Raw genomic sequence first — 69,145 nt, forward strand, 5'->3', positions numbered from 1 at the left:
CCCTCGGATTGCCCATCACTGGCAAGATACGAGGGGTTCCAAGCAATTCCTTGTGAATCTGTCACAAAAGGGACGCTTTCCCCCCGGCCTTTGACCTGTCTCTTGGTGGATCCCTTGTGAAGGTGAGAGCCCGAGTGACAGGTGAGAAGCCACGTTTTAAGCACCGGGTGTCACGTTCTGGTCCTGAGCACCAGATCTCAGATGGTGGGAAAGGCCCAGATCCTCACCAGGGTTTGGAAAATACTAGCGAGGAAACGTCACATGCAGAGTTCCTCTGCCCTCCTGTGGTTAACAGGATGACTGATAGTGACCTGTCAGGTGCCCTGCTTAGGTTTGTGGATTTAGATGAACTAAAGCCATAAATTCCTCCACTTTCCCAATTTAGATGGTAGTCTCTATTACAGGCATGGGTAAGGTGAAAGATACAAATTCTTTGAAAAAGCAAATGGAAGGTTTTTCTCAAGTACTGTATCTTTAATTCATAAACCAACCATTTCACAGGGAAAAAAGAAGTGGTATAGATCTCTCTCTCTCTCTCTCTCTCTCTCTCTCTCTCTCTGCTTTTTAGTGCCTTCACATGATAAATGCCTTTCTATTTGTCTTCTTTCCAAATTGCGGGGTAAATTCCTGGAGGGTAGGGAATGTTACTAGCTCTTTGTCAGATCCCATGTTCCTAGCTCAAGGAAGAGTGCATTGTTTTCAGCAAATATCGTTGAGTAGCAAAATTACAAGGTGTAAGAGTTTCCAGTATTTTTCTCTTTGTTTTTGCAGCACTGGCAGGCAGTGGCTTTTTTATTTGATCACCTTATGCATAGATTATTGCAAGGAGAGGGGATCGTATGCTACCAAGACCCATTTCCTTTAAAAAATGTATATTTTTTAACATTTATTTATTATTGAGAGACAGAGAGACACAGAGCATGAGCAGGGAAGGGGCACAGAGAGGGGGAGACACAGAATCCGAAGCAGGCTCCAGGCCCCGAGCTCTCAGCACGGAGCCTGACGCGGGGCTCGAACCCACAAACTGCGAGATCATGACCTGAGCCGAAGTCGGACGCTTAACCGACTGAGCCACCCAGGCGCCCCTACCAAGACCCATTTCTCGTGGCATGGCGAAATGCTCAAAGCGGTAAGCCTTGCCGCCTCTCCCTGGATATTGAAATCAAAACAGGTCAGCAATTGCTCTCCACCTAAGGTGAAAGAAACAACCATGAATCAGATTAACAAAAGTCAGTGCTTTGTATGGTGGGCGATGATATTCTGAACCCCGAACTCTGTTTTGTCGCTACTAACCCTGCGAGTTCAGAAAATGTCCCTGTCGTGTGGTCCCCGAGCCGCAAGGATTTTCACGATAGCTGTGTTTGTAAAAGGTGAAATTTTGTAAAATGTGAAAAATAGGAAAATAAACACATAAACGACGTGGTGGCCACTTAACAGTTCATTACATAACTAACCTATGCAATAGGTACAAATGCTAAAATATCACGGAGAAGTGCTTACCGTCGATTCTGTAGGAAAGTCAGCTGGCTCTTGTGGTGTATAATTGTCTAACTGCATTGCCTGAGAAGTTCATTGCTATGATACAAAGGAACGGCGATAGCAGGCATCCGTTTCTTTCTGACCGTGGTGAAAATGCCTCTAGGATTTTCCATCACAGCAGCTGTCTATTGTGGAATAACCAACTTTCCCAAAGTGTCTATTGTGGAATAACCAACTTTCCCAAAGTGCTTTTTCATTTCTTCTGCTCACAAACACTCGACAGAGCTTGTCGACAGAGCTTGACAGGAATGACTTCCCCTTGGCTCCACACGGCATCCGCAGAGATGGCTCCAGCTGAGACCGGACCATCCACTTCCAGTCCAGATCACCCCCATGACTGGAAAGCGAATGCAGGCTGTGGGCTAGCAGCGGCGGGTCGAGGGTCTGGGAGCAGGGGGCCTTGCTTCTTCTCCAAGTGGGCTTCTGCCCTGGATGATGGCTGTGTTCCCAGAACAAGTGTCCCAAGAGACCCAGGCCGAAGGGGGTGGGCACTCTTATGCTCTATCCTTGGAAACCACCCAGCATCATTTCCACTGTTGCTTATTAGTGGAGGGAGTCGCAAAGTTCCACCCAGGTTGAAGGAGGACACAGATTCCACCCATGAGATAGTGGCAAGGTTGCATTATATAATGAGTGGGGATGAGAGACATTCTTCTATTCTAAATTATTTTTAGCGTTTCTTTTTGAGAGAGAGAGAGAGACAGAGTATGAGGGGGGTGTGCAGAGAAAGAGATAAGGAGACACAGAATCCGAAGCAGGCTTCAGGCTCTGAGCTGTCAGCACAGAGCCCAATGTGGGGCCCGAACTCACCAGCTGTGAGATCCTGACTTGAGCTGAAGTCAGACGCTTGACAGACTGAGCCACCCAGGTGCCCCGACATTCTTCTAGTCTAAAGTTGACATTTTAACCTCTCTTATTAACAAAGACATTGAAACGCTTGATCTTCGAAACGCCCCCTCTGCTCTTTGTATATATTTTATCGAATGCTTTTTTTTTCCCTCTTTTTGGTTTTTACCCCAGAAATTGGATGCTTTCTTCGTTTCAATAATGTTTACCACCAAGGAATGCATCTCTAAGGAGGTTACTAAATAATGCCAAACTGTACCAATTTATACGCCCACCAGGGAGTGTGAGAGCTCCTGTTCCAAGCCCTGTTACCATAATCTGATTTTACCAGATTTCTTTCTTGTTGATGGTAGGTGGATCCTACTTTACTCTCGCCTTCCTTCATGCCATCTTTCCAAAGAGTGAGAACGTTATCTCCTTTAAAGTCTGCCCCTTCAGATGCATAGCTCATAACTGTTTGACTTGGTTATACAGAAATATCCGGCTGAGTATATGGAGACCAGAGGTAGAATGTGCCTATATTAGCAAAACTCTGGATCCTTCCATTTCTGCTTTAGTGGCTGGCTAGAATTAGCTGGAGTTCTTGTCTCTCTCATGACTTGGCTCAAAGCAGTCAAAAAATGGTCAACATAAGCCATCATTCTGGATCTTTCCTACCATTTCCCTAATGCAACATAATTGATCAAATTGTAGTCCACCCTCCAAAATAATGCAGGTAATAAAACCTGACCAAACATTCTACCACCAGGTAATCTGAGGTACCAGTTGCTCAGTCCATGCCCAGCCACAAAAATCAGGGGACCTATTACTATGGAAGAAGGAAGGATGGACATTGGTGGACCACGAGCACTCTTGGCCACAGCCTCCTTCTGGCATCACTTTTGCCCCCCTTATTAACTTTTTGTTTTCTGGAAAAGTCTTTAGATTATCCCAGTTCTTGGATAACAGAGCTGGGTGGACCATTCATTTTTCTCATCCGACCGTCTCCTGTCACCATTGATGGGAACACTCGGGTGTTCTTGTCTCCTTGGCTGCTTTCAAGAACACTTTCATTTTTGGTGTTTCCATGATTCCTCAACAACGTAAAGGATACGTTTTTAAAAATTGATCCTACTTGGTACACAGTGGGATTCCTGAATTTGTGGATGCATGAGAATTTCAGAAAGTTCTCAGCCTTTTCTTTTTGACACCGACTTTCCTCATTCTCTCTCTCCTCTCCTGCTGCAATTCCCAACTAGATGTTTGACGTTTTCATTTTACCTTCTGTGTATCTTCTCTTTCTGATTTTCTGTCCCTCTGTTCTCCTTGTAATTTCTTCCTATGTTTTTCTAGTTCACCAGACTTTTCTCCAACAGTGTCTTATTGTTAAATCTGCTCTGTTTCTTTTAAATTGTGATGATCATATTTCTTCATTTCTAAGTTGCAAATGCAGAGTAGTCATAGACATTGTTTTGAAAACCAATTTACTTAACCATATGAAATGATATACACTAATACAAAAACAAAAACAAAAGTCCTCTATAAGAGATTTTGAAATAAATGTCAAACCAGCCCTTCATTCCTTCAGGCTTACAAGCCTGTGAGGCCCTGGGCACGGTCGTATGCATGGCCGTGATGTTCTGGAGAACTACTTCCCCAGGCTGAAGGCTGCGCCTTTCTCTTGCAAAGCATAAATTGAAGATACCTTTGGGTTAGGATAGGGCATTGGGTAGAAGGGAAAACAGAGGTCAATGGCTGAGTAGGTGGTGGAGGGCCTTTTAGTGGGGACATGATCATGGGCACTTCTTGGCAATGTGGGGTGTGCCTTGTGCCAGTGTGAGCTGAGCCAGCCACCATGGAGAGGGGAAAGTGCTTCCTGGGCCGTTGTCTTTCATTAAGGGTACAGCAGGGGACAGAACTGGGGTACATGTCTATGCAGTTAGAGATTTTTTCCTGGTCCCCAACTCATTTCCAGACATATCTAAAGGAGAAGGGAGAAAAAATGTAGGTGAATTTTCCAGGGGGCAGACAGGAGATCTACACCTTTCACATAGCAAGGGCTCCAAGAGACTCGATGGCCTCTGGTAAAGGCCCCCAGCCCCCCATGAGAGTAAACCTCTCTCAGCTCCACTTGGTGAAGCTGCGTGGAGACTCCTTCCAGAGGGGTTTCTTCGCGCTCTTTTTTTATTCTCCCCCACGATTCTCTCCATTTGTTTCTCTTTTCTGTAGCCTAATGCCTAGGATTCTTGTTTTAGGCAGACCTTCTCCGTGTTCCCATCACTTCTGTCCCCATAGAAAATGGTTTCCTTGTTAACTAATGACTCGCCTCCCCGATCAAAATATATGCCACAAGGTCGCAAGCTTTGATTTCATTCACTACTCTATCCCCAGTGCTTAGCATAATGTCTGGTCTAGAGTAAGTCCTTAATAAATATTTGTTGAATGTTGAATTCTGATTTTACTTGAGATTCTTGGCAGAGATAAAACTGATTGATTCTTGGGTTATTCCTAAGTGAAGCCTGCTACACTTAGCACCAGAAGTTTGACAGGCTCTGCTCTACTCAAGGAGTACAATGTGTGGCTTGGGGGTTTGGCGCAGGTTTTTCATGGATGGAATTTAGTAATGCCATCCTTGCCTTGCACAAAAGGTCTGGACTGCTCAGGCAGGGTCAGAAGCCCCATGGCAACAGTGACATTTACCATCGGATATCTACATTATTTAGAATATGGATAAAGTTGTTACGAGATCCCTAAGAGTAGTTTCGTAAGGGGTACGGCTTAAAACATCTTGAGTACCTAGGAATAAATTTATCAGAAGATGTGCAAAACCTCTCCAGGAAAACTTACAAAATTCCATTGAGGGAAGGACATAAAATGAGAAACTGGCAAGAGATAAAGGTTGTTCATGGATCAAAAAACTCAATGCTGTAAATCAGTCGGCACTGCCCTAAATTATAGAATCAATGCGATCCCAACTGGGTTTATAGTAGAACTGTACTAATTGTTTTAAAAAACGTATATAACAAGGAACCGATCAGTAATAGCCAAGACCCTCTTGAAGAAAAGAAGGCAGGAGGATTGCCACACCTGTTGCCATAATAGATTATGAAATTCCAGTAAAAAGGGAGGACAGTGGGGCGCTGGCCCAGGGACTGACTCACAGAGCAGAGGGTAGAAGAGGGAGGCCATGGGATCCTGCATGGATGGACCCTGGACTTTGAGAGGCAGGGGTTCTGACCACTGAGGAAAGGACGGTGTCTTCAATAGAAGTTACTGAGGTTCGTGGCTGTGTTTTTATAGGATTTTGTATACGGTTGTGAAACCATCTGACGTTATCTGGTGAAGTTGGAGTTGAAGGCCACTGTGGGGAAATTTTGGTGCACCGGGGTCAAAAAATGTTCAAAGGAGCTCTGTTGACAACGGCCAGAACATGGAAGTAACCCAAATGGTCATTCAGGATATTGACGTCATGGACGACTCTGTAGGAACATGGCAACGGGGATGAAAGGCACAGAAATAACACTGAGGACAAGAAGCAAATCACACAAGATATGCTATGTTTCCATCTACAGGAAGCTCAAAAACAGGGAGACTAGAAACAATCCTTGAAAGGGCCCACTTAGCTAAAACAATCAAGTGAACCAAGGGATTGCAGGAGAGGAGCCCTGTGACTTCTCGGGACAAGGAACAGGACGTTCCCATGGCAACCTTCTCGGGTCCCGGCACCTTTCTGTTTCAAAACCTGCATAAGGATTGCAGAGGCCTTCGTCTGATTCTTATTCAAGGATATACAAATATGTCTTTTGTCATCATCTTGCATATATGGTGCATTTGACAATTAAAAATTATTTTTAAATTCTGTACTAACAAAAGACAATGTGACACGTAGAATGTTTACTATGTGCCCGGACCCAGGGTAATTGCTGTGCACAGCAATTCCCGAATCAGATCCCTATGAATATGCCCATGCCGGGGTCACTTGGGCCACTTGATGACATTGTCTCTTGCCCAGAGCCACACAGGGGGAAGGAGCTGAGCAGGGCTTTCATCGTCTCAGGCGTGTCTGATTCCAAAGCCCGCTTCTGCTATCCTACCTAGTGGCACATGAGGTCAATAGTAATGCAATGGCCAGGGTCCCTTCACGGGTCACTGGGATATATGAGGGTGTCTGTCCTTCGTGCCTGGCCATGACCCAGACCAGACCCAGTCTCACCCACCCACTCCTCAGAAGACCACAACCCAAGCCAACCTCAGGGAGTGCAGCCCGTTCTTGAAACGCCACGTGAGCCCGCGGCTCTGACGTAGGGCTAACACACCCTACGTGAAGTTTAAACACCAACACCCTAGGGAAGTTCAAAGCAGGCGACGCAGCTGCCTGTGCGGAGCCACGTGCCACTGGACAAGGCGCCAGAGAGAGTGGGCACCTCAAGTCTTGGTGGGAGCCTCAGGCTTGCCAAATGGAGTTTACCTCTCCAGCTCTTTCTTAAACGCTCAGTAAATCCCTACCATTTACTCTTAACCACTTGCTCTGTTCGGAGAGTGCTTAGTGCTATCTACCAAGTGTCAGATTCGGTATTAGGCTGAATCCAGTGGGGATGCCAATTTGCCCTTGCACTGGGATGCGAGACACGTGTCCTACGGAAGGAGAAGTCCCCAAGGTACTTAGGAAAGCGGGGGGAGGAGAGGGGAAACTCTACAGACCTCTGTATGGAATTGTTTCTGTGAGTTTAGGAGACAAAACCCGAGACGTGCGTCCAGAGCTGGAAGCTGTGGTAAAAACAAGAAAATCCTGAAGCCGGAGGCTTAATCGCCGCATGTTAAGCATTGTTTCCACAATAAAAAAGCCGTGTATTATTCACAGCAGTTTCCAGGGTCAGGCGGGACAAGAGATCTGTCTGGGAAGACCGTGCCTGTGTGACTAGAGGAGGCCCACTGGGCCAACTCAAGTGCGGTACCGGGGAGGGAGGAGTCTTCCTCCTTGAACCAGTACTAGTCCCTGAAGACTCAAGGCTGCCGACGCCCATGGGGGAAAGCCCCAGTGGCAGGTTGCAGGGTGAACACTTGGAGGGGGAGATTAGTCACTTAGATTCAGCAGCGCTCGGGCATTGACCATCAGGTAGGCACCACTGAGCTGAAAAACGGGTGTTTGAATTAGTTTAAGATGCTTTTCCACATCGGGCTGGCTCAAAGGCACTGGACTGCAGCCGTATTGGCCCAGAGTGGAGTGACTTAGGTCTGGGCCACCTTAGGTCCTGGGTTGGGGCAGAATCTCAGTTGACATGAGGAACAGAATCTAATTCTCCTGGAGGCAGCGAGGAGGGTGTGAGGCCCCGGGCAAGCTGAACCCAAGTAGGATCTGTGAGAAATTCCATCTGGGATCTGGCTGTATCACAGTGGGCATCACCCAACTGGGCCAAGGGAATCCCGTCCCTGGTCTTTTCGGTCTGGGGTTCAAGTTGAAGAACTTAGATTCTAGGGGGAAAAGGCTGTTTGTGGAACTGCTGTGGGAAGCCAGGAGGCAAGGGCCAGAGCAAGGAGCAAAAGCAATGCAGACAGGTGCCCAGGTTGGAAGGCACGGGCCCCTGGTACACACGGCTTGAGGGTAGGGATGGGAGCTGGGCCAGCAATTACGTCAGCATGTGATGTCAGGACTATTTTCTGGAATACAGACTAAATTGCCAGGAAACCTAGTGTTTTCCTAGTCCTTTCGGGAACAGCCTCCTCCACCTCCTCATCTGATAAATGAGCTCTTAGCACCGTTTACACCTCCTCTGAACCTAAGGTCTTCCCCGTCCTCCTCCCGCACCTGTCCCTCACCCCAGCCATCCTGAATCCAGGAATTGGTGGGGCTGACCATTTGGCAGCACTTGAAAGTGCCACGGGCTGCAGGTCTAAGCACATCAGAGCTTTGCAGGCCAACGGCAGAGGCGTCCTTGCTCTGAACAGTCAGCGCAGAAACCCCACGAAGCTACTGATGCTTGGGCTACGGGATCCCTTTATTGCCCCCCCACCCGGGAAGGAGCCCTGGGAATAAGGGAACGTGGACACACACAGCTCTTCCAAGAGGGGAGTGAACCGATGTAAATTCAGGTTCCTCAAAACCTGGGCCCACCCTATTTCTCCATTCTCATTTTTTTTTTTAAAGTTAGAGTGGGCACATGAGTGGGGGAGGGTGGAGAGGGAGATGATCCCAAGAAGGCTCCGCTCAGCACTGCTGGTGCAGAGCCCAATGTGGGGCTCAAACCCACAAAGCTGAGATCATGACCAGGGCCAAAACCAAGAGCCTGACGCTTAACTGACTGAGCCACCCAGGCATTCCCCTTGTTTTAATGGGTCAAATGTTATTGTGAAATCAGGAAAGCTGCTAGACATTTTAAACAATTGAAAATGTGTAGTAAATGGCAAATATGGAGAACATCATCTAATGCCCTTTCCATACACCCATACAACCCTCCTAGAACCTGTAGGCAAGCTGACCTGGTGACAGGCTGGGGCCCTCTAGTGGCTCCAGAGTAGAAGGCATCCCACCCGGGCCCTAGGCAGGTTTTTCAAATGCCAGATGTTATCCAAGGTTTGGCTGCGTAACTGGCATTAACAGCAGGGCGGTGACTGAGAATTTCCTTCAGAACTGACTCGACACAATCTACCAATGCAGATGGCAATACAAGAATATTGGGTCGGACCTAGGGAAAAATATTTCCAGGGTTACCACCTATTTACAATTATTTAAATCTACGTTCACAACAGCTGTTCCCTACGCAAAAGGGAAGTGCAGGGAAACTCCTAAGAAAGCAGCGCTGTCTTCTAACTAACGTGGACTTGAAGATGTGTATACATACAACGGACTACTTGGCGATGAAAAAGCATGACATCTTGCCATTTGGAACGTGAACAGAACTGGCGGGTATTATGCTAAGTGAAGTTAAGTCAAAGACAGGTACTTAACAGAAGACCACAGGGGAAGGGAAGGAAAACTAAGTTACAGAGAGGGAGGCAAGCCCTAAGGGACTCTTAAATACAGAGAAGCGAGGGTTGATGGAAGTGGGGGATTGCGGGGGGGGGGGGGGGGGGGGGGGGGGGGGGGGGGGGGGGGGGAGACGGGAACTGAGGAGAGCGCTTCATGGGGTGAGTACTGGGTGCTGTATGTTAAGTAGTGAATCACAGGAATCTACTCCTAAAGCCAAGACTACACTGTAGACACCGTATGTTAGCTAACTTGACAATAAATGATCAAAAACCAAAATTTTATTTAAAAAAATGGAAAAAAAAGAGTGGGCTTTAGAAGTAAAAGGAACATCAAGACCCGAAGTAATCCCAGGCATCTTGATTTGGAATGCAAAACAGACAGACATGGACCCAACTTACAGAAACGGTTTATTTTCCGTCAACCTTATTTCCATTTTGTTTCTCCGCAGAAGAGCAGCTCAAGACCACTCGGTGGTGGTTCCCACCCATTCGGTGGCCTGAGCAGTGGGGGCTGCAGACCAGTCTTCCGTGGCGGGCTGAGCGCTCCAGTCCTCTGTTAAGGAAACACCAAAGAACAGTCAGGCCCCTTCAGTGTTCTCGTCGCCCTACCCCCACCCAGCACCGTGCCCTGAATCCCACCAGATACACATTTCAAAGGACAAACACCCGAGGCCAAACCACTTCAAAAACACCCAACTCCCATCTGTCAAGTTAGCAGCTCAGCTAGAGCACACTGGGATGAAAACCTTCTGACGCTACATAGCCAGGGAGATCCTTCAAGCTAGACTACAAACCCCCCAAGATGCAAGCCGCCAGCCTGAAGCATCAGGACCCGTACCAGTGGGGAACTGCTGGATAGGCACGGAGGGCACCTGCACGCCTTCGGACCAGTCTGCGACCTCGGGCTGCGTAGCAGTGAACTCAGGAGCCGGAGCAGTCCATTCACCCTGAAATTCCTCCTTGGTCACAGCCTTTTCGGCAGCAGCCTGCTCTTCCTTTTCAATCTGGTGAAGACAAAGCGTATAGGGACCAGTAAATTTTACTTCTTGAGCACAAACCAAGAGGTCTGATTTACTTACGTGTCCACAAGCCTTTGGGGAGCAAACTTACCTCTTCAGGATCCCTATAGAAGTAGAGGTCAGGCATGACCTCCCAGGGGTGTTCACGGGAGATGGTGCCACGCATGCGCAGAACTTCCCGGGCCAGCATCCACCACATCAGACCCACCGAGTGAGCTCCCTGCGGGAGCGCCAGGTGTTAACAAGTGACGCTTGGTCAATCCCCAACAGCACGTCCTTCCCCAATCCACCCATCTGTCCCATCATCCAGGTCCTCGGTACCAAGAGATAGGAGACCCGTCTCTTGGTTTGCAGACAGTGTACTTCTAACAGAGCACTCTAGAAATTCGTCTCAATCTTGATGGTCACTGGAACCAGGGGGATGAAAACACAACTATCAAGACTCCACCCATGAAATGAAATACCTGTGAGTGCCTGGACACTGATACTGCTATTAAAACATCTCTTTGGGGGATTCTTACACGGAACCAGGGTTTTGAGACCCAGGAAACCGGGCCGATTTGAATCACAGGCAACCCACCTTTTTAGGATTTCATAGCAGTTCATCCAGTTGCTCTGAAAACAGAAAGGCCTAGTAATGCCCGAGAGGCCCAAGCAGTTAAGAAATACGGAGAAGAGCAGACGAACACACACGCCACTTAAATGATTTCTCCTTAAAGTTCTGACACACTCAAATCATACTTGTAGCAAGAATTACTATCAAACTCCACTCACTGGGCCAGAGACCCTTGTGGTGTTAGCGAAAGACTTGCCCCTTGTGTAGCACACTACCTACACTTGTGAGTTCATCGGCCAGAGCCTCAACTCCAAGCTCTAACAATGTGCAGAGGAATGCCCAGCTGTTCCCGTAGCGCTCTCGTGAGCTCTGGTGGACGTCACAGCGTTATTACCTTGTTGTTGCAAGGGATGGCGATGTCCACATAGCGCAGAGGAGAGTCTGTGTTACACAGAGCGATGGTAGGCAGGTTAACGTAAGACGCCTCGGTGAGAGGCTGGTGGTCAGCCCTGGGATCGGTGACCACCAGAAGTCTGGGCTCCCGGAAGGCTGCCTGGATCTGGTTAGTGAAGGTTCCGGGAGTGAAGCGGCCAGCAATAGGAGTGGCTCCGGTCGCAGCAGCAAACTTCAGCACAGCTCGCTTGAAGAACGAACATCGAGAGTTACCAGCGCTCGAGAAATGGCATCGCAGGAACTCCCCCAAGCGTCCGTGTGCCGACACCCGGGTCTGTAACCGCCGAAGCGGCTCCCTTCCAACAGTGAAAACATCAAAGCACTTCAGACACCCAGTAATTCTTTGTCCTCGGCGTTCCCTGACAACTACTTGCAGAACTGGGGCCCAGAAACAGTAAGCACGCCCCACCCTCTGATCCTGTCTGGAATGCTCTCCCCACTCCCACCGGCTGGTTTCAAGAACCGGGCAGGTCACTCTGCTGAGTGACGCGGGCAGGTCACTCGTGTGCTTCCACATTCTTCACGGGGCCGTGACGACGAGTCAACACAGCACACAACAGTGCCCGACACACCAATAAGCCCTTCTCTGCTCTGGTCGAATTCCATCGCAGCTACCCTATACACCACAGCAACATACCCTTCCTTTTTACCCCGTAAAACTTATTTCCTGCATCCCTTAAAAAAGGCAGAGTTCCTCTGAACACTTATTTCCTGCATCCCTAAAAAAGTCAGAGTCACGTCTTTTCTGCTACATCCCAAGCTCCCTGCAACACTGCCTGGCCAATACAGATGCTCAGTAAATTTTTGCTAAGGAAAGCCATGAGAGTGGTCACTGGGTCCACTCTACAGCAATCCTTAAGTCTTCTACCGTGCACCAAACTAGGGGTCCTGATACAAGTCAGCCTCTGGAGAATAACCCCCCGCGCAAAACACATCTTCGGTTCGTGGCAATCAATTTTACGGTCAACCTAAACAATACAAATGAACCTGTCTTACTACACGATTTAAATATCTGTCAAAATCCAAGTCAAACATCTTTTTCAAATTAGAATCGGGGTCAATGAAATCCTTGCTAAACCTCCTGTAGTGGACTCGAATACATGTTTTAAACTCTTCAGGTCCACTTATATGTGGATATTTTTTTTAACAGCACTCTACAGTATTTTCCCTTCTGGCTTATTCTTTAAAATACAGTACGTACTACATACAGCATACAAAACGTGCTAATTGACTACTTAGGTTATCGGTAAGGCTTCCAAAGGTATTGAAGGCTATTAACAGCTGAGTTTTGGGGGAGCCAGAAGTTAAAACAGATTTTTGACCACGTTGGGGGTTGGTGCCCCTAATCCACCGTGCTGTTCAAGGCTCAACCATAAATCAGTTTTTAAGGAATCCACTGGTTTTCTCCACAGAAAAACAAAGAATTGTCAAAACAGAAATGGGGCAATACAAGTTTTACCCATTGGCTATTAAAAAAACTAAGTTATTGGGGCGCCTGGGTGGCTCAGTCGGTTAAGCGTCTGACTTCAGCTCAGGTCACGATCTCGCGGTCCCTGAGTTCGAGCCCCGCGTCGGGCTCTGGGCTGATGGCTCAGAGCCTGGAGCCTGCTTCTGATTCTGTGTCTCCCCTCTCTCTGTCCCTCCCCCGTTCATGCTTTGTCTCTCTCTGTCTCAAAAATAAAACAAAAAAACATTAAAAAAAAAAAAACAAAAAAAAACTAAGTTATTTACGTTAGCAAAGATTTCTACTCTTGCTTGGAGACTTGGATGAGGACTGGCACCCTATTAGAAAACCTTTCTGAAAAATTCTGCAGTTGGCACCAAAGCTTGGACCCAATGTTTCATCATTTTCAAGAGAAAAGTCTGACTACAGAAACATATGATAAGCCATTTTTACAGGATTATGTCAGGACCTAGTGGCACAAGAAAACACACAGGAAAAAACAAAGCTCAACACTCTTCCAGATGCCAAGTAGCGTGTAAACTGAAAACACTGAATCCGGGCAATTCAAGATTTCTAAAAACCAAGCATATTGTTTCCAAACCTGGCCAGTATTCCGGGATGATATGACACTGACATCAGCTGGGTTTTCAATGGCAACGATGGCCCGAGCTGCCAGCAGAAGCTTCTCCCAGGTTCTCTTCAGATTGATGATGTAGATACCTAGGTGATGGCAGAGAGCTTTGTAGTACCAGACTTAATTTTCAAGTGGACTTTGTTCTAAAAGGCCGAATGTGGCAGCGAGTCCTATCAATCTCCAGTCACAGAGGCGGGCTCTACTGGTGTTAGCGAAAATCCTGCAATTTATCTAGCACACTTCCGACACTCAGAAGTTCATCGGCCAAGGCTGGCCTCCACCCTGAGCTTTAATAGTGTGCAGCTTAGTTCGGTAGACAAAGTGCATCTTCTTGGTCCTTTCCCGCCCTAAGCCTCCATCAAGGCCCATCCAGATTCCGGTAAGTTCTCACCCACCTCCTGCTCTCCAGCCCCACTTTCCTTACACCCTGTCTCAATGCCAGATTTCACCCCAAACTGCTTCACAGCACACAACCCCCAGGCTTAAGTTCCTCAGTGGCTCCATCTGAGCTTGAAGCACTGCCTTGCCCAACATACCTTCCGAAGTCTTCACAACCTACCTTCCCTTTTCTAGTACCTTCCAAGCCTCCTCATTAAGGTCTTAGCTCTTGCTCTAGTTTACTCTCAGAATTCAGTTGAACGAAGGGAACGCCTGACCGGCTCAGTTAGAACATGTGACCCTGGGGTCAGGAGTGTGAGCCCCACATTAAGTACAGATTACTCAAAGATCTTAAAAAAATAAAATTCAAATGAACCTGCTTTCAGTACCTGTGAAACACAAGACACTATGGAAGATAAACTAATGAGCTTCCTCATCATTTATACATCTCATGGCCCAACCTAAGTCCCAGAACCTATCAACTGACATACTCCTGCACTGGAGCCCAGAAAGCGGTCCTTCCAAAAACCACCAGGACACTTTTGTTTCTTGTTTTGTAAAAAAAAATTTCAAGGAATTTTTTTTTAAGATTAAGAGACGCATGCTGTATCAGCTGAGTTGACCAGGTGCCCTACGTTAAGCACTTAAGTCTTAAAGCTTACTTCCGATGTAAACACCTGGTTTCATTTATTACTTAGTTGGAATGCCCTCCCTCCCAAATCAAAGCAACAACTGACCATCACTTTTCCTTTTGTAGATGTACTGTTCCATCTGGAAGTCAAGGTTGGTGCCACCTAAGTGGGTTCCTGCGGCAAGAAATTTGAGGACATCCTCCTCCTTCATTTGCAGAACATCAAGGGCTCCGGACATTGTGAAAGTTTCCCTTTAAGTTACGACGGGAACCTGGAAAACAACGGTTAACCATCCAGCTATTTTCATTTCATTTCAGTGGGTTATGGGACCAGGTGCATTCTAACTACCCTGGCGAGCCAAGCAACCTATTTGAACACAGCCCAAGGACCACACCTTTTACAGTAGTGTAATGGAAAAAGACTCAACAGAACAGACCAATCCCACACATTACACAATTGCGGCACATCTTGAGTGCGTGGAGATGGGAAAAACACCCAAATAATTAAGCAAAATGAAAACGGTGATTTGCCACTTAACATTCCAGGGGGCAACCGGGAGTCGAGTTACCGATGAGCAAAAATAACCAGATGCGAACAAGTTTATTTTCAAGCGGATTGAAGGCAAGGCGCTTCACAATTATTTCCCTCTACGGTCACAACTGATTTTCTACAAAACCTTGCCAGGTATCTTAACGCGAACGGGATACATCAACCAGCCCAAATTGCTGTCGTAAACCGGGACCGGGGGCCTGAGCTCACGGCCGGCCGAATGCCGGGGTCCGAAGCAACTGCAGCGCGGTACGCTGATCCTGTTTGCTGCGCCACGGCCGCCCAGTCGCAGCCCGGCCCGCACCCTCACCCGGTGCCCTGGCTCCAGCACGACCTCCGCGCGCTCCGGGGACACCGTGGGAACCCGCGGGCCCGAGTTCGGCCACGTGCGGGCGGCTGGGCGCAGAGCCTGAGATAGACCCGCTTTGCCTGCCGGCTTCCATCCCCAGTCCTCGCACCCCTCACTCCAGCGGAAGGCTATTTTAATAGCCTTTGGGACTATTTGGGGGACGCCGGGAACCCCACAGGGGACTCACGCAAAACAACGCCGTATGGACCCCTCCCTGGGTAGCGCGGAAAAAGGCCGGAGGCCGGAAGTGACGTCTTTATATACTCCGCCGCCAGCCAATGACAGCGAAAGCTAAGCGGAAGGGTGAATGGGCCGCCTAATCCAGCGGGGCCTTTTGCGACGTTAGTGCTTTCCGGCACCGCGAAGGAGTTCCGCGGCGCGCGGCCACCCCCGCTGTAATTCATCAGGGACCTGCCGCTGGAGCCCGAGTTGGCTTTCTGGTCCCTGTCGTAAGTTGAAGTGTCTTTACGTAGGGAGCCATGTTGAGCACAGCGTGACAAAGTATTCGTTCAACAAAAGCCGGAGAAATTATTTTCATTTCTTGGAGAGCAATTTATCAGTACGTAATTCAGATTTTGAAAGTTCGTTTACAGGAAATTTTCCGGAAAAACTTAAAAGGAAAACACTACAGATGGCAGGTTTCTTTTTCTAGAGGAAAAGGAATCAATATCGATAGATGAGTAATTAAAAATTCATTCTGTTCATATAGTACTATGCAGCCACTAAAGACCTGCAGGGTGGGGGAGATTATTTTAAAAAATTGAAGCCAGTATTACCTAAACTTCAATAATAAAAAAAATTGAAGCCCTGCACATTAAAAGATGATGGTAAAGAGACGGCCAAGTTATTAACTTATGTATTGGGTTTCCATCTTTGCTGCACTTGCGAATCACGTGGAGAATCAAGAGGAGTGAGGAGGAAGGAGAGGAAAGGGGGAGAAGCAGAGGCGGACAGAGAAGCAGAGGCAGAGGGCCTGAGCTGGGGTTCGAACTCATCAGCGGTGACCTGAACTGATGTCAGAGGTTTAACTGGCTAAGCTTCCCAGGCACTCCAAAAATCTGATTTTTTAAATTGAAGTATTGCCATAAAACATATTTGTATATATTGTGAAATGATCACCACAATGAATCTAGTTGAAATCTGTCACCATCCAGTCACAAAAAGTGTGTTTTTCCTGTGATGAGAACTTTTACCCTCTTAGCAACAGTGAAATACACAATATGGTATTATTAACTGTAGTCACCATGTTGTATATTACATTCCCAGGACTTAAAAAAATCTGATTCTCATAAGTACCTCCCTAGGTAATTTTAATGTGTAGCCAGGCTAAGAACCACTAATATACTAGTAGAGAAACTGGGTGAGTTTTTTTTCGTCTCATTTTTAGCATTTTTGAAATTTTCTGAGGAACACAGGTTAAAAAATTAAAAAAAAACAAAACCCCATTGCAGCTGATAGAGAAGGAATGAAAACTTAGGAATGGGTTGAAGCATCCTTAGAAACTGCTGAAAATATCTGGAGACATTTTGGCTCCCAAAGAAAAAATAGCTATGTGGAAAATAGAACAGGTGGCTTTTGGGGGCAGTTTCCTGTCACTGTATTGCATGACTTCTCTGGAGGGGCTTCCCCAGCCACCTCAACAGCTCCCTCCCATATGCACGCTGGAGTCCCAGGACTACTTCCTTTGTTGCAAGAAGGACATTGTACTGGGGCGCCTGGGTGGCTTAGTCGGTTGGGTGACCAGCTTTGGCCCAGGTCATGATCTCACAGTTCATGAGCTCGAGCCCCGTGTCAGGCTCTGTGCTGACAGCTCAGAGCCTGGAGCCTGCTTCAGATTTGGCGTCTCCACCTTTCTCTGCCCTTCCCATGCTCATGCTCCGTCTCTCTCTGTCTCTCAATAATAAATAAAACGTTTAAAAAAAAAAAAAAGACATTGTACTGTAATTATGTTTGGGTGTTTGTCCACAAAACAGTATTTTTCTCACAAAACAACTTTGCTCTTGAGAACCAATCCGCGTAAGGAAAATCCTTGGTGAGGAAATGAATCAGCAAAAGTCCAAAGATGAAGAAGGTACTATAGTAAACCACAGTGGGGAGCCCATGGCCCAAGAGGCACTTGTCAAAGAAAATCTGTAGCGAGCAGCTAAGTGTCCTCCCCACCTTCCAGGGTCCCTGGTCGTCTGCACAAGTTTCTGCAACATTTTTTATCCGTGCCTGTTTTTTTTTAATGTTTTTTTTTTTTTTTTTTTTTTTTTTTTTTTTTTTTTTTGAGACAGAGAGAGAGTGGTGGGGGGAGACACAGAATCAGAGCAGGCTCCAGGCTCTGAGCTGTTAGCACAGAGCCCTTTGCGGGGCTCAAACTCAAGAGCCATGAGATCATGACCTGAGCCGAAGTTGGATGCTTAACCAACTGAGCCACTCAGGCGCCCCCTCCCCTCCCCGTGCCCTTTTTAAATAAAACTCTTGGAATTTCCTTTGGCAAACTTTTGATCTTGGGCATTCATATTTAAAAAGATAAAAACTCGGCTTGAGTTTTTTTCCAAATGCAAAATTGTGGTAGGGACTGTAGTTTTGGGGGGATACACTTCATGTGGCATTGGACGGCTAGAGGAGACCCTGTTCTGGTTTACAGCCGAGAGAATACAGAGGACACCAAGTTGGCCCCAGGCTTCAAGTTCATCTTGGGCACCTTCCCACCTCCCTCTCTAACCTGACTTCCTCCTTGCTCCTCCTTGACCTGTTTGTCTGGTTTGCAGCCATGCTCCAGTCCTCTCCAGGAATCTTACCTGCTGTGGCCTGAGCAATGTTCCAAAATAACTGTTCCCTCCCTTGCCCCAAAGCTCATTCATTCCCTTAGTTAACTGGCATGGGCCTGTTTGTTGAAAGGATTCTGTCTTATAACTTTTCTCTCTCACTTGGCACTTTTTGTCTTGTATTTTCATGCACTGGAATGTATTTCAGGCACTGCCGCATTGCTAACTGGGACTCTGAACTAGTCACTTAACCTCCCTCAGGAAACGAGCTATTGCCTGTGTTAGCTGCTGCCGTCCCCCTGAAATGAGTCCCTGGGCCTGGAGTCCCAGGATTGCACAGGATGCAAAATGAACAGAGAAGGCTCACCTGATGTTCATATTTTATGAATCAAGGTGACATTTTAATGGTCTATAAAAAAAAAAAAAGCAAAGTCACATATCAAAACTCAAAAGTTTTCAAAATTAAATCACACGTATTTAGACTTGAAAAATAACATTAACTAAAAAGGACACAATTGTCCCTGAAATGGAGACAGGCCTGGAGATTCCGGGTTGCTTCAGTCATCGTGACCCTCAGTCTTCAGAGCATTTTCACCGAACACCTGTATCCTCATACAGGCCCAATGGTCTCACACAACTGCCAGCTTGAACCTCTAGGATCAGGAATAGCCACACCTGCAGCATATTCATGAACAGTTTATTAAGAGGCCAAAGTTCAGGGAAGTCCAGTGACTGGATGAGTTCTCAGCCGGGCCAAATCTCCTTTTTATGATGTGGAAACCAGGGTTTAGTATAGTCCAAAGTTACATGAAAAGCGAGAACACAATCACAATGAAAGCTCATCTTCAGCCCGGAGTTTGTGAACTCTAAGTAAACGCTAGTCTACATACAGTATTCCTTCTGGTGGGATGGGACCCAAGCCGCACCCTAAAGAATGTGTGGTGTAGAGAAAGCACACAGTGAGAACAAAGGACGCTTCAGGCAGAAGGGAGAGAATGAACCATAGTTCATTGTTCAATGAACATAGCCAAGAGCATTCATTCAACATTCATTAACCCACAAGCCTGATTCTGTGAGAGGGGATGCCTGAGGGGAGGACAAATCATCCCGTGTGGTCAAGACCCAGGACAAACGGGCGGTACAGGCCTGACAGAGAAGGACTTGGAATATTCTCCTAGGGCAATCTGAGTATATTCCGCAGGCAGTGGGGAGTCAGAGGATTATTCACAATGGGATGAGTTTTGTAAAGAGATTTAAGGGAAATGTAGGTTGACTTCCAACTTAGGGAGTTAAAGACGCCACAGGACAACCAGCCAGGTGGGGATGGCCAGAAGGTGGCCAGATGCACAGAGGTAATGAGGCGAGGTCTGACGAATGGACAAAACAATTAAAAGACAGAGACTAGTCATTCACCAAACATTCATCACATCGCTTCTCTATGTCTTAAGGCACCGATGGAAGCTGGGATACAGCAATGAATGAGACACACAGCCTCTGCCTCTTGGAGCTTATGACTGAACTGGAGAGAGATTCGTGGCCACTGCACAGTCCTTTAAGGACAGTGGTGCTAAATGCTGCAGAAGAAAAGCACCGGGTCTGTGAGCACTCGGAAAGAGCTGACCTAGCATGAGGCCTTGGCGAAAAACTTTCCCGTGCAAAGGATGCTTGACCCAAACCCGGAGGGGCGGAAAGGACTGGAGTGGAACAGAGCATCCCAGGCAGAGAAAACAGCATTCAGAGGTACTGCGCAGCAAGGGAGAAGCTGGGGAATGGGTGAAGGGTGGAAACACGAGGCATCAAGGGCAACAAAGTACAAACGAAGACACCGGGTCAGACTCGAGAATGGCTTATGGAGTCAAAAAGGAGACGAGTCTGGCTGCAGACAACAATGTGGGGGAAATCGGGCGAGCCAGGACAGGGCTACACAGAGACAGCTCTTGAAGACTAAGCCAAGCTATGGGGCGCCTGGGTGGCGCAGTCGGTTAAGCGTCCGACTTCAGCCAGGTCACGATCTCGCGGTCCGTGAGTTCGAGCCCCGCGTCGGGCTCTGGGCTGATGGCTCAGAGCCTGGAGCCTGTTTCCGATTCTGTGTCTCCCTCTCTCTCTGCCCCTCCCCCGTTCATGCTCTGTCTCTCTCTGTCCCAAAAATAATAAACGTTGAAAAAAAAAAAATTAAAATAAATGAAGACTAAGCCAAGAAAACGAGGATGAACGCCAGCACCAAAGTAGGAGAGGGTGGAGTGTCATCAGTAAGGGAAGCACATTATAAAAATGGTCCACAAATCGAGCTGGGCTTCCCTGTTTTGGTAACAGCTCAGGAAAGCCCATTTTCAAAAACAGTGATCTTTTCAAAGAAGTCAAATTATTTACAAGCGCCAACTATACGTGGCCCAATCTTGGAAAAATACATATATATGCAAAACAAACTGGAGAAGTACAACCGGTGACAGAAATAACCCCAAATGATAACCACTCGAACCGCGCTACAGACGCTCTCTGTTCTTTACACCGTCGGTTGTAAAGCAGCCCTTAGTTTTTCATCCTCCCGACGTCAAAAGTACACAGATTTAGTTAAAGTCGATTCCATGACAAGTGACACTTTTATGGGTTCCTCGTGGAGATGAAACTCCGTGTGTACCACTCTGTTATTCACCTGGAAGGTTAAAGTACAAACTGTTCAAAAGCCCTGAGCGAAAGCCTTTTAGTCAACCCTACGGCGTGAAGTGGCAGAATTCTATGCATTTCGGAAAGCAATATGCCAATGGCGGTGGAAGGAGCATGGCCCCCCCAAGTGCCTGGAATGCAGCTGTCTGGACTCCAGGGTCCACAGACCTGGGTTTGGTCTCAACTTGCCCCTGGGGATGAGTAGGCAAGGGAACCCGCCGTAAAATGAAAGGGTTGGGTTATGTTATGTCCAAAGCACCCCGTGGCCCTATAATCCCAGGGTTGGCTGTGAGCACATCAGCCACCCTTCCACGTCACTGGGCCGTGAGGGCCTTTAATGCAAAGGCCCCATCATGCTCATTTATGGATTTATTTTTTTCTTCGCCAGTGTCTACTCAGCAAGCACTTTAAAAATAAAGGGTGTTCGGTAAAGGCTTAATGAACGTCGGTCAGCCAAACAATTTTTCAGCTAGCCTTAGCTACGATGGATTTCCATTTACAGCTGGCCAAATCTGTCTTTATTATAACATTGCTGAGAAGCTGACAAGAAACTGTTTTCTCAGAGAAATTGAGCGATAGAAAATACTCGGGCATTTGGTTGGAATGAGCGTCAAAATTGTCTGTGGTCCCTCCCTTCCACGTCCCACCCCCACCAAACTCTGACCTCAAATGAGGTGAGAAGGAGTTTGAAGGGCTGCTAAGCATCATATGTAAATTATTAAAATTAAATCTTTCTATTTGAAAGAAACAAAAATAGTTACCATACCTTGGGCAGGTGTGGACTAATTCATATGTAATTGTGATTAGGGCATGAACTCTAGGAGCACTCTGCCCAGGCTGGGGTGCCAGCTCGGCCACCGACTCGCCCCCATCTGTCACAGGGGATGTGAATCCCAGGAGGTCCCTGAGGGGTGTTGGAAAGCTTAACTGGATTCGAATCTGGGAAGCGCAGAGAATGGTAACTGGTGTGGAGTGAGCCACGCAATCGATGTTAGCCTCGCTGTTACCGGGCGCTTCTCTAATCTCTTCTAATCAGCTCTCTGTGGGCGTAAACCTCTCAGAATGAGAAGAAAATTTCTCTTCAATCCTGATATGATAAACTACAATAATCGGGCCATTCTCCAAACTAGGGTTCGTGTGCAAATCAACCGCCATTATCGAGCACGTGTTCATTCAGTGAATGTTTACTACGGGCTACGAGCTGGGGAGACAAATGTGAGCTGGAGTCTGTCCTTAGAGATGTCCTAAGGCTCTGCCCTCTCTAGGGGTGCTGAGTCGGGCCAAAGCTGGCTGCCATGGTGGGCTACACAGCAGGCAGGGTCTTTAAAGCTCACCTAATATCCAATGTCCTTCTATTAGCAAGGAACGGAAGGTGTCATTCTGTTTCCCTCGGCAGGTGGCTCAACCATATTTTCTGAATGATACGGTCATTGTAAGTCATGATCGGCCCATCACTTCCAAGCAACTTTTCAGTATCTCTCATATTTTCGTGGGTAAAGCCAACCTCATGAAAATGCTCCGATCAAGTACGTGAATGAAGCAGGTGTTCACTTAGAATCTACTTACTTTGGTGAAAAAGTCAGCGATGTGCCACTTATTTCCATGCTGTTTAAAGACCTCAGCCATCGCTTCAATCATCACCGAGCCCGTGCGAGGGTGCCGTAAAGCAACGTGATCTACAAAGTGAAAATATTTCATGTGTTTTCCTCCTCTGGTTGCACCGAACTTTTCTTTTACCCATAGTGAAACCTGTAAAATGGTTTTGAACTGAGAATACGGAAGCATTCTTGTATTAATAGGAGTGGGCCTGGGTCCATAAGAGACACAGACACAGAAAGAGGAAGCACTGAGCCTCCCAGGGGACTCCTGTGACCAACAGCACGTAACCCCTCAAGAGGGCAATTCTCTTCTATCAATCAATTTTTAAAATAAAACTTCTCAAATATTCACAAAAGGAGAAAGCAAAGTTTAACAAACTCCCATATGATCATCCCCCAGATTCAACAGTTATCATTTTGCTATATTCCCTTCATTTATCCCTTCTTTCTATATTTCTTAATGTTTATTTATTTTATTTTATTTTTTTAATTTTTTTTTTAACGTGTATTTATTTTTGAGACAGAGAGAGACAGAGCATGAACGGGGGAGGGTCAGAGAGAGGGAGACACAGAATCTGAAACAGGCTCCAGGCTCTGAGCTGTCAGCACAGAGCCCGACGCGGGGCTTGAACTCACGGACTGCGAGATCATGACCTGAGTCGAAGTCGGTGGCCTAACCGACTGAGCCACCCAGGCGCCCCAATGTTTATTTATTTTTGAAGGCGGGGGAAGTGAGAGAGACAGAGACAGAGACAGAGAGAGAATCTTAAGCAGGCTTGCACCATCAGTGCAGAGCCCAATGTGGAGTTCAAACTCACCAACTATGAGATCATGACCCGAGCTGAAATCAAGAGTCAGACGACCAGCCAACTGAGCCACCCAGGTGCCCCGTCTATTTTTTTTTTTTTTTATTTCTGACTTTTGCTATAGGATCTTAAGCTAAATACCCCCCAAATACATCAGTATAGAATTTATTTTGGGGTCCTCAAAAAATTTAGTGGAATTGTTTTTATTAGTAGTTAGTAAAAAACATGAAACGTTGTCTTTTTTTAGTGTGGAAATTTGATGGGAATATCAAAATCGTACCCTCTGATAATAAATCTAGGTTGGAACAGAAAAAAATCATGGATACACCTTTGCAATCTCAATATGGGCAAAGGTTTCTTAGAACACAAAAAGCATAAGCCACAAAAGAAAAAGATGCTAATTTGGACTTCATCGAAATTAAAAACTTGTTTTCTGAAACACGTTATTAAGAAAATGAAAAGCAAGCCACAGTTTGGGAGAAATATTTGCAATACATACCAGGCAAAGAACTTGTATCCAGAATATATAAATAATTCTCAGGGGTGCCTGGGCGGCTCAGTTGGTTAAGCGTCCAACTCTTGGTTTCGGCTCAGGTCATGATCTCCCAGTTGGTGAGCTCGAGCCCCACTTTGGGCTCTGTGCTGACAGCACAGAGCCTGCCTGGGATTCTCTCTCTCCCTCTCTCTCTGCCCCTCCTCTGTCTCTCAAAATCAATAAACTTAAAAAAAATTAAAAAGAAAATAATTCTTACAACTTCATAAGAAAACCAACAACCCAACGAAAAATTGGACAACACACACGAACAGACATTAAGCAAAGAAGAAGATATGTGAGAGGACAACACGTACGGGAAAAGATAATCACTAGGCCTCCAAGAAATGCAAATTAAAACCACAAGGTGATACTATTCTATACCCATCAGACTGTCTAAAATTTAAAAACAGATCAAACCAACTGATAATGAGGATGTGAAGCAACTGGAACTCTCATACGCTGCTGGCAGAAATGTAAACGATTCAACCACATTGAAAAAGAATTTTCAACTTGGCAGTTTCTTTAAAAGTCAAACACACCTACTATGTGAACCAACCATTCCACTTCTTCGTATTTACCCAAGGAGAACAAAAACATACGCCCAAAGATGTACACACGTGTGTTCACGGCGGCTTCATCTGTAATAAGCAAAACCTAGAAACAACTTAAATGTTCAGTAACAAGTGAATGGCTGAGCGCATTGTGTTAACATTGTGTTATATTCACACAACTAAATACCACTCAGAAATAAAAAGGAATGAACCACTGATATACAAAACGACATGGGTACAACCCGAAACCATTATGCTGAGTGGAGGAAGACAAGAAGGGAGGGAGGGAGGGAGGAAACCTACATGCTATATAATTCTAGTCATACAAATTTCCAGAAAATATAATCTAATCAGTGGTAACAGAAAACACAACCGTGGTGACTCAGGGATGGGGATGGAGGTAGGGACAGATTCAAACATGAAGAAAACTTTTTGCGGTGACGGCAATATTTGCTTATCTTGATCACGGTGATGGTGTCATGAACACATACTTCCATCTGTTCGAATGGTACACGTGGAATATGTACAGCTCATAGTTCAACTATATCTCCATAAAGTTGTAAACAAATCCACAAAACGTATCTGTTTAGTACAGGAACCATACAGCAATTTCAGTATTGTCCCTCTTGGAGTAAATCTGAGTTAGAAACACCACATCACGATGTTTGACAATCCATCCAGTGTTCTTCAAACTGCAGGTTGCGGCCCAATTATCAGCCAACAAATCAATTTAGCATACTGAAACTGTATTTTTTAGGGGCGCCTGGGCAGCTCAGTCGGTTAAGCATCCAACCCTTGATCTCCGCTCAGGTCATGACCTCATGGTTGGGAGTTCAAGCCCCGTGGCTCATCCCATGCTTGGGATTCTGTCTCTCCATCTCTCTGCCCCTTCCCCGCTTGTACTTTCTCTCTCTCTCTCTCTTTCTCAAAATAAATAAATTAATTGATTAATTTAAAAAAATGAAACTGCCTTTTTTGAAAATGGGATAAAATGGGATATAGTAGAAAATATTAAAGTACATCAATGCAGCAAGGGTAGCTATAATTTATAAAACTAGTGTGTTACATGTGTATTTATACTTTTACATAAATATATGTGATAGACTATAATGAAGTGTAGATTTTCTCAATTCTAATATTGAAGTTTTCTGCCCCCCTCCCCCCCCCCCCCTTAGGCATCTCTGAAATCTGGATGTGTTATATAATCTCTTCCGTGTCACGGAGTAATTAATTGGTAGCTCCCTGAGGACACAAAATAATGGTATGTCTTACAATCAAGGCATTAGATTTGATGCAACACAATAGCTCTTTCTTCCTGTAGGTTGTGGCAAATAACATTTGAAAGCCTCTAACCTAACATGGTCTGCAACCCCGTGGAGGATGTGCCAGTCAGCAGAGCGAAAATCAGTGTAGCTGCCAAGCATCTTATTAAATGAAAGATTATACATTTCTTGTCACTTTGAAAATAATCAGCTATTGTCGTCCATGGCCACGGGTTCAGTCCTCAGGACAGACTCTAGGCCACAAAAAAATGAGTCCGATGAGTAAAACTGGAGAACTTTAGACTCGGGCTGAAAGCTAGTGATTTTCCGCAGATTTACCAAACAGGGTCAAATTAAAAAGTCATCAGGACCGGGATTCCCCCAACATTGCATTAGATGATGACTCTGGCCAGAGAACAAGAGCTCCAATCACTCACAAGACTGAAAACAAGTAGCCAATGAACACATGAACACTTTATAGCTTCTCTTCTATATAGGTGAGATGGCTTGGTCACAGGCCAGGAGGGACAGGCTCTAGAACTCACAGGGGTCACGTGGCTGCTACAAACTTCAACGGTGAACTAGATGTCGGAAGCCCGAATTTTGTTGAAATCTACTTTCTAAAAGAGGATAACTTTAAAATGTTTTAAACCCACCTTTTTTGCCCTTGATCTTAGCCAAAAGTCAAGCCGTGATTAAATCCATTGTTTGAATAGATAATACATTCAAATGGTTCACAATTCATCTATCAGTAGATGAGTAGATCAAAATATAGATGTATATTTATCTTACATGGACACCCATGCACACACACACACATAGGCACAAGAGAATATTGCTCAGCCATAAAAAAGAAAGAAATCTTGCCAACATGGACTAGAGGGTATGCTGCTAAGTAAAATAAGCCGGACAGGGGAGACCTGCCATATAATTTCATTTGTATGGGGAATCCAAAAAGCAACAAAAAATGGACTCAAACACAAATGGTTCACAATTCAAATTATAAAAGGAATCCATCAGAGTCTCCCTCCCGCCTCATCCCACGCCCAAGAAATCAAACTCACGATCTGTGAGATCACAACCTGAGCCACCCAGATGCCCCACAGCTGTCTTATTTTCAGTAACTGTTGCATTTGAAACTTCACCATGATGATTCTTTTCAACTGCGGCACAGTATCCTACAGTATGAATATACCACTCCCAGTGGCTTTTAGATTCCTGCCCCTTCATTTGCCCCACTAAGCAACTTCAAAGGAGTGCCCAGAGTAGAGTGCTCGCTCGACTCAGCCCCATTCACCACTTTCCTGGTATTAGCACTGAAAAGTCCAGTATCCCAGGAGACCCCTCCATCTCGGGCAAACTGGGACAGTTGGTCGGCCTTTCCATGTATATACGTGTGCAGAAGATTCCTCTGTGCAGACGCTCCCAAACTTTCTCAGTTCATGGTGCCCTTAGTGTCTCAGTAATTTTTTCACAGCACTCCTAGGCCAAAAGAAATACCTAAGAGATCCATTTACTAAAGTAGTTAGTTCCAAGCTCAGTATTAATATCTTAATAGCTGGGGCACCTGGGTGGCTCGGTCAGTTACGTGACCGACTTTTGATTTCGGCTCAGGTCATGGTCTCACAGTTTGGTGCATGAGATCAGGGAGAGTCTCTCTCTCCCTCTCTCTCTCTCGTTCTTTCTCTCTCTCTCTCAAAATAAATAAACACTTTTTAAAAAGTTACATGTTATAATGTGAAGGATACAGTAAAAGCAGTACTCAGAGGGGATTATTTGAAAATGCTTATATTTTGGGGACGCCTGGGTGGCTCAGTCGGTTAAGTGTCTGGCTTTGGCTCAGGCCATGATCTCACAGTTGTGAGTTCCAGCCCTGCATAGGCCTCTGTGCTGACTGCTCAGAGCCTGGAGCCTGCTTCAGATCTGTGTCTCCCTCTCTCTCTGCCCCTCCCCTACTTGTGCTCTGTCTCTCAAAAATGAATACATGTTAAAAAAAAATTTTTTTTTTAATGCTTATTTTTTGAAAAGAGAGAAAATAATGAGCCAAGTATCTAACCAAAATAGTTGGGAAAAGAAGAGTAGAAGAAACCCCCAAATGAAGAAAAATGGAAATTTTAATGAAAATTTATGAAATCAAAATTAACGAAATCAAAAACCTATACTAGAGAGAATGAACAAAACCAGAAACAGGTTCTTTTTATTTATTTTTTTTTTTGAGAGAAAGAGAGAGAGGGCACAAGTGAGCAAGGGACAGAGAGAGAGTGAGATTGAGAAAATCCCATGAGGGGCAGAGACAGAAAGAGAGAGAGAGAGAGAGAGAGAGAGAGAGAGAGAGAGAATTCCACTCAGGCTCCGAGCTGTCAGCACAGAGCCCGACTCAGGGCTCGAACTCACAAACCGTGAGATCATGACCTGAGCCGAAGTCGGATGCTTAACCAGATGCTAAGCCAGGCACCCCTAAAAATAGGTTCTTAATGAAACCACTGGCAAGACTGATCAAGATTAAAAGAAGGAAGCCACAAATATTAGAGATAAAAGGAGCATTACTATAGACTTACTGGACATTTCACGTGATTAAAGATACAACGAACCCTATGCCCAGAAATAATTTTTTGTTTTTCTCCCACGGAGAAGCCAGTTTTCCTAGCAGTACATATTGAACAGCCCATTTTTTCAACACTAATTGGTGATGGCTTGTCACATACCTAGTTGTCCTGCATATCTGGTTCTGCCTATACATTCTCTATTCTATTCTAGTGGCCTGTGTATACATAGAATTTTTATTATTGTTATATACGAAGTATTCTTTTTTTTACTGTTGATTTATTTTTGACAAAGACATAGAGAGAACAAGCAGGAAGGGACAGAGAGAGAGGGAGACACAGAATCCAAAGCAGGCTCCAGGCTCTGGGCTGTCAGCACAGAGCCCGATGCGGGGCTCGAACTCACAAACTGTGAGATCATGACCTGAGCCGAAGTCAGATGCTCAACAGACTGAGCCCCCCAGGCGTCCCTATATCCTAAGTATTCTTATGTCACAACACAAGTTCTCTCAAATACCTGCATAGGTCCCTCTCTCACATCCCTCAAATGTCCACACAACAATCAGCTGCTCCATGGGGACATCTCTACACATCTCTTTTTTAAAATGGCCATCTCCACTCCTCTCCCTCGATACTCCCTATAACCCTCATCCCTGCATTATTTTTCTCCATAGCACTTATCAGCATTTAACATTTTATTTTATTTTATATTTTATTTTATTTTATTATTTTATTTTATTTTATTTTATTTTATGTAAACATTTCACTGAAAGGGAACCATCCGATAGCAAAGTGTGCAAAGCCTTAGGGGTACAGAAGAGCTCCATAAACTTTCATAAAGTGAACACACCCCATAACTAGAAACATCTAGAAACAAGATGATGCCGGCATTCCAGAAGTCCCCTCCTTTCCCCCTCTGGTCATTACCACCCCCAACACTCTGCAGCCCTGAGGGCAAACAGTATCCTGACTTCTAGCACCACAGATCAGTTTTGCCTGTTTCAGAGCTTTATATAAATGGGATCGTAAAGTAGCACAACATATAGTTTCTCTCTGTGTTTCTCGTCTGTCTCCCCCACTAGTGCAGAAGCTCCATGGAGGCAGAGAGTTTTAGTTCTTCTGTTCAATACTGAGTCTCTAGCCCTTAAATGTATATACAGTCCAGCAGTCATAAAACTCATTCGTTCCATAAAACTGGAGCTTGAGGTTTCTCGCCTTGACCCTGAACTGTTCCATAATAATTCTGCAGTTAGTTTATATCAGGAGCTCATCTCCTTTTATCGCTGACTGGTAGTCCGCGTGTGGCTCACCGGATTTGTTTAATCGCTCACCTGTTGATGGTCACTTGGGTTGTTTTCAGTCTTTGGCTATTTCAAATCAAGCTGCCATGAACTTCTGTGTGCCAGTCTCTGTGAGGCCACATGCTTTCATCTCTCTTGGAGAAACATCCAAGGAGTGAGATCTTTCGTCTAACCCTAGTGGGGAAGTTTTTCGCATCTTACCACTAAGGATGGTTTCATCTTAAGTGGTGGCCCTTGGTTTCCTTTGCTTGCATTTCTTCACTAACATTTTATATCAAATTCCACATAGAGATGGGATATATATATATATATATATATATATATATATATATATATTTGCAAGCTACTTTAATCCTCTTTTCAAGTCAAGATAAAGCAGTGCCTGGGTGGCTCAGTCAGTTAAGCGTCCAACTTCAGCTTGGGTCATGATCTCGCAGTTCATGAGTTCGAGCCCCATTATCGGGCTCTGTGCTGACAGCTCAGGGCCTGGAGCCTGCTTCAGATTCTGCATCGCCCTCTCTCTCTGCCCCTCTCCTACTCGCATGTGCTCTCGCTCTCTCTAAATAAACCAACAAACATTTTGTTTTTAAATAAAAATAAGCCAAAAAAAAAAAACCTAAAGAAATGTCCTGGACCTCTTAATTCTATCTCTCCAACATTTTTGTTTCCCCTCACAAGTGAATCAAGTCCACCCTCGCATACACAGATTCTTTTGGACTTTAACTTATTATCAGTAATAGTGTTAGTAACAATGATGATAATATTATTAGCAGAATATATTAGTAATAATAGTATCTAATTTCTTTTTTTTTGTATTCACTATGCCATTAATTATGATAAGCATATCTGCTCTATAGAATTCAATTTATATAACATCCCAAAGACATAAGTGAATTCTATCATTCCCGTTTTACATGAAGAAACTAACATGGCTAGCAATTAAAAAATACTGAAGGTCTCAAATATACTAAGTGGCAGAACTAGCTTTTGGGCGAAGATCTTTTTCACAGAAGAGCCAACCATCTCATTCACCATGCAATACTTTGCTCGGGGGCCTGTGCGTTCCTGGAAGAATGATCTGCGTCTTTTGTTTAGAGATGCCAACCTGCCATCTCTAAAAGTGGGAACATTTGTAAACGGAGACGGAGAGGTTAACAAAAAATTCTCCTTCTAGATGTCAATTTGTAAGGCACAAATAATTTAAGGGAGGCCTGGGTGGCTCAGTCGGTTAAGCGTCCGACTTCAGCTCAGGTCATGATCTCACGGTCTGTGAATTCGAGCCTCACGTCGGGCCCTGTGTGGACAGCTGGGAGCCTGGAGGCTGCTTCGGATTCTGTGTCTCCTTCTCTCTCTGCCCCTCCCCAACTCACACACACTCTCTCTCTCTCTTTAAAAAAAAAAATAATAATAATAATTAAAAAAAAAAAAAGATTCTGAGAATCATCACGAATAACTTAAACCTTCTGGAAGAAAGTGTGTGTCACTGGCATCTACCCTCACTGTCTCACCTGCCTGGGTTGGATAGATGATGAAGTAATCACTGAACGTGGGCAGCCTCCTCTTCTCAGATACGTCATCAGACTCCATGGGTTCATCGTCTGTCTCAACACCATTATCTCTTTTCTCTATTTTTTGGAGAACAAAAATACACACTACAGTAATGCGCCATTGACACCAGGAACCCTTAATCAACGTTCCAACAAGCCTGCACCTCCAGAAGAGGGAGGAATAGCCACAGAAGCTATGGAAGTCGGATATCGGCCCCGCAGGTCACCTGGCATCACATGGACGGCGGGATGGCCCTTGGAAAGTGCACACATCTCTCTCAGATCTGAGGCTCCCTGGCCTACCCCATGATGTGAGTCACTGGGACCATTCCTCAGCCAGAGTTAATGATTCCATCCCAGGTAAGTGTCCCTTTTCTGTCCCTTCCTCCCAGCCCAAAATCTCTAGTACCCCACACAACTAAAGTCACATCAGCCGAGGGGCCTCCGATCGTAAACAAACAAACAAATAAATATTTGTAACTTCTTTTTCTTTTCTCAGTCATCCATATGAGAATGCCCTAGACACAGGACTGGACCAAGAAGTCTCCACTCACCTCCTCTGCAGGCCTGGATTATAAAGATCTTTGGTTTCTCTTGAAGTGCCGGACAATTTTTATTATTAAACATTTCAAAAATGTCCTCCAGGCTGACTCTCTCACCATCTTTCATCTTAATAAAGCCTTTCTCCCCATGGGACATAAGAGTAACAAGGCAACAGCCAACATCATCCTTAATTTCATTGAGTCCATCCCGGAATGATGATATTTTCCCAAGTAACTCCTGTAAAATAGGATCACATATTCAAAATAAGTGGAGGGAAGTAAAATCAGAAACGCTGGAGATGGTTCTTTTCAGTAGGCAATCCGAGGATATGACAAATACGAAAATAACTACATCTCAGGCAGGGTTCGTATGAGGTAAATATCAGTTCCTGAACTTGTCCCTTCCCTTTTGGCTGCTCTCAGAATTCCCGTGATTTCTGTTTGTGCCATCGGTTCTTGTTTAACAGAATTAGGGCATTTCTGATTCTCTACTGCAAAAAAAAACAACATAATGATAGCTCCCCAAAGGGTTAGTGTATGTAAATTTTATCTTATTAACTTATTTTAACATATAAAGTTATTGTTTTCTAAAATTGATGCCCTCAATAAGCTAGAAATGGAAGGGGATGGAGGGATCTGCCAGTAATATACACCTGCCAGAACCTATGGAGAGGCGTCATCAGAACCAAGCCCCCTAGAGAGAAACGCAAGACGGGAATGGCGGCCATCACTGCTCCCGTAAACCTTGTAGCCAAGATTCCAGTCCCTTCAATAAAGCATGTAAAAGTGAAATGAAGTCTAAATACGGTAAACAAAGAGCCAAAACTCATTTTTTTACACATCTCATGACTTTCTAGAAATACGAAATAATCAACCAAGTAACTACTGGAACCAGAGGCCAGTGAGCTGACTGGATACAAGATTAACTCACAAAGATCAAAGATCCTCTCCCCCCACCCCCCACTCCGGTCACCTGGCAACAATCTTTTAAACCCCATAACAGAAAAGGGGGTCCCATTCACGGTCACACCCAAACTAGGACAATACCTAGGAATAAACCTAAATGAAGAAAGGATAAAGCTTTAGGGAAGAGGCGACAATAAACCATGACATGCCCACGCTTCTCTTAATACTACTGATTTACTGATTCCCTCCAAATGAATCTCAGTTCAATGTCATGGCAATCAAAATCCCAACGGGTTTCAGTGGAAATTAACCAGATTATTCTCCAGGTCACAGAGGACAGACAATCCTCAAGAAGAGCCAAGCATATTCATAAGAAAAAAAAAAAAGAGAGAGAGAGAGAGACAGAGAGAGAGAGAGAGAGAGAGAGGAGGGATAGCCCTATCAGGCATCAAAATGCCCTTAAAAATCATGGTGAATGATGGGGCGCCTGGGTGGCGCAGTCGGTTAAGCGTCCGACTTCAGCCAGGTCACGATCTCGCGGTCCGGGAGTTCGAGCCCCGCGTCGGGCTCTGGGCTGATGGCTCGGAGCCTGGAGCCTGTTTCCGACTCTGTGTCTCCCTCTCTCTAGGCCCCTCCCCCGTTCATGCTCTGTCTCTCTCTGTCCCAGAAATAAATAAAAAACGTTGAAAAAAAAATTAAAAAAAAAAAAAAAAATCATGGTGAATGAAACAGGGAGATACTGGCTTAGGTATAAACAAATATATGAATGGAATATTTTAGATTCTAGAAACCAATCGAATTATATATGGGAATTTATTTCACAATAAAGGCAGAGTTTTAAGTATGTGGGGGAAGGACACATTATTCAATAAATGTTGAGACAACAGACTATCCATCTGGACATAAGGTGAGGCTTCCTACTTCACACTGTTCCAAAAATAAGATTCCAGAGTAGAAAGGAAAACCTTAAGCTATACAAATATTAGAGAAAAATAATTTAAGCATTTTCTAAGTTGGGAAGACATGGGGTTTAATCAAGACACAAACAACAAGAAGCTGACAAGAAAGACTGACAAGTTTACTCACAAAAAAATTAAAAGACTTCCACATGACTTAGGACAACAAAAAATCAAGTCACAGGGTAAGAGAAACATATTTGCGGTACGTTTTGTAAATGAATAATATCCAGGAAAATAACTATAAGAACAAGAAAAAGACCACCCAGTAGGAGAAAGGGCGAAGGAAGACAGAACAGATAATTTACAGAAGGAAAAAAAAAGCCCAAAGGATGTTTAACCAAACTAAGAATCAGAAAAACGAAACTCCGAACAATGAAATACTTTTGCCAGTGACATTGCTAAATATTTATAAACGTTGCCAGGATGCAGGAAAAGTAGCCACTTAAGACCCTGAGGAGCATAAACTAAAAGAACATTGGCAGTTTCTGCCATTTGAATGAAAAGGACAGGATTAAAAACCATGCAAAATGAAGAGATTCTGGTCCAATCCTTGGGGAAAGGACATTTGGGGCCAGAAAATTCTTTGCTGTGGGGGCTGTTCTGGGCATTGTAGCACCCTCCAGTTGTGACAACCAGAGATGGCTCCAGATATGGCCAAATGAGGGGGACAAGTCACCCTTAGATGAGAACCAGATTTAAGGTAACAACTAGCAAGGGACAGGATTCCAGCCGAGGCAGCCTGTGTGGCATCCACAACCCCATGCTATGCTGTTCCTTGACATTCATTAGCAGTGACTCCTGGGATCCAAGAAGGGCTTTCCTATGTTACTGTCCCTAAATAAGGGCAGGTCTGAGTCATGTCTCAGCTAAGGTCAAAGAGATCAAATGGAGTTCCCACCATCCTCTTCCACCTTATTTTTTTCAGTACAATCTAGTTAAGTCACAACGCAATTCTGCCCAGTGCTATCGGCTCCCTCCCCATGCTTCTCCCAGGGTTCCAAGTGAGTCCCACAAAGACTCATGCTGCTGGAATCCCCCTGGCCTGCCTCCTGATGACCTCTCAAAGGCGTTTCCTTGGTCTTTCCTGATCCTAAATGCTCTGGAACTTGCCTACTCCAGACTCTGCCTTGTCCTGGGCCCCCTTGCCCATCTTGCCAAGGATGCTTTCTGGGGTTCCCTTCCCTCTTCAACTGCATGGCCCTAGCCAAGACTGGAGCCCAAGAGGTCCCTGCCTGACTGGAAGGGGAGGTAGGGTATCGCACACGTAAAATTACAAAAGCATCAAGAGTTTTTTTTTTGTTGTTTTTTTAATTTTTTTTTTCAATGTTTATTTATTTTTGGGACAGAGAGAGGCAGAGCATGAAGGGGGGAGGGGCAGAGAGAGAGGGAGACACAGAATCGGAAACAGGCTCCAGGCTCCGAGCCATCAGCCCAGAGCCCGACGCGGGGCTCGAACTCACGGACCGCGAGATCATGACCTGGCTGAAGTCGGACGCTTAACCGACTGCGCCACCCAGGCGCCCCTAAAAGCACCAAGAGTTTTATCAGGACACACATGTCATTGAGCAGCAGGTAAGGTCCTGATTCTTACCAGGTGTTAAAACCCAATTTTTTAAAAAAGAAAGGAAAATTGGAAGATCCAAGTTAGGTTCCTCATTGTTTTTTATTTTTACCATTTTGTTTGGATCGATGCACGAAGTATGCTCAAACTGGCATTGGCCAAGCCATTCGGTCATTAGCATGACGTCCCGGTGAGCCCCGGGTCTGTTCTTCTCCACACACATGAGGAAAGCCTTCCGCTTGCCACTCAGGTCATAACAGTCCTATTTTCCAGGAAAGCCAACAATAATTAAACCAAACCAAACTCAGAAATCCAAATGTGTCATAGATAGAAAATAATGAGTTTCTCTAGGGATCGATGGTGAGGTTTCCCAGTTTGGATCAGGGATGCAACACTGACTGTCTCTCTTATTAGTTATGGAACGGGGGTGGGGGGAGTCGTGACTTGATTTATAATTCTTTCAAATATCTTCCTCAGACTAGGACTAATAGGCCAATCTCAGTTTTAAATTCCCACGTATAGCTAGAGTATCAGTTTAAGGAAATATGGCGGACAGAGGAAACGGTAAATGACCACACAAGGCTGCAATCATCAAAATCCAGAATGTGGGACATTCTACAGACAGCTTGGTTTCTTTAATAGATACATAACAAGAAAAAAGGCTAAAGAAAGAAGAAGCATCCTAAGTTAAGAGTCTTAAGGCACAAAGCAAACAACTGTAATTGTGTAGGCCCTGTATGAATCTGTATCCTGATTCAAAGCACCCACCTGCAAAAGACATAGGAACGAGTCAAGGATATCTGAATGCTAACCGCCTCTTTGCAAACATTAAGGAAGTTGTTTTTAGGTAGAATAATGGTATTGTGGTTATGTTTTGCAAAACCTCTTTCTCCTGCTAAAGATTCAGAGATCCGCACGAAAGTGTCCGTAGATGAAAGGGACATGATTATCTGGATTTGCTTCAAAATAATGGGAGTGGGAGCACACAAAACGAGATTGGCTCTATGTTTCTAATTTGCTGAAGCAGGGTCATAAGTACGTTGGGCTGGAGTTGGGGAGATTCGTTTTTCTATCCCACTTTACTATTTGTTCAAAATTTCCGTAGTAAAACTTAAAAAACCCAAACGCTAGAACCAGCAATGTACGTAGTCGTCCAAGGCCATACCGCCAGGCATTGAACTTCCATTGAAGTTGCCTCACTTTTCTTGACTTGTCAACCAGAAATAACAGCAGTTCCTACCTTGTTTGGTTAATGCACGCACAGTGGTTGTAACTGGCTAAAGTTTATCTTCCACTCTCATAACAAAAAGCAGTGAGATATGCCCACTTGAGAAAACCATACAGATAGTCCTTAACCAACAAGAACAGCACACAAAAAAATGTTAAAATGGCAGTTCAAGCGGCTAAATAAATACCATCTTTCCTAACCAGTGTGCGGTGCTGGGGTGAGAGCAAAAATATTTACCAGTTCGCCATCCACACAGTCATAGCTTCTCTTTAGAACCTTTCTTGGAATCTCTGCATGAATTTCCATGAAAAGAGAAGAAAACAGGAAAAACACATTATTATTTTCCCATTTTTTAAGTTTTAATCAAGATCCACTGTCATCCCTACTAACAGGAAGCTCCTCCCAAGGAATTCTGTTGCCTCTTACGTTTTGGGGGTCCAGCAGGCTTCAACCTCGCTTTAGAACAGGTTCCCTGGATTATGAACACCTTCCTGCAAACTCATGAGGCTGGAAACTTAAAACAGGCTTCCCGTAGGCCGCAGTTGGATACAAGGGCAGGAAGAGCCAGGCCAGAGATAAAAAGGGACAAGGTCTAACTGACATATTACTGCACATGTACTTCCTGGAGAGGAGATTAAGACATCGATAAAGGGAAAATTGAAGTAAAGGACCTAGGCATTAAAAAAAAAAAAAAAATAGCATAATCTCTTAGCATTGAATTCCAACATTTATTGGGAGCCTTTATTAGGGTAGAGCCATAATATTGTGTAGGTTGGATGACTCTGGTAAAAAAAGCCCACTTTGCCAACAGTCTAAAGAGGTGATAGCAAAAGTGATACATGACCAACGAACCTGGGAGGGGCGACTCAAGTGCTTTGTAGGTGCAGTGAAAGCAGGGAGAGTCAAGGCTCCACAGGGCCAGTATTCTGCCTGTAGGCCATGTGTGGTGGGCCATTACAGTTGTGATGCATTACAAATCTAAACAAAACCAGCAACAGTAACACACCTAGAAGCTCAATCAGATCATAGGCATGCCGATGGCAGAGGTCACCGACGGTACATTCTACTGTCCATCTCAATGGCTCCCATGTAAGTGCTGCTTCCTCTCTCTCCTCTCTCTCACATACATATTATGTACACATCCGTTTATCAAATCGGGCCGGGGGGGGGGGGAGCCCCACCTCCCTCAACCTGCTCCATACTACATTTCTTGATCATAAGCCACATCTTCCCAGATTGACGGCAAATGGTCTCATGGTGTGCAAGAAGAGCCACCCCTTCCATAAATACACCCCCTGGAGGTGTGACAGTGGGGTTTCCAACACTGGGCTTCTCACTGCATCATTTGGAAACCTCCCACATCATAATCTCTTGAAGGTAGTCGTTAACGAAGCATCTCAGGCTTGCTGCTGAGTCGATCTGCTCTTTGAGCCGACCCCCCCAAATGTGCTCGTAAACCCTGATGGCCGCTCTTCGACGGATCACTCGGATTCCGCGCCTGGGGATGGCGATGCTACGGGCTGCTTCACCCAAGGTTCCCACCTCCCACCGCGCGTCACCTGGCTCCTAGGGCACCCGCCAGCCCCTGGCTCCGCTAGCCTCCGCCCCGCGGGCTGCCCGGGAACCCGCCCCCAGCCCCGGCAGCCCCCAGATCCCCCGGACCTCTCCCCCCCAGCCGGGCTGTCCCCACTCTCACCCAGGCTCCGCCCCTCCGCCGGGCCGCCGGCCGCGCACCCGGGCCCCGCCCCCTAACCCGGCCGCCACCACCCCGCCCCCCATCCCGGCCGCCGATCCGGGCCCAGCCCCCAGCCCCGGCTCGCGGCAGCGCCCCGCTCACCCCGGCGGTCGTCGTCTTCCGCGCTCTGCCAGCGCGGCAGCAGGTCGGCGCGGCGCAGCTGCTGCAGCACCTTGATGAGAACGCGCGACACGGCGGGCAGGTAGTAGTGCTGGGCCAGGAGACGGGCCAGCCCCGCCTTGCTGCCGCCCTCCAGCTCCAGCCGCAGGGGGCTCACGCGCGGCCCCTCGTCCACGGTCTTGAGGAGGACGCGGAAGTGGCTCAGCTCCCGCGGGGACAGCAGGTCCAGCGTCTCTTGCACGCGGCTCTGCAGCTCCTCCACGGTCGGCGTGATCTTCGGGGGCGCCTGGCGGCCGTCGGACCCCCAGCGCCAGCCGCTCCCAAGGCTCGTCGCCATGGCCACCCAAAGATGCTGCAGCGCCCGGGCCGGAGGGGCCAACCGCCGAGGTCTCAGCCCCGCGGGCCGCGCACGCCTCCCGTTTCTCCCTTTGTTTTGTAAAACGGAGGCGTTTCCGCTCGTCTTAGCTGCGGCCGGGCGGGCTGGCGGCGGCGACCTGGAGATCCCGCCGGGCTTCCTCTGCGGCCCCGCCCCTGCCTCGAAGCCCCGCCCCCACCCGCCCGTTCCCGCTTAACCCTCGGAGCCCGGGTAGGGAGAGCTCGGTGGCGGGGGCTCCTCCGTGGTTCTCCGCCGGGGCTGCGCGTTAGGGTCACCTGGCTAGCTAACTCCTCGAGCTCAGGCCACAGTCCCGGCTGATTACATTCGAATTTCTGGGTGGCAGACCCAGGCATCAGCCGTTCTGCAAGCTCTTCAGGTGAGGGGCGCCTGGGTGGCTTGGTCGGTTAAGCGTCCGACTTCGGCTCAGGTCATGATCTCATGGTCCGTGAGTTCGAGCCCCGCGTCGGGCTCTGTGCTGGCAACTCGGAGCCTGGAGGCTGCTTCGGATTCTGTGTCTCCCTCTCTCTCTGCCCCTCCCCTGCTCATGCTCTGCCTCTCCCTGTCTTTCAAAAATGAATAAACATCAGAAAAACATTTAAAAGCTCTTCCGGTGATTCCAATGTGCAGCCTAGTTTGATCCGGAGTGTTTATCAGCTACCGAACCCACTGGCTCCACTTGGACGCTGAAATAACACCTAGAGGCTATTTGCCTGGAGCCAGCTTTCATTGGAGAGGGAGAGGTGAAAAAGGTTGAGGCTTGAGAATTTGAAGTCGGCAAGAAGTTGGAAATGCACACTGCTCAGCCTGGGAGTCGTGGAAGGGACATTGCCTTGGGGAGCAGATCTCAGCTTGGCAACGGCCCGTTACTGTCACTGCTGCTCAGTTCCCTGACTTGCTGGGGACCTCAGGAGCTCACTCTAATTGTGATTTGCCTCAAAATTACTTACCCTGTGGAAGATCTGGTGAAGGAAACTCAAGACCTTGTTTGCATCCCGATTCTAGTAAGCCAACTGTAAAAACTCCCTTTTTAAAAAAGATTTTATTTTGGGGGCACCAGGGTGGCCCAGTTGGTTAAGCCTCCAGGCTCTTGATCTCTGCTCAGGCCATGATGTCATGATTGGCGAGACTGAGCCTTGCATGGGGCCCCCATGCTAACAGCTTGGGGCCTGCTTGGGATTCTCTCTCTCCCTCTCTCTGCCCCTCCCCAATCACAGGAAAACACTCAGGTGTGCTCTCTCTCAAAATAGACTTAAAAAGATTTTATTTTTCAGGAATCTACACCAACTGTGGGGCTCAAACTCACAACCTGGAGATCAGTCTAGTTCCACACACTGAGCCAGCCAGGTACCCCTAAAAAGTCCTATTTGAGATCATTGGAAATGTGAATATGGGCTGGGTTTTGGATGATATGCAAAAAATTTGTTAGCGTTTTCCAGGTGGGATAATAACACTGTAGTTATGTAAGAAAACATGTCCACTATTTTTAGAGCTGCAGATTTTTAGAGATGAACGATGGGAAGGGTGAAATAGTCTGATGTCTGAAATCTGCTTTCATAAAGGAGAAAGTGGAAAGACAAGAGTGGCAAAATCCTGATCGTCGGTTTTCATCTCAGTGATGCGAATGAAGGGCCAATGTACCATTTGCCCTACTCTGTGTTTGAAATATTTTGTTTATATATTTATAGAAACTGAATGTAACAGCAGCTTGAAATCTTTGCTTCTGTCCTCTTTGGGCCCATATGCCTTACTAGGCCTTATCTGTAGTGGCCAGACGAGTGTTTACTTCCACAAAGCTCTGCCTCTAAATAATTTGAAGTCTGAGGCAGCCAAGAACAAGTCAACTTGTTAAAGAGGCACTGGGCAGAGTTTCCAAAGCCAGCTGAGACTCACAAACTTTAATAGCTGTGACAGACTGCAGGAAAGACAAATTCTTGGGGCCTGGAATATGCAGATACCCAGGACCACATCCCTCTGGAATCAGGGTTAAGGGCAAATTCCAGTTTTACCCCATGTTTAGAGAAAATTAGACTGTTCCTCCAAACCTCATTTGCCCCCAAAGAACAAATGAGCATGGAACGGACTCTGGTGGCCAAAACTCACCAACCAAGTAGAAGGTGAGCAAACTGGGGGGAAGCCTGTACCTCTGGGCCTCACCTCTGCCCCGCCCCTCCCAGGGGCTCTTGGAAGGTCCCCCACTGACAGGTGAGGCTCCCCTGGCCCAAGATGAGGGTCAAAGATGACCCGAACACCCTAACTCAGGACCCAAGTTCTTAGGAGGCAGACACTATACCTAGGCCTGTAGTGACTGGCCTGCGTTCCATTCCTGTCCCAGCACACATCTGTCCTTCGTGACCTCCTACTTTCCCCAGCACAGGGCCTCCCGCACCTAGGTCACCAAGCCCTGGTGGCTTCAGGGTCACTGAGATCAGGATCCTCCTCTGCCCTCTCCCATACTCCTCCATTATTTTGGATAGGGTATTTATTTATTTACTTATTTATTTAACATTTATTTTTGAGAGCGAGAAAAACACAGCAGCACAAGCAGAAGGGCAGAGAGGAAGACACCAAATCCAAAGCAGGCTCCAGGCTCTGAGCTGTCAGCACAGAGCGGACACGGGGTTCGATCCCACGAACTGCAAGATCATGACCTGAGCTGATGTCAGAAGCTTAACCAACTGAGCCACCCAGGTGCCCCTTGAATGGGACATTGCAACCTAAAGCCTAAAGTATAAACATCATTAAATTTATATGCATCACAGGTTGAATTGTGTTCCTATGAATGTGATCTTATTTGATGATGGGTCTTTGCAGATATAATCAAGTGGAGGTCCTTCTAGAGTAGGGTGTGCCCGAATCCAGTTACTCGTGTCCTTCAAAGAAATTTGGACACAGAGACAGATGGACAGACGGGAGGCTTTGTGGAGACGGAGGCAGATTGGAGTGACGAGTGTCAAGAATTGCCAGCAACCACCAGAAGCCACAACTGTCCTCCCCTAGAGCCTTCAGAGAAAATTATGTCCCTGCTGACACTTTGATTTGAAGACTCTTAGGCTCCAGAACAAATTTCTGCCAGAGGCTACCCAATTTCTGGTCACTGGTTGTGCGGCCCCAGGAACCTACCACAATGCAGCAGAAACATCTGCTCTTTTAACCCTCACCATCGCCCTAGGAGGTAGGGAATATCCCGATCCCCGCTTTACAGGAACAGTTGCAAAGTGTGTCTAAGTAAGTAGAGAACCAGGCTTTCCATCTGGGCCACCTAGATCACAGCCCATATCCTTAACCAGGAGACCAATCTTCTTTCTGCTGTCTGGATAAACGTATGGCTCTTTCCGAAGTTGAAAAGTTGATAGAAAAGCCTGGGTACCCAACTCGAGTGGCTACAATAAATAAAACAAACAATAACGTGTGGAGGAGGATGTGGGGAAATCAGAACGCTTCCGCACTGCTGGTGGGAACGGAGGATGGTCTGGAGTCTGGGAGTTTCTCAGACGGTTAAACACCGCCACCACATGATCCCGCAGTTCCCCTCCTAGGCACATACTTCCAGAAGAGCAACGAAAAGCTAGGTCCACACAAACACTTGTACGTGAGCGTTCACAGTGGCATTATTCCTAGGAGCCCCAAAGTGGAAACAATTCAAGTAGCCCTCAACCGAGGAATGGATAGTACGATGTTATGTGGCCACGCGCACAACAAAGGACAGTGCTGAACGTGCCACATGGATGAACCTCAAAAGCGTTACGCTAAGCGAAAGAAACCAGATGCGAAACTACAAATTGTACGACTGCATTCATAGGCAGCGCACAGTAAAGGCAAGTGATGGACGGAAAGCGGGTCAATAGCTCCCAGCGGCTGGGGCTCAGAATGAGATCTTTAAATCTGAGATCTTGGGGGCTGAACGTGTTCTAAAACGGATCCGTAGTGATGGTTGAGCCCCTCAGTGATGTTACCAAAAATCACGGATTGGTTTATTTGAAATGAGGGGATGGTACAATGTGTGAAATAAAGCTTTTTAAAAGAGTTTAGGTCGAAGGACCTATATGGGTCAAGAGCCAGCCGCCTTGGATTAATTTGGTTATTTTAGAACACAGAGAGGACACTATTGAGGTTTTCCAAACAGTTTTCAGTGATAAAGTGCTTCACTTTATTTACGTGAATTTTAGCAGCAGAAAAAAAAAAAAAAAATGCCAGAACAATTCAGAATTAAAACAGGGTGGAGGCCAAGAACAAAAAAACGTTATTTGGACACTTAGAGGCTAAGAAGCCACTGTCCCCACTTCTTTAGAGGCTCTCCAGGTGATTAAGTAACCACCAGTTAAGTAACAACATCTTTTTTCCCCTCGTCCTAACAGCACCCCAGACACAGCCTTCAGCCTGGTGACAAGGACCCCTCTCCCAGCAGATGGGCTTCCCCCACTGGAGCGCCTCGGCCGCAGCGCCAGTCCGCGGATTCTCTGGCGGTGCGATTCCTTGCCCAAGGACAGATCCAAACGGCAGCCTGGTGTAGGTGGGTGTAGGGGAAGCGGAGCCACCTGACAGAGCTCTCTCCAGAAACCCCTTTTTAAGAAGTCCTGCAGGATGGGCAAACCCTCTCCTAACTCCCTAGCGTGCGGTATGCATCAGTAACACCTCTTTCGGGAGATCCTGAAGGCTTGAGTCGGGCCCATCTATTCTCTACTCAAACTGGGTAACTGAAGGTGACGTAGCTGCCTGGCTTTCCAGACAGGACATCCTCTTAACTCCGGGACAGTGAGATGGAGCAGCCCTTGGCAAGAGCCGGGCAAGGCAACAGAGCCCATCTGTCCCCAGGCCCCTCTCGGTCAGGACTTCAGGCCCATCTTGGCCATCATCTCCTCGTAGACTGTCCATGCCATTGCTGCCATCAGAGTTCTGCGGAGGGCCCGGGGAACGCCACCTTGGAAGAAGCCACGCAGCCCATAATCCTACAAGGAAAATGAACGTCAACACTCTGGAAGCAAAGCGGCAATACAATGAACACCCCTAGCACACAAGAGCGAGGGTCTCCGTTACCCCATTGTTGAGTCTTCATTTTCAGACTTTTATAGATAATGCCAAGAGTATGAATAATGGACCCAAGAAGGCAATGAACTTGAAAAGGGTTTTTTTGGCACAGTTGCGAAGCTTTCTTGCTTTATCCAGGGGAATGCGTTTCTTGGCTGAAAATCTTCATCAAGGGTTGCCCTATACCGCTGTGCAGCTTACACAGCTCACAGAGGCACCAAGCGCCAGCTGGTGGCTGAGTCCCAGACCTCGATCTGCATGCCAAGCCCTGGGCCCTGGCTCCAGGCTAGAGGAACAGGTGCCTTTATGATGATTTGTCTGCCTGGAGGGAGCTTCTTTCCATGGTTTCGTAATATAAGAATTAGAGACAAAACGCCTGTTACTCCTCTAGAGCAAATTTCTAGAAACAAAATAATGTGTTTGTGGGGTTTTTTGGGGACTCTGGTTCCTCCTAGGTCCTTGATCGGATGACTAGACCCTCCCTGCTCACCTGATTCAATAGGTAAGGGGTGGAGCCCAGCAATTCCAAGTTTAACGAATATAACTGGTTGTCCTAATGTAGTCAGTTTCCCCCACCCACCACCAAAAAATCCCCGCAACCAACCATAGGTTTTTAGCAGTGATTTCAACCTTGGCAACACCTTGGAATCACTAGGGAACTTAACTACTGATCCGGGCTTCACCTGCTCCCAGGCATTCAGATATCACCAGCCTAGATTATGATCTGGAAGTGAGGACTTTTCTTTTTTAGTTTATTTATTTTGAGAGAGAGAGAGAGAGAGAGAGAGAGAGAATGCAAACCACGGAGAGCGAGAATTCCAAGCAGGCTCCATACCGCCAGTGTGGAACCCAAACTCATGAACTGTGAGATCATGACCTGAGCCAAAATCAAGAGTTGGACACTTAACTGGCTGAACCACCCAGGCGCCCCAGGGAGTGGAGGCGTTTTTAAAGCTCCCTAAGTGATTCTAATGTGTAAAGGGCACAAGCTACTGCTCTAGAGAGAGCCATAACCCCAGTAACAACCAATATTTACTCCATAGCCTTACTTTGAAAATGAGGGTCACCGCCTGGCCAATCCACCGAAATTTCATTGGGGTGAGCTGCATATGAGTTTTGATGACATCCGCAGGTTGAGTTACCAGGGAGGCCAGAATACCAGCAAAGATCCCACAGCTGAAATTTACAACAGGAATAAGGACTGCATCCAACTGGTCTGAAATAGGACAAAGGCAACATTCGGTTACAAATAAATCCCACACTCAACTCGGAAGTATCCCTGCTAAGTTGACCACTAATCCTTCCCCAAAGTTAGAAGGATGTAGATTCAGACAAGGTTAAGAAATAAACATTTAAAGGTACACTATGTGTAGATGGAGTAGTGGGAGTTAAAATTCGCCTTTTTTTTTTTACAACTATCGCCATCATAATTCATTCGGGCAAGAATCACGGGCTAAAACATATGAATGAAAGGAACAGGATGTTTTATATAGATGTATACAGACTCCAAGTATCTCCCCACTGAGACGCTTACAAACGACAAAAGAAAAAGTGAGTTTTCAGTGGAGACACTATCTTGTCCAAGTGATAAAAAGTTAGTATCACCCACAGTGGGTCAAACCAATGTCATGAGCTTCCTGACATGGAGATATTTAAGGGTAAAGGGGCATCACTCCTGCAACTTGCTCTTAAACAGATGGGAATAAACAATTATACATATAGAGAAATCAAAAGTGTACATCCAAGCTCCCTTCCTGCCCTAACTTTCCATGGCAAGATGAAGGCTGTGACCTGCAGTGTCACGGCCCCCGGTGCCTTGGGCGGAGGAGGAAGCCTCCTAAAAAGCACCCTAACTGTACTTGATCACCACTGTCATGATGGCATGCCAGCTTTCCCACTTACGTGACCTTGGTGGCATATCCTTTCTCGAATTATCCAGAGACCCCTTATTGAACACAGGTTCATGCCACAGAACGTGTTTCCATTAGCACCTGGCTCCGCTTGGGTGAACGTTTGCTGCCCACTGATTGTGTCCTTGTCGTATCCAAATGAGCATGCTGGTGGGGTGGGTCTGCCGGAACGCCTGAGGTTTGGCACCTTTCTCTCCACCCCAACAGAGGCTCAAAACCACTCTTAACTGGGAACACAGCAATGGAGGTGAAATGGTACTTTCCTTCCAGCTCCTACCCTACTGGCGTTTCCCAGACTTGTCTGATGAGAATCCCACCAACTGCTTCTTGAGGAATAGACTCCCAGGTCTTGTTCCAAAGCTTCTGATGCAGGAGGCCCTGGGCAGGACCCAGCAAGCTAAAGATGGGGTAACTCTGCAAAGTATTATGGCAGGACTTCTGCGAAACACGCTTTCCTTCACCGCCTACCCCACTCAAGAATTTTAGTACTACCAATACTCTGCCATAAGAGACTATAAACTGGAGAGGGCAGGGACCAAGTCTATCATGACCACCACTGCATCCCAGCACCTGACATGGCTCAGTTCCTAAAACTCTGCCAAGAATCTGGAGTTGCTAAGAACATTAAACAGTGTCACACAGCAGAGGAAGCAGGGAGGATCTGCGGTCTCAGAGCTCTCTCTTCCCCACCACACCTTCGTCCGTCCGTACCGTGGGTCATGATGTTTTTGGTCTGGTTGTAAAACATCAGATAGATTCCAGAAAAGGGTGCGTCACGCAGAAGTGTTGCGGTCAGGCCACTGAAGAGTCCCCGGTGCCCCTCACTGCGATAGATGCTCTTCAGGGCTGCGTAGATGCTCTCATAGCCATACCTCCCACTCTGCAAGGGAAGGACAGGACCAGTGGCTGGCAGGGCGGTCCCGGGCTGGAGTAACGAACCAATGCGACTCCAGGGTATGTGGCATTACCGGGGCACCGGGGGCTCTGGTTCCCACGTGCCTTGGGTTCTCTGACCACAGCAGCCTCTATTTTCCATTCTAAATCGGGGGTGGACATCGGACGGCGGCCCAGTGCCTCTGGTTACCCAGCCTGGAGGCCTAGAGCAGTCAGACTCACCTCGTAACGGGTCTTGATCACAGTGATGGGTGACATGCAGACCCCTGCAACTGAGCGAGAGCCCACGCCCAGGATGACCGACTCCAGGGCGGTTGGTGGATGGCCTCGCAGAAAGTACTGCTTCAAGGAGTAGAGGGTGCCGAAGTAGATACCAATGCCGGGGACACACCTCACAATGGACTGCAGAAAACGTCAGAGGGGGGAAAGAAGTCAAAGGCTGACACGGTAGGCCACCGTCTTAGCCGGCTTTTCCCAAAACAAGGCCAAGGTTTGCGTGCCAGTAGTCGACTGAAGGTGCGGAGGGACACCAAGAAGAGAAAGGGGAAGTGAGAGGCAGGCGGGAAGGCGGCTGACAAAGGGCGCGTTACCTAAGCCACTACTGCCCCGGGCAACTCAATCCCTTTGGGGAACTCTGGGAATCTTGGTGTAGGGCGCCTCCCTGTTACCCCGCCATCTGAGGAGGGTGAGTGAGAGTTTTAAGTATCCACTGTCACCTTCCGTCGACTAAAGGGCTGCTGCGGGCCTGGGTGAGCGTTCATTCCCTGGCATTCAGGCAAAGTGACTTCCTCACTTCCGGCAAAGTGACTTCCTAGGGCCAGGAAAGCCGGCAGGTAAAGAAAGGCAGGTGTGGCCTGCGTGCTCTGAAGGGCAAGGACAAGGACATGCTGGCAGCTGAGGGCACCAGCTGCATCTGCTCTGCCGCTTGCCCCAAGGGCGTACAGACGTCCCATTTCCTTCCCTGAGCCCTCCGAGCTAGCAGCAGGAGACCAACCGAGGACCACGTAGGACGCTCACCTATCCTAACGAGAGGATACGTGAGGTGCATGAGAAATGGCTGGCTATTACAGCCAAGGGTGCAAGAGAAGACCCAAAACGCAGCTTACAGGAGACATCCCTTTCCAAAGGCCCAGAATGCTCTCCGTGCGAACCACCTTCAAGAGAAGAGCCAGCATCCCAACACGCCTGGATCTGAAAGCAGACAGAACGGAGACACAGATGAAAAAAAAATGGCTTAAATAAACCCCCATCCTCGTAAAAGAGCTCCCCCCCCCCCAAAGACTGCTTTGCGGGACTTCTTTCCTAAGAACGCTCGGGAGTCTCGGCAACACCTCTTGGGGTAACTCCGAGTTCGGCTACGTTCGTGGTTTGGCGCGTACATGTCGATCTGTCCATTCACACTGGAAGGATGACCTCCCATTTCACATGCATATCGTATACTTCCCACAGTGCCAGGCCCAGTAGGGGCATAAAAGAGACACTTAACATTTGTATTATTTCCAGAAAACCACCCACACGTCTAGTACCAGACAGCACAGTTAAAACATTACAGGCTAGCACGAGAAAATGCGAATGTCCCCCCATTCAGTTAACAGGAAATGTCGAAGAAAAGGTGGGGCGAAAAGTTGGGCCTGGCCTGTGTTTCTCTCGAAGCATCCAGCAGGATGGGCGTTGACTTAACATCGCTGAGAGGCAGCGGTGTCTGAGAGAAGTTGTTGAAAGCAGTTCCTCAAAGACATGGGGGTCGGCAGGCCTTACCCGTGGGCTGGGGGCTGGAGAGTCTGCAGGCGAGTTTTGAGGAGGTCTAGGGGCTGGAAAAGGAGGGTGGAGCAGGTCCCACTGATGGAGCCACACAGGAAAGCTTTGATCACCGGATGCAGCTGCAGGGCAAGAGAACGCTGGGTCAGCAGCTTTGTCACCACGGGCCTCAGCCTTCTCCACCCGGGACCAGTCAACTGCTCTCTAGGGGTGGCTTAGAAAACCGTCCGGTGGTGCTCTGTATTACCTTCCCACTTCAGAGAAGGGAAAAGTGTTCCCAGGAATGAACAGCGCTGGCATGTTGTGCAGAACATAACATCCTGCTGTTGGGATCTCTCCAGCCCTAGTGCTGAGAAGGAGCCAGGAACATCCTGCGGAGCAATGTCTATCCACGTTCATGTGTGAATCAGGCCCCCAACCACACCTCCCTCGGTCTAGCTAGAGACAAGTTATTGGCCATCTCCTTAACTTCACAGAGCAAAATCAACTGAAGGGGAGTGTCTGAACCAAGGTCACCGGGGTCTCTTGGTTATCAAACCTGTAGATATTTATAGGAGCAAGACAGAGAAATGAAACCGCAAGTTCAGTTTCAATGGAAGACATGGGCTACTTCCTGAAAAGCCTATGAACTTTCTTAACTTAAAGCTTTCCCTTTCTCTCTCCTATCCACGCATCTCCCTGCCACCTAAGCAGATCACAGACAGTGCAGTAGACCAGCAGCCACCCCCGGGTTTGGTGGCTCTCCTTTAAACCAGGACAGTCGCACACGCTGGCTAATCTAGAGGCACCACCAGAAGGGGCAAGGGCTAGATGTACTTCCTCTGAGCCCGACACACTAGAGGTCTCAAAGCTTGACTCAGAATCCACTCGATCACAAATGTGTGACAAAGGCACTTTAAAAAACCCAACCACAAAAGAAAAGGCCTCTTTTCCAAAGGAGACGCTGGGCAAACTCCATCCTAAAAGACCTTCCTTCTCTCTCATTAAATGGCATTTGCACTATTATTTTTCAATAAATGGTACGCTGTGGCCCTAAGACGCTATTAAGATGAAGTCACCGGTTATACACACATAGCCACCAACCCAGAACGAAAATGCTTGTAACCTGTGGTTATTTGTCCCCCAGGGGACAGAGATCACTCCACGTTTCTAGCAGACGAGCAGGTCTCCCGTGATAACTGAACCCACTTAAGAGACGAAATTAGTTCAGATGATAAATACTGGAGGTTATAACTCTGTTCAAACGGCTTGCAAAATATCGAAGGGGTGACAGAATTAGTAAGACAACACGTACGACCAAGCAAAATGTATACCTCACCAGTCTGCCGGCACACCATTCCCTGCCCCGCCAGAAGGGGTGTTCTGCTGCTTCCGATAACTTGGAAGCCATGTGTAAAGGGCACAAGCTACTGGCATCCTCTACTTCGCCTGGCAGTGAGCTTCGAACCCCCGTCTTTCCAGCCTGATGCCACATCACCTCCCCTCCCTCTTGGCTGGTCACCCCTCAGCCCCCACGACTTGCCATCCAGCTAAAGGTACCCCTCTCACGCTCACCAAGGATCCCTTTCCCACCCCGGGCCTTCTCTTACTCTTACTGGGCCTCCTCGGGGACGCATTTCAAACAGCTGGCAGCTGGCTGCCTCTCTGTTTTCGGCTCCCCTCGCCTTTTCCCTCATCCAGGGTTGTGGTGGTTCCTCTTATCTCCTCCAGCCACAGCCCCTCCGGGGCCACCTCACCCACACCCAACGCCCACAGCAAGCAACGCCCACGGCCAAGCCCAGCACTCCCCCCAAACGCCCCCAGGCATCTACAGCTCACACTCCAAAATGGAAACCCAGCCAACAGTTGCCCACACTCTTGCCCCCACTCCACCCCACGAGATATCCCAGCAGCACATTTGGGAGTCGCGTAAGACTCCTCAGCAAATGCAGAAAGAAATGGCAGATAAAATTATAATTTCCTTATAACCTGCAGCCCATTGACAGTTGAGGCCGGCAGAGTTCTCCAGGAACTCCCTGCGGTCTTAAAGATGTTAACACTTTGCTGGAGGGAAAAACGACCCTAGCTTGACCACAGCTAGGCCTCCAGGCAACGGTGCTTCGCCTTTTTGCCCTGAAGATGTCTCACTTGGCCGTCAGCTCGGGACCCCACCACGGCTCCAAAATCCCATCAGCTGTACCGACTGCTTCAGGACTGAGTCCGGCTGATGACCCTCAGTGTCCCCAGAGCCTGCCCCCGTGGATCTCAGTGGCCTCCTCGGCAACCTCCAGCCTCAACCCTATGAAGCCACCCTCCCCTGAACTGGAGAAGCACTGGATGAGGCATCTGTGCATAGCACCTCAAGATCTCACAGCCCTTTGAAAAGCTAGATCTTTAAACCCATTTTACAGATGGAACTGGAGCTCACAGCGGTTATGAATGTGTCCTAAGTCACAGGGTTTGAAGCCACTGGCTAGGCTTACAAGGCCTTCCATGAATCGAGGGGCCCCTGCTTTCCTTTTTTGGCTTGTGTTCTCAGCCTCCTCCTCCCTCTTGCATAGGGCGCAGCCGGAAGGGATCCTCTGCCTTCCTCTAGCCTCGGAAAACCCCATCCTAGCTCCTCTCGCCTCTGATTCATCCGGGGAGGGGGGCCTCTGCCCAGATCTCCCCTGCTGTGGGAAAGCCCCGAATCCCCGCCCCCCACTGGCATTCAGGCTCCTCCTCCAATACTTCCACTGCACCTGAGCCCACCTCCCTTGGGTCGAGGACAGAAGAGGCCACTAGCTGTCCTGTTCACGATGGTACCTCCAGCACCGACCACCGAGCCTGGTGCACAGTCAAAATGGGGCCCCACAGCCAAAAATGGATGAGTCATGTCATCTACAGGAAATCTGCATATGGCTCTCCCTTGAGCACAATTCCATAGGATAAGGCTTAGTGGGCTCAGCCTGCCCCTTCCCAGGACAGGGTCCCTTCAGCCCTTCGCTCCAGTAACGCCGTAGGAATGACAAGGTGCTTACAGCTTCTGAGAAGTTCTCGGTGCGGCTTCCCCAAGGCTCTCACAGGTATTGTATGGAATTTGTTTTCAGGCTGCTGTCCTTCACATGCATGCTCCAAGTACGCCCCCTCCCCCCACTGTAACAACTATTTTATGTCTTTATTTTCACAGCACAGAGCTTGGAGATGTTATTGGTTTAATAAATATTTGAATAAAGAATAGAGTCCGTAACTTCTTTAACTTTGTAAACTTCCAGGTCCATTAGCACACAGCAGATGCTAAATATATACCAGCAGTATAAATAACCTCTAATAGTTAAAACACACACACACACACACACACACACACACACACACACACACACTGGTAGTAGCATTATTCAAAAAACAAAAACCAAAAAACAGAATTGGGGCACCTGGGTGGCTCTGTCCTTTGAGAATCTGACTTCAGCTCAGGTCATGATATCACAGTTCGTGAGTTGGAACCCTGCCTCCGGCTCCGCCGTTAGCCCAGAGCCCGCTTCAGATTCTCTGTCCCCTTCTCTGCTCCCTCCACCCCACTCACACTCGCCCTCTCTCAAAAATAAACAAACGTTAAAAAAAAAACCAACCAGAATTTACACTTTTCATTTGAATAGGCTTAAGATATTGTCCTATGGCAGGCACATCCTTTGAAGGCATGTTTGATTTTCTTTTCAAGTTATTCAAGTTAACAACAAGGAGTAACAATTTGGTTTTTTGAGGAACCGGGGCAAAAACAACCAAATGATACACAGTACACAAAAGCATAAGCATAGGAGTGCCTGGGTGGCTCAGTCGGTTGAGCATCCAACTTCGCTCAGGTCATGATCTCGCAGTTCTTGAGTTCCAGCCCCGCGTCCGGCTCTGTGCCGACAGCTCAGAGCCTGGAGCCTGCTTCGGATTCTGTGTCTCCCTCTCTCTCTGCCCCTTCCCCGCTCATGCTCTGTCCCTGTCTCTCAAAAATGAATAAACGTTAAAAAAAAAAAAAAAGTACTTAAACAGAGAGTAGATTCCCCAAGCAATTTACTCCCCTTTAAAAAACTAAATCGTAAATCCAATTCAGATCTCGAGGTCAGAGCTGAAAGGAGATGTAGAACCCCAGTGGTGGCCTTTTTTAAGGATTAGAAAAGAAACGAAACAAAACACCTCTGACCCCGCCCGCCAGAGCTGGTAGACGAAACCACAACCTCAGGGTGAGGGCGAACAGCGCCCCCGCCCCTCCCAGCTCTAAACCACGCGGCTTCCAGCCTGCACACCCCGCGAGCGGTAACTCCGGCGGCCCCGCCTCCGTCTCCACCAATGGAGGCCCGGCGGCACGACCACTGCAGCCAATCCAGACGCAGGGGGCGTGGCCCCGCGGCCAGGCCCGCCGCTCTAGCTCCCCGCCGGCCGGGAAGTGGAGACCCAGACCGTGATCTCCCGCCCGAGCCGCGGGCGCAGTGAACCCACGTCGCTCCAGCATCCACCTCTTCTCAGGCTTGTTGCTACCCGCGGTCTTGGCGATGGTCCAAATACCTGCCGGAGCGCCCTCCCCACCACGGTCACTCTGGGAATCGAACTCAAAAGCAACGTCCGGTAGCGCTCTCACGTCGTTCAGTGTCGCGCGGGCACGCTCGCCGACACCCTCAAGACCCCGGCAATTCCTTGCCCACTCTACCCAGACATCAAACATCAGCGAGACCTTCGCCAGCCTGTCCTAAGGAGGGCTGCAACTGCTCTCCTCCCTCGTCCCACCCTTTTCAGTTCCCTTAGTCAATCCATCCCTCCTGCGCCACGTCCCCAACCCGTTCTGCGCGCATCTGGAGAGCGGAAAAGGCTCCCAGAGGGCCGCTGACCCTTGGCAACCTCCAGAATATCCCCCCCCCCCCCCCCCGCCACGAGCCAGCGGTCCCGGAGCGGCCAACCCCTGCCTCCACTCCCCGCAGTTTACCATAAGCGTCTCCACCCTGTCTCCGACATCTTGAGGCTGCAGCAGCGCCGGGCGTGACTTCTGAATCATTGGAGACGAGGCCGGCAAGTGCGCCGGGCTCAGTGTGCCGTCAGTAGGAGCTCGGGCCAGCGCTGGCGACCCCGGGGGGCGAGGGTGACGCGGCCTCAGTGGTGGGGCGCCACACGGTCAGGCGGCGGCTCTGCCGTCCACGCCCGTCGGGGGCCGGGCCCGCGCTCCCACCGCCCCTGCGTGGCTAGGCGCGCCGCACCGGGAACTTCTCGCCGCTCTTCACTCGCTCCGCAGAGGCCGTGGCTCTGCTCTCCCGCCCATCCCGCCCTGTAACACGCTTCTGGACCCCAGAACAGGCAGGATGCACCGGGGAGGGGGTGGAGAAAGCCGGAGGAACTGCACGGAACCGTGGGATTTCGCTTCCGGGGTTGGACGCCGCGGGTCTGGAGCGGGTGAACGGGTTCGCCTTAGTGCCACCTAGCGGAGACGTCCAGAACTGCAGGGCCCGCCGTTTCCCTGAGCTTGAAGGCGCGTCTGCGCGGAGGCCTCCCTCCAGCTGCAAGGTCTGGTGCGAGATTTGAGCTGAGCTCCTTTGCAGTAGAGACTTGCCCTGCCCCATAAGGTAGCCTGTAGCCTTCCGTGCCTATTGAACTTCAAGTGTGGTTCGTGTGCTTGTGGACCAGAATTTTACGTTGTATTTAATTTTAGTTAATTTGTATTAAAAAACGGAAGCAGTGTGGAATAACTTTCCGTTAAACACTTTATTGTCTTGGCAGACGCACGTTTCCTCTTGAACGCTGGGAATGTAGCCTAGGAATTGACCAGTGTTGTTAAGTAATCCGTGCACCACATTTCAAGACTTACAGCAATATGGTAAAACAACTTATTAATAATCGTTATATTATTACGTTATAATAATTATTATATTAACCTGATATTTTGGATATATCAGGTTAGGCATATTATTAAAATTAATTTTGCATGCCGCTTCTTCCATCTTTTTTTTTTTTTTTTTAGCATTTATTCATTTTCTGATAGAGACAGAGTGTGAGCAGGGGAGAGACAGAGAGAGAGGGAGACACAGAATCTGAGGCAGGTTCCAGGCTCTGAGCCGTCAGTACAGAGCCCGTCACGGGGCTGGAACTCACGGACTGTGAGATCATCATCTGAGCCAAAGTTGGACACCCAATCTACTGAGCCGCCCAGGCGCCCCAACTTTTTCTGTTTTTTAATATGGCTACTAGAATTTAAAATTACACGTGTAGCTCACGCTACATTTCTTTTGGACCACGCTGGTCTGGATGTTTCAGATCATGGTTTATCTCTCATCTGGACTGTGGGAATAACCTTTATGGTCTCCCACCTTCCCATTATTCCTTGTCTGGGAGAGACATGGGAAAGTATTGCTACTGGGATCCTGACACTCCTGTTGAAAAAAGCGGGCACACAACTTCAATGTACCTGGTTACCTGCAGAATAACTTTTCATGACAATTTTTGCTACTTTCTAGCATTCATTCTCCACTGGGGAGAAATGTAGGTCAGGAAAGATACTTATAATTTAGGGAGCAAGATGCTGTTATTTTAAGGCTTCATTTCTGTGTTATTAAGGCACAAGGAACAGCAAGAAAGTAGTTCTTTATCTCCAGAAGGCATTAAGCAAAGCACAAACATTAAAAAATTACATATACAGGGGCACCTGGCCGGCTCAGTCCGACTTCGGCTCAGGTCATGATCTCACAGCTCATGAGTTCGAGCCGCATGGCTCTGTGCTGACAGCTCAGAGCCTGGAGCCTGCTTCCAATTCTGTGTCTCCCTCTCTCTCTGCCCCTCTGCCACTCATACCCTCTCTCTCAAAAAACGAATAAATGTTTTAAAAAACGTAGAAATACATATACAAATCTGGCTGGTGATTGTTAAAAACTTTCCTATCCCTCGTTCTAAGGGCAAGGCTCATTTTCTTTGTGCAGTGTCAATATCTAAGCTAAAACTTTTATTTATTTTTTTTTTTTTAAATTTTTTTTTTTCAACGTTTATTTATTTTTGGGACAGAGAGAGACAGAGCATGAACGGGGGAGGGGCAGAGAGAGAGGGAGACACAGAATTGGAAACAGGCTCCAGGCTCTGAGCCATCAGCCCAGAGCCCGACGCGGGGCTCGAACTCACGGACCGCGAGATCGTGACCTGGCTGAAGTCGGACGCTTAACCGACTGCGCCACCCAGGCGCCCCTAAAACTTTTATTTTTAAGTAGAAACTTAAAAAAAAAAAAAAAAATTTTTTTTTTAATGCTTATTTATTTTTGAGAGAGAGACAGAGCCAGAGCATGAGCAGGGGAGGGGCAGAGAGAAGGAGGCACAGAATCTAAAGCAGGTTCCAGGCTCTGAGCTGTCAGCACAGAGCCCAACACGGGGCTTGAACCCAGGAACTGTGAGATCATCATGAAGTCAGACTCCTCACCGACCGAGCCACCCAGGCACCCTGAAACTTTTATTTTTCACTAGAATTCACACCCAGTGCAGAGCCCAGCATGGGACTTGAACTCGCAACCGTGAGATCAAGACTTGAGCTGAGATCAAAAGTCAGACGCTCAGCTACCTGGGTCACCCAGGTGCCCCTGAAACTTCTTTTTAAAGGAGCAGCTGCATTTTCCCCCAGAGGGCAAGGGTTTCTACTTTTGAGAAACAGAGTGGATAGGTGTATTTCAGAGACTGCTCTTGGCCACTCTGGGAATGCGGGCCCGGAGTGAAAGCCTCCTGCCCGCTGGCCGCCCTACCACCAGCCGGTATGTGGGCTTGGTTCCGGGCTCAGAAGAAGCGGGCTGGCTTTCAAGCGTGGTACGTGCCTTCCAGCTTTTCCTCCTCGGTATCTGTTCCCGCCACGCTCCCAACCCTGGAATCCAGAGTCCTGCCCCGCCCCCCCAGCCCCTCCAAACCCCCTCCCATTGTTCTTGGAGATTGGGAAATGTATGAGATAATGTGCGAGAAGCAGTATCCATTAGCACATGAGGAGGGTTTTGGAGCAATACTCAATGGCAGAACGTGGAGCAGTGAGTTAAAAAATAGAAGAAAAATATATGCTGAAAACATGGTGTGTGACCTGAGTTCAAGACAAGGTCATTGGGGCGCCTGGGTGGCTCAGGTGTTTGGGTGTCCGACTCTTGATTTCGGCTCAGGTCATGATCCCAGGGTCTTGAGATCAAGCCCCGCGTCGGGCTCTGTGCTAGGTGTGGAGTCTGCTTAAGATTCTCTCTCTTTCTCCCTCGGCCCCTCTCCCCAGCTCGTGCTCTCCCTCTCAAAAAATTAAAAAATTAAAAAATTCCAAAAACAAGGCCATTAACATCAGGCATAGCTTTCCTGACTTGTTTGCGGTCGGCGGAAGGTGATTTTTGCTTCTATGACCTAACATCCCCCAGTTACACAGTAAGTCTCCCAAACCCCATCTGGCCCCTTTTGCTGAGTTGGGTGTTAAGATTTCATGATGCTTGGGGCGCCTGGGTGGCTCAGTCGGTCGAGCGTCCGACCTCAGCTCAGGTCATGATCTCACAGTCCGCGAGTTCGAGCCCCGCGTCGGGCTCTGTGCTGACAGTCAGAGCCTGGAGCCTGATTCGGATTCTGTGTCTCCCTCTGTCTCTGCCCCTCCCCTGCTCGTGCTCTGTGTCTCTCTGTCTCAAAAATAAATAAAAACATTTTTTAAAAAAATTTAAAAAAAGAAAAAGATTTCATGATGTTTTCCCATCCCGGTGACTGTAGTCACTCTCTATCCAGGTTACATAACACCCTCTTAAAGTTTTATTCACAAGTTTTATTGACATCTGGAGTTTCCACCATCCAAGAAGGAAAAGGCTGGCATAAGCATGGGAAACTGGATGGAGGAGACAGAATCTGCTCCCAAGGCAGCTTTGGTTCGCTGCCCTCCAGGCCTGGAGGAGATGAGCCTTCCAGGGTCTTTCAGGGCCATGCACCTGTGTCACTTCCTTGGGGACAAGGTCGCTGGAAGGGTGAAGAGTCCATAGTGAGTTGTCCCCCATGCTTCCGGGAAAACCAGCTCAGGGAGACTTTTCCTGTCTGCCTGGAGCCAGAGCTGTTTCTGGAAATGTCTAGATTCCCTTTACTGTCGTCAAGGCAACCGGCCCCCTTTGGCCCTTGGAAGCCGGGAGGGGGTCAAGAGGGGAGACATGATGCACGTGGCAGGCCACAGTCCCCTCGCCTCTGATGTGGAAAATATTGAGGTTAGGAACTCACAGCCAAGAAAGAATTCTTTTTTTTTTTTTTTTTTTTAAATAAATTTCTTTAAATTCAAGTTAGTTCACATACAGTGCGGTACTGGTTTCAGGAGTAGAATTTAGTGATTCATCTCTGACCTGCAACACCGAGCGCTCATCCCAACAAGTGCCCCCCCATGCCCATCCCCCATTCAGCCCCTCCCCCCCCCCTCCTCCCGGCCAGCAGCCCTCAGTTTGTTCCCTGTATCTAAGAGTCTCTTAGGGTTTGCCTCCCTCTCCGTTTTTTGTCGTATCTTTCCTTCCCTTTCCCTATGTTGTGTGTCTTCAATTCCACATACTTCTTGAGACGCCTTCGGTGAGAAAAGATGGTTTTACTAAAGCCCGGGGACAGGACTGGTGGGCAGAAAGAGAGGCGCTGGGATCACAAAGAACAGTTGACTATAGACTTGAGAGTTGGGGGAGGCACAGACAAGGGGAAGTTTCCAGACAGGCTTTTCATAAGCTACAGAAGGCCTAGGGGGTCCTGGAGGCCCAGTCAGCCTCGAGCCAAGGCTGTTCTTCCCCCTCGCAAAGCATTACCAGTCAAACGGTGAGGGGTTCCTGGAGAGACAAGCCTGCCTCGGCTGTTTGCCAGTGGGTTGCAGGTTATAAGGAAATGTAATGACATCTCTGTGTTTTTTGCCTCTGTTCTTCACATCACCTTCCATCTTGAGCCTCTTTACAGCCAGTGGCCTCCTAGAGAGGTGAACGGGTGTTACGATGGTTCCATGGCATAGCCCGTGGAGGCTCCTCTCCATTTGAACGTCCCCTCCCATCCCAAACAGTCTGAAAGAACATTCTTCAGAATCTCCAAGGGCCCGGTGCTGCCCTCAGCAGTGGCGGAAATCATCCTCTGTGCCTGGTCTTGAAGATGGGCACAAACCTGCAGGGGCAGAAAAAGATTCTAATGGCTTTACCAGAAGCTCTGGCAAAGAGAATGGTCCTGTTGCTGTTTCGGGCTTCGCCCAGAGAGAAAGATCTTTCTTCCTCCCGTGCCAGTGATAAAATTATGAACTGGGGTTTGTGAGCAAATGGCTATGAAAGAATTCTTAAAAAGAACTTTTTTAATGTTTATTTATTTCTGAGACAGAGAGACACAGAGCATGAGCGGGGCAGGGGCGGAAAGAGAGGGGGACACAGAATCCGAAGCAGGCTCCAGGCTCCGAGCTGTCAGCACAGAGCCCGATGTGGGACTCGAACTCACAAACCGTGAGATCGTGACCTGAGCAGAAGTTGGTAGCTCAACCGACTGAGCCACCCAGGCGCCCCAAGAAAGAATTCTTGAGACGTCTTTGGTGCAAAAAGGTGATTTTATTTAGGCCCGGAGACAGGACCCGTGGGCAGAAGGAGCGGTGGTGGGGTTGTGAGGAGTGACTGATTACATGCTTGTAAGTCTGTGGAGGGCAGGGGGACAGAGATAGAGTTGGTTTCCAAGGACTTTCTGGATGCTGATAGCAGGATCTCGCAGGACCCCGAAGATTTAGCCATTGTTAAGATAAAGTTGCCCTTAGTTTTTAATGACGTGGAAACATTAAGGCACGAAGGCAGCCATAGACTTCTTGAGGAGGGTCATACGCTGTGGGTCTCTGGCATCTTTCAGTGGGCTGCAAGTTGTAAAGGGACTTAATTTAAGCCACAGTTTTCGGGCCTTTGTTTCCCTCATCGCGTGCAGCCTCACCACTGAGCGGAGGATGACCGGGCTAGGAGACAGAGCAATGCGGTACCGCTATTCATGGGCTGGTCTCCGAGAAAGCAGTGAAACAGTAGGCTGTGTGTGTGTGTGTGTGTGTGTGTGTGTGTGTGTGTGCATGGAGTGCCCCTGCAGAGTGGGAGTCCTGGGATTCTACTCCAAGGGCCGAGATATCAGGGGCCACGGAAGAAACAAGCTGTAAAGCAAACCCAGGCTCTGTGGCATTCCGTGTTTAACCATCCCGTGGGAGCCACAAACCTCTCCCTCAACATTGCCACGAACCATTTCCCCGTCTTCTGCACCCATCAAGCCCCTCTTGCTTTCCTGCCATCTTCCCAGGGAGGAAACAGAAACTACATTTTGGCTACAAGTTCACAAACACAAGCACCTGTTTTCTCCCGGTCCCTGCCCAGCCTGAATTGCCCACAGGGGTGAGTGGGACCCACCCACGCTTTGTGAACTGTCAAGTGGCCCTACCCACGCGTGGCGAGTTATCTCCGTCTTTGGCAAGACGGGCCTGTCAGTAAACAAGTATTCCCTGTGAGATGGTGAGTTTTACGGGTCAACTTGACTAGGGTTATAATTCCCAGTTATTCAGTCCTCACTATTCTAGGAGTTTCTGGGCAGGTAAATGTTCATCACACCTACGATCAGTGCACTGTAAGCAAAGGAGGTTATCTTCAATGATCCGAGTGGGCCTGATGTAATCAGCTGGAAGCCTTGAGAACAGAACCAAGGCTGCCCTGAGGACGAAGCAATCCTGCCCCAGGACGATAGCTTTAGTTCCTCCCCAAAGTTCCCAGCCTTGATGGTCTGCCCCGTGGATTTGGGACTTACCAGCATCACCATTGCTTAAGCCGATTCCTTGAAATAAATCTATTCTATCCATCTATCTATGCATTGATATCATATAATAGCTATGTTGATTATATTAATATAGTATTTTATATGTGTGTATATCCACGTAAATACACGCTTCTCTGGAGAACTCTGACCAATACACCTGGCTTCCCCTCCTTGCAGGACAGAGACTGTGTCCTCCTCCTCCCCGTGTGTCCTTGAGACCCCACGGAGGGAGAGTGCTAGTATGCAGAGAAAGTGGCCTTTGGGAGCAGGCCAGGCCACCGGCATCCGATCCTGGCTGTGTCACCTACTAGCCGTGTATTCACCGCAGCTTCCCCGTTTCTCAAATCGGAGATAGAAGTACCTACCTCCCAGGACTGCAGCAAAGATCAAACGAAATCACGTGTATATAAGTGTTAAGTAAGAGGCTAATTAAACGTAGGGAATTATCATTTCAGTGGGGGCCCAGTAATTATTTGCAGACTTAGGTCGTTACAGGCACGTTGGCTGGTGTTCCCTAAGTCAGGGGTGGCCGAACATAGCTCATCAGCATCCCACGTAGATTGTTTATGTTTGAACCCATAACCCATCTCCAAGCTTGTCACCTTGTCCTTGGATGAAAAAGGAACATCTGAGATTGGCCCATGAGAAGAGCAAAAGTAGAAAGTCCTGGGGCACCTGGGTGGCTCAGTCAGTCAAGCGCCTGACTTCGGCTCAGGTCATGATCTCATGGTCCATGGGTTCGAGCCCCGCGTCGGGCTCTGTGCTGACAGCTCGGAGCCTAGAGACTGCTTCGGATTCCGTGTCTCCCTCTCTCTCTGCTCCTTCCCCATTCTTACTCTGTCTGTCTCTCCCTTTCTTAAAAATAAATTAACATTTTTTTAAAAAAAGTAGAAGGTCCTCTTTGCAATCGGGATTGCTACACGAGCCCTTATTTTCCATCATAACCCATGGAATAACTCCCCACCTGCTCACTCCTCACTTGGACCCAGGCAAGGAAACAGACCTCTTGAAGGTGATGCTCATGGTTCCTATAAAGACCACATCAACACTGTCGTGTGTCGTCATGAAAAACAGTGGTGCCAGGGTGGGTTAAGTGTCAGGCTCTTGGTTGGGGTCAGGTCATGATCTCACAGTTCATGAGTTCGAGCCCTGCTTCGGGCTCCTCGCTGATAGTACAAAGGCTGCTTGGGATTCTCTCTCTCCCTTTCTCTCTCTCTGCCCCTCCCTGCTTGTGCTCTCTGTCTCTCCTCTCTCTCTCTCTCTCTCTCTCTCTCTCTCTCTCTCAAACAAGCAAAAAACAGTGGCGTCTATCATAGTGCCCAGATAATCCACTATGGATATCCTGCGGGGCCAGATGAGGGGAGAAAAGGAACGAAATAGTCACCTGGGGTTTCACTTCGCACAGCCAGGTACTGGTGAGGCGAAATGCTGCAGGTTCCCCGCCATCCGGGATCGGATTCTTGCCTCCCTCGTGCGCAGCCGAGAAGTGACAGAAACACACATGCAAGACAGACAAGCGACTTCTGAAGTGAGTTGCACCTGCTTAGGAGGGAATGGGCTGTTGGACGTGGCAGAAGGCTTTCACTCCACCGCCGGCCTCAACTCAAATGCTGCTGAATCCGGCTTTCCCTCCTGGGTGAGAGCCCCGACGCTGAATCCCACACTTGTAGCCACGTGCCCTCAGGCACGTGACCACCTGGGGCGTCTGCGTCGTCCCTGTAAGATGGGGACAATGCAATATCTCCTCCTAAGAGTTTTCGTGAGCAATTAATGCGACCAAACTCCCGGTACCGGGTCTGGCACGCGCGAGGACTGAACATGCGGACTTGTCGTCCCTATCACTTTTAAAATCCGCTGCATTTTCCACTGCTCTTTAGGAGGCTCGGGGATCAGAGATGAGGTCCCTAAATAGGGTGGGTCGCTGAGGGGGCAGGTGGAGTCACTCTTCTCCGGGGAGGCCGTAGAATGACGTTTATGTTCCTCTGGGCAGCAGTCACCGAGGACCTGCCGGGAGCAGCCACGGACTCACCAGCTAGCCTCGGGCCCCCTCCCTCCTCTTCGGCCAAGAAAAAGCCCACTCGAGCTGCCGGCTGGGAGGGTCCCCCGGCCTCACCCAGATGGGCCCTCCAGGAGGATCCCAGGCTCTCACAGGCAGACGCACTTCTCTGAGTCACTGTGAAAGATGCCACCCTCAAAGCCGGGGTCTCCCCCTCTGTGACCCCGGGGAAAGAGGTGGGAGTCTTCCACCATTTGGACGGGAGAGGAGAGCTGGGACAGGGAGGGGACCTCAGGCCGGAGACTGACCCTCGGGGTGGTGCGTGTCTCCAGGGCAGAAGGCACCTGACCCAGAGGGGGGTCCTCAGGATACCCCACTGCCCTAGCTTCCCACCTGCGCCTCTTGGAATGGCCCCGCACACCTCTGAGGGAGGGGAGCAGGTTCCAGGGAGGAGAAGAGGTTAGCTGCGTGAGGAGCGGACCGCCCACGAATTCGGGATGCCAGGCTTTCTATCGACCGAGTAACACACACTAATCGGCAACGCACTGATTTGGGGCCGCTGAAAATCCTTCCCGTAAGATAAGCAAACCCGTCCCCTCCTCTGACTGCCAAGGTCTGAGATTTAGGTGGGATTTTCCTCTACAGTGTCATCTCTAAGGGACATGGGGAGGGTCTCGAAGACTTTATCCGAGCGATGACTTCTGATGAATTCATCATCTGATGACTTCATCAGATTGGGTGAAGCCTCCAGTCACTCAGCCAACACCTGCAGTTGCGCTGCGAATCTCAGAGCAGGATTTCTCACGACAGGTTAGAAGTCTCCCAGGGCCCCCCGGGTGGCTCAGTCCGTTGAGCGTCTGACTTCAGCTCAGGTCGTGATCTTGCGAATTTCCCGAGTTGGAGCCCCGCATCAGGCTCGCTGCTGTCCGCGTGGAGAGCCTGCTGAGGATCCTCTGTCTCCCTCTCTCTCCGCCCCTCCCCTGCTCACGCTCTCTAGCTCAAAAATGAATAAACGTGAACAACAACAACCAGATGACTTCCAGTGATGTCCTCTGTCCCTTCTAAGCTTCTGCCCTTTTCCATTTGTGCTCCTTCAACCCACTGGGGAAACGTCAGCTCAAACTGACCGCTAGGGGGGAGCATGAGTGCCGTCCCCAGCAGGTTCTGGCTCCCGGCCTCTGGGACAGTAGGCTATGTGGCTGGTGGTGTTCTTCTCATCTTACAGACTTGAAAACTGATGCTCAGAGCAGTGAAGGGACAAGCAGCCAGAAGCGCAGTGGACTAATGGGAAGGAGTTGTGGAGAATGAATTCAAATGCTACAGTACCATCTACCTGCTGGCAAAAGAGCCCCCCGCCCCCCAACCCCTCAGGAGGGCGGGGAGGATTGGAGATCATTACCAGGCCTTTCCCCAGACTGAAGAGGCTGTCTGTCAGCGCGCCTGGGTGGCTCAGTCTTTTGAGCATCCGACTTCAGCTCGGGTCACGATCTCGCGGTTTGTGGGTTCGAGCCCCGCGTCGGGCTCTGTGCTGACAGCTCGGAGCCTGGAGCCTGCTTCGGATTCTGTGTCTCCCTCTCTCTCTCTCTCTCAAAAATAAATAAACATTAAAAAAATTATGTATTTCTCTCGCCATCTGTGCAGGTAAGAAAGGGCATAGGCATGTAACTGTGAGTCAATAACCCAGCCAGGAGAAAAACAGCAACTGTGTCAGCACAGGGAGGACTGACGGGCACCAGCGAACAGGAACTCGAACCAGGTAGAAGATACCAAAAGGTGTTGCCATATCATGAATTATCCAGAATTCCTGGCAGGAGGGCTGGGCACTTGCCTCTGGTTTTCTCCTCTGTCTGCTAGAAAAAGGAGTCTCCGGTTGAGCCTCTGGTTGTAATGTGGCAGGAAGGAGGCATAATAAAGCGGGTGGCCGGCCAAGGTGGGCCATCTCAGGAGTGAAGCCTGGAGGACCTGGGGGAGCAGGGCAGGGAAGAGGCAGGCAGAAGACGGTGTCTTTGAGTTGTGTACCAGCCGTCTCACCAGGAGCCTCGAGGTTTAACCAGGCCGCAAGTTCCCATGTGCAAGTAGGCATCCTTCCAACATGCAGATCTGACCATTGCCCTGTCCTACCCATGACTCTTCTGGATAAAGCCCGAATTCTGTAACTCGAGAGCTCAGTCCCCGGGCTTGCTTTCCGATCGGCTCCCCTGCCGCCCTTCCCTACCACGAAGCATTTCTGCTTCTGCAGTCCTGGGAACCCGACACGGTCTCTCTCATCTCCGGACGTTGGCACTTGCTCCGCCTGGTGAAAACAGGCACAAGTATTAAATACATGCACGAATCAACGAGTCAGACCCGGATAGCATCAGGCGCAGTCTGCCCCCTTTTCTGGGACTTTTCGGGTTTCCAGCAGTCACTTGCGGTCCAGTGTAAGGATTATTCCCTCCCCAATGCCGGCTGGAGCCCCACCATGATGGAGCTTTATAACGAACTCATGGAGAAGACAGTGGATGGGTCATGGACAAGGCTATCGGGGTCCTGGTGCTTTGTGCAGTCTCTTAAAGGGCGGACCTTGGTAGGACTGCTAACACTGTCCCTAGTAAGTTAGAACCCTTATATCAAGATCACTTACCCTGGGCTGGAAGGGGGGCTCTAATAATGCAGCACTGTTGGCAAAACTTAGCTTACGTGTGGGCATTTTCCTCAAGGTGCTCTGTGCCCCAGAGAATCTCCCACCTCTCTGGTGTGGCTTGCATTAGCCTGAGAGTCAGGTACAAGGCAGTCTGAACATGAGGATCCTAGACTCACGTGGTGTTAGGCTAGGAAAGGACCTTGGCGGCCACCTAGTTCAACTTGCTCATTTTACAGGTGAGAACAGAGAGGCCTTGAGAGGAGACACAGTGAGGTTTGGGCAGAGCCTACGCTAGCATCAGGAATCCTGCCCCCTGGTTCCATGCTCTCTCTTTCCCGTGCGCAGCCACTCCTGCAGTCTCCTTATACCCACCCCCTGAATCCTGGAAGAGCAGACAGGTGCAGCACAAGTGAGGAAGTGGGGAGGGGCAGTGCCTTCACCCCGGCACAACCAGCCAGGGTCACCAGGGTGATGATCAACAGTGACCAGGAAGAGAGTAAAAAACTTCGGCATCTGTGTATGAGGACCAGGGGTCCTCACCTTGTCTTGTTTCAGGAACCCACTCCTTTATTCATGGAACAAATGTATATATTTTGAGTTCATTTATTTTGAGAGAGAGAGAGTACAAACAGGGGAGGGGCAGAGAGAGAGAGAGAGAGAGAGAGAGAGAGAACCCCAAGCAGGCTCCACACTGTCAGCACAGAGCCTGACTCGGGGCTCACACCCACGAGGCCTCGAGATCGTGACCTGAGCCGAAACCAAGAGTCGGGCGCGTAACCGATTGAGCCACCCCAGCGCCCCTCATTCAACAAATATCAATCAAACACGTATAATCACACTTACTGGCATCGATGTAAGAAATCACTCTAGGAAAAGAGGACTTACAAAGCACTGGGATGACAGCATGACGAGAAAGCTCTACAAAGACACAGACTGCCAGGAAAGTGCTGCTCGGTTCGAGTTCAACTGGAATTTCAGGGTCTGGACATTCAGAATGAGGAGCTAGTCTTTTGTTATCAGCGACCTAACATAGTAACGGAACTCACGGGATGTCCAAAATAAAGTAAATTTGTGTCTACACCAGGAGAAAGAGCACAGTTCTCATGTTTTTCAGAAGTTACACGCTTTGGAGGAGCGGTGTGGCTATCCTCAGCACAGATTTAAACATTTCAAGATAAAGCTGCCCGGACGCTTTCCTAAAACGAGTAGGCTGCCCTCCAGGCATATATTTGCACTATGGTCAATATAATGGGTGTCAGTTTTGCCGAAGGAGCCACCTGCAATTGAAATTATGTTGTTAACTTGGAAAAGAAAAGGAAAAAAAAAATTGCTCTGAAATCGGAAATCAACGTTTGGTATACTTTTAATATGTATTGCAGAATATTCTATCTGAAGGATATTTTTAGATCTTATACATATTATGCATCCTCATGGTACTAAATTTCTGTTTACAAGAGAGAAACTAAGTATAAGCAAATAGTTTGAAGGAAACGAGAACACACACGGTAATTAAAAGAAAGCTGCTATGACTGTATTAATGCTGAGCATCGCAGACTTTCAGTCAAGGAGTATTGTTGGAGGAAAAGACACATTTAATGATGACAAAAGAGGGCGCCTGGCTGGCTCCGTAGGAAGGAGCACATGATTCTTGACCTTGGGGGTCGTGAGTTAGAGCCCCACCTTGGGTGTAGAGATTATAAGTAAATAAACAAACAAACAAACAAACTCTTTTAAAAAGGTTAAAAAAGTCAATTCAATAGAAAGATGTATAAATCTGGGCACTTGGGTGACTCAAGTCTGTTGAGCATCAGACTCTTGATTTCAGCTCATATCATGATCCCAGGGTCAAGGGATCAATCCCTGCTTAAGATTCTCTCTCTCTCGCTCGCTCTCGCTCTCTCTTCCTCTGCCCCCCTCCACCTCTCCTGTGCTCGTGCTCTCTCTAAAATAAAAAACAAAAAATAAAAAAAAAAAAGGACTTAAGAAAGGTATACAGATCTTCTATTTGTGTGCACCGAATAACATAGCTTCAAGATATATGCAGCGATACTAAACAGGATTAAAATGAAAAATAAACTGGCAATCACCGTTAGAGATTTTAGTGTACCTTTCACAGTGACTCCTAGAACAAGCAAACAGAAACACTCAGCCGAATGGAGACTTGACCAATCTGATTAACCAGCTCCAGGCACCAACCACACAATATACCCATTCTTTTCACATGTACGTAGCACATGTACATAATGAACCACGTTCTGAGTCGCAAAACAATTCGCAATAAATTTCAGAAAAGGAGCATCTACCAGCGCAGTCGGCTGAGTGTCAGACTCTTGATTTCGGCTAGGTCCTGATCCCCAGAGTCCTGGGATCCACGCCGCCTCTACCGGGAAGCCCGCCTGGATTCTCTCTCTCTCTCCCTCTGCCCCTCCCACGCTTGTGCGTGCTCTCTCTCTCAAAATAAATAAACTTTAAAAAATTTTTCAGGGTGGCTCAGTCGGTTGGGCGTCCGACTTCGGCTCAGGTCCTGATCTCGCAGTCGGTGAGTTCGAGCCCCGCGTCGGGCTCTGTGCTGACAGCTCAGAGCCTGGAGCCTGTTCCGGATTCTGTGTCTCCCTCTCTCTCTGATCCTCCCCCGTTCATGCTCTGTCTCTGTCTGTCTCAAAAATAAATAAACGTTAAAAAAATTTTTTTTAAATAAAAAAAATAATAAAATTTTCAAAAACCCGAATGTACACCTATGTATTCTGGAGTCAAACTAGAAACTAAAGCATAAAGAAATCCCTATATGTTTGGAAATTTTCAATTAATTTTTTAAAGTTTGTGTATTTATTTCGAGAGAGAGAGAGAGAGAGAGAGAGCGTGCACTCGGGAGTAGGGGAGGGGCAGAGAGAGGGAGAGGGAGAATCCCAAGCAGGCTCCTGGCTAACAGCATGGAGCCTGATGGGGGGTGGGGCTCTATCCCACCAACCATGAGATCATGACCCGAGCCAAAATCAAGCGTTGGAGGCTCGACCGACTGAGCCACCCAGGAGCCCCTAAATTAATTTCTGAACAACTCATGATAAAAGGAATTCACAGTGGAAGGTGGAAAATAATTTAAATCGAAAATCAGTGAAAATCTGTTGTATGAAAATGTGTGGGATGCAGTGTACGTGGTGCTGAGAGGAAATTTTCTGGCTTTAATGGCATCTTTCAAAACTGAACAAAGGTGGAGCACTTGGGTGGCCCAGTCGGTTAAGCGTCCAAGTCTTGATTTTGGCTCAGCCGGGCTCCGTGCTTGGTGTGGAGCCTGCTTAAGAGCCTCTCTCTCTCTCCCTCTGCCCCTCTCCCCCACTTGTGCTCTCTCTTCTCTCTCTCTTTCAAAAAGAAAAAAAAAAAAGAACAAAGGTTGATAATCAGTAATCTAAGTTCCATTTCAAAAACTGGAATAAAATAGAAATCAAACCTAAGGAAAGCAGGTAAGATAAAGCTTAGAGTAGAAATCAGCGTAAACACAAAACCAGAAGATCGACAAAGCCAAAAGCTGGCTCTTTGAAAAGATTGATAAAACTGATAAACCTCCTAAGACCGAGCAGGAAAAAAAAAAAAAAAAAAAAAAAAAAAAAAAAGGAGGGAAAATACAAACTGCCGATAATAGGAATGAAAAAAAAAAAGGACATTACTTCATATTCTCGTGTATTAAAAATACTATAAGAAGATATTAGGAACAACTACATGCTAATTTGACAATTTAAACTGGGAAAATGCCTGAAAAAGCACAACTTTCCAGAACTGAGACCAAGCAAAACCAGAAAATCTGAATAAACTTTACCTGCCAAAGACACCGAACGCATCATGTGAGATCTTCCTACAGACAAACTGCAGATGATCTCATGAACGGACCTCGCCAAGCAAACCTTGAAGGGGGACATCACGCCCAATATTTTACACAAACTCTTTCAGAGAGTAGTGGAAAAAGCACTTCCCCACACATCTTTTGGAGGCCACATCTGACCAGGACATTTTTTTTTTTTATTAAAGCATAATTAACATACAGTGTCATATTAGATTCAAGCGTACCATATAATGATTCAAGGGTTCTATACCTTACTCAATGCTCATCATGAAAAGCGTAGTCACGACCTGTCACCAAACAATGCTACCGACTGTATTTCTTAAGCTGTGCTTTTCATCTCCGGAACTTGTTGATTTCACAACTGGAGGTTTTTACCCCTTAGTCCTCTTTATCTGTTTTTTTCACCCATCCACTCACCCACCGACCTCTCCTCTGACCGCCAGCGGTTTGTTCTCTGTATTGAAGAATCTGGTTTTGTTTGTTTGTTTGTGTCTTGTTTCTTTGTTCATTTGTTCTGTTTCTTAAATGCCACATATGAGTGAAATCACATGGTATTTGTTTTTCTATCTCTGACTTATTTCACTTAGCATAATAGCTCTAGGTCCATCCATGTTGTTGTAGATCAGACCAGGATATTATTTTATTTTATTTTATTTTATTTTATTTTATTTTGAGAGAATGCGTGCACACGGCAGGGAAGGGGTAGCCAGAGAGGGAGAGAGAGAATCCCAAGCAGGCTCCACACTCGGCACAGAGCCCGACGCAGGGCTCGATCTCACAAACTGTGAGATAATGACCTGAGCTGAAAACAAGAGTTGGAGGCTCAACCAACCAAGCCACCCAGGCGCCCCACGACCAGGACATTTTATAAGGAAAATTATAGGGCAATATTTCTTATGAACACAGATACAAAAATCCTGAGAATCCAATTATTTATTAAAAGGATCATGACCAAGAGGTCATTTTTTCCAGGCAAAATGCAGGATGATTTAAGATAAGCAAATCAAACAATGTAGTTCACCAAATTAGCAGAATAATAG

At 47.8% G+C, this 69,145-nt stretch overlaps 3 protein-coding genes, 1 long non-coding RNA gene and 2 other non-coding genes across 19 annotated transcripts; 1 reads left to right on the plus strand and 5 right to left on the minus strand.

Moving 5' to 3' along the window:
* Window positions 1-9,720: 9,720 nt before the first annotated feature.
* On the minus strand, window positions 9,721-15,648 carry RPSA (ribosomal protein SA). 3 transcript variants are annotated; one of them, XM_045436488.1, is made up of 7 exons: window positions 15,532-15,648; window positions 14,552-14,717; window positions 13,404-13,522; window positions 11,300-11,545; window positions 10,441-10,569; window positions 10,169-10,334; window positions 9,721-9,883 (listed from the first exon to the last, which is right to left on the minus strand). In XM_045436488.1, the coding sequence occupies exons 2-7, from the start codon at window positions 14,682-14,684 to the stop codon at window positions 9,789-9,791; spliced, it is 888 nt and encodes a 295-aa protein (XP_045292444.1). In that variant the 5' UTR covers window positions 14,685-14,717; window positions 15,532-15,648; the 3' UTR covers window positions 9,721-9,788. The 3 variants fall into 3 exon arrangements, with proteins under 3 accessions (XP_045292444.1, XP_045292445.1, XP_045292446.1); XM_045436489.1 differs by having other exon boundaries at window positions 15,306-15,546; XM_045436490.1 differs by lacking the exon at window positions 9,721-9,883 and adding an exon at window positions 10,022-10,076 and having other exon boundaries at window positions 10,144-10,334.
* On the minus strand, window positions 11,089-11,237 carry LOC123576280. The gene has a single exon (XR_006701290.1). It is a non-coding gene; the product is annotated as a small nucleolar RNA SNORA62/SNORA6 family (small nucleolar RNA).
* Window positions 13,590-13,740, minus strand: LOC123576281. Its single transcript, XR_006701291.1, has one exon. It is a non-coding gene; the product is annotated as a small nucleolar RNA SNORA62/SNORA6 family (small nucleolar RNA).
* Window positions 15,649-15,809: 161 nt separating the features above from the next.
* LOC123575786 lies at window positions 15,810-31,543 on the plus strand. The gene is made up of 3 exons (XR_006700997.1): window positions 15,810-15,903; window positions 25,427-25,512; window positions 30,996-31,543. It is a non-coding gene; the product is annotated as an uncharacterized LOC123575786 (long non-coding RNA).
* Window positions 20,282-38,457, minus strand: LOC123575783 (caspase-14-like). Of its 10 annotated transcripts, none has more exons than XM_045436480.1 (8): window positions 37,938-38,457; window positions 36,338-36,390; window positions 34,985-35,134; window positions 31,459-31,684; window positions 30,866-30,982; window positions 24,240-24,338; window positions 22,328-22,437; window positions 20,282-20,750 (listed from the first exon to the last, which is right to left on the minus strand). In XM_045436480.1, exons 1-8 carry the CDS (start codon window positions 38,290-38,292, stop codon window positions 20,649-20,651), a joined length of 1,212 nt encoding a protein of 403 aa, XP_045292436.1. In that variant the 5' UTR covers window positions 38,293-38,457; the 3' UTR covers window positions 20,282-20,648. The 10 variants fall into 10 exon arrangements, with proteins under 10 accessions (XP_045292436.1, XP_045292440.1, XP_045292438.1 ...); XM_045436482.1 differs by lacking the exons at window positions 20,282-20,750; window positions 37,938-38,457 and adding exons at window positions 20,757-21,700; window positions 37,107-37,743; XM_045436481.1 differs by lacking the exons at window positions 20,282-20,750; window positions 37,938-38,457 and adding exons at window positions 20,757-21,700; window positions 36,527-37,050.
* Window positions 38,458-42,454: 3,997 nt separating this feature from the next.
* SLC25A38 (solute carrier family 25 member 38) lies at window positions 42,455-53,326 on the minus strand. Of its 3 annotated transcripts, none has more exons than XM_045436492.1 (7): window positions 52,846-53,326; window positions 47,919-48,040; window positions 47,267-47,351; window positions 46,383-46,562; window positions 45,978-46,146; window positions 44,406-44,572; window positions 42,455-43,277 (listed from the first exon to the last, which is right to left on the minus strand). In XM_045436492.1, exons 1-7 carry the CDS (start codon window positions 52,912-52,914, stop codon window positions 43,155-43,157), a joined length of 915 nt encoding a protein of 304 aa, XP_045292448.1. In that variant the 5' UTR covers window positions 52,915-53,326; the 3' UTR covers window positions 42,455-43,154. The 3 variants fall into 3 exon arrangements, with proteins under 3 accessions (XP_045292448.1, XP_045292447.1, XP_045292449.1); XM_045436491.1 differs by lacking the exon at window positions 52,846-53,326 and adding an exon at window positions 49,508-49,690; XM_045436493.1 differs by lacking the exon at window positions 44,406-44,572.
* Between the last annotated feature and the right edge of the window lie 15,819 nt (window positions 53,327-69,145).

Source organism: Leopardus geoffroyi, chromosome C2 (genome assembly GCF_018350155.1).
Source record: "Leopardus geoffroyi isolate Oge1 chromosome C2, O.geoffroyi_Oge1_pat1.0, whole genome shotgun sequence".
Classification (NCBI taxonomy): Eukaryota; Metazoa; Chordata; class Mammalia; order Carnivora; family Felidae; genus Leopardus; species Leopardus geoffroyi.

Coding starts and splice junctions, on each gene's coding strand:
- RPSA (XM_045436488.1), bottom strand. CDS start 14,684: ATGTCCGGAGCCCTTGATGTTCTGCAAATGAAGGAGGAGGATGTCCTC. Junction 13,523..14,551: donor CTACAAAAGGAAAAGTGATG/GTCAGTTGTTGC, acceptor GCCATCACCTAG/GTATCTACATCATCAATCTG. Junction 10,570..11,299: donor CCATCCCTTGCAACAACAAG/GTAATAACGCTG, acceptor GCGCTCCCGCAG/GGAGCTCACTCGGTGGGTCT.
- LOC123575783 (XM_045436477.1), bottom strand. CDS start 38,292: ATGGCGACGAGCCTTGGGAGCGGCTGGCGCTGGGGGTCCGACGGCCGC. Junction 30,983..31,458: donor AATCCAGGCCTGCAGAGGAG/GTGAGTGGAGAC, acceptor TCCAAAAAATAG/AGAAAAGAGATAATGGTGTT. Junction 22,438..24,239: donor ATGGTTGGTTCACATAGTAG/GTGTGTTTGACT, acceptor TTCACTTTGTAG/ATCACGTTGCTTTACGGCAC.
- SLC25A38 (XM_045436491.1), bottom strand. CDS start 49,594: ATGAGGGAAAAGGCGAGGGGAGCCGAAAACAGAGAGGCAGCCAGCTGC. Junction 46,563..47,266: donor TTTGGAAAGGGATGTCTCCT/GTAAGCTGCGTT, acceptor CGTTTTCTGCAG/TCCATTGTGAGGTGTGTCCC. Junction 44,573..45,977: donor CAAAAACATCATGACCCACG/GTACGGACGGAC, acceptor GTCCTATTTCAG/ACCAGTTGGATGCAGTCCTT.